The sequence below is a fragment of the Myiozetetes cayanensis genome, unplaced genomic scaffold, assembly GCF_022539395.1.
Source record: "Myiozetetes cayanensis isolate MyiCay16 unplaced genomic scaffold, myiCay2020 scf5-8, whole genome shotgun sequence".
Classification (NCBI taxonomy): Eukaryota; Metazoa; Chordata; class Aves; order Passeriformes; family Tyrannidae; genus Myiozetetes; species Myiozetetes cayanensis.
The window spans coordinates 4,595,829-4,665,491 of NW_026087742.1; the positions used below are offsets into that span (position 1 = coordinate 4,595,829).

Here is a 69,663-nt window from a genome sequence, read left to right on the forward strand (position 1 = left end):
CATTACTTTTATTAAATGAAACCAGCTGATGCTTGTGCAGCACTCTTCTGGACTCTGTAGACCTTTTCGGCTGAGACTCAGAGAAAAAAAACCCCAACACTTTTGTTGTCCCTGGACAGGGATGTGTTTTTTGAGACTGAGTTTTGTGGTTTCGTTACGAAACGTATGACAGTGGGTCATGTGGTTTGCTTTCTGGGCCGACTGAACCCTGCTGAACCCGTACGTAAGGCAGCACAGTTTAATGATTCACGCCGGCTATGTTTTTGTTTAGCTTTTGCTGGACGGACGCCGCGCAAACCTGCATGGCCAGGGAACCCTTTCGGATGAAGTCACTGAAAAAACCTTAAGCTCAAATCTCTGCAAGCCTGGGCCCAACATGGCCCTGCTGCTGGGAAAGACCCTTTTTGGGTGTCTTCGATTGTAAGAGCCTGCCCTACCTTGAGAACAAGTAGATTTTGCCACTGGAGAATTGGGCTCTCCCGCTGTTTACAGTAATGGGGAGGGGGTGTGTGTCTGCAAAAATTTTTGGGAGGCCACGAGGGCTTGTTTTTTTTTTTTTATGAATCCTCCCTTGCCCATCTCCCCTGCCTCCCGCCACCGTGTTGCTGCGAAGCGGGCTCGCGTTGTGTTAGAGGGCTCACGGCCGCAGCGTGAAGTTGACCCCGAGGCCCTTGGCGCTGGGTCCCCACCATGTGGTTATTTACACGCCCCTGGAGTGGGGGAAGTGGGGCGAATTCCCGGCTGGCTCCTGGAGGAGCCGGCTCGCCATGGCGAGGGTGGGACGCGGCAGGACCCGTGCTCTGCGCCTGGCGGGCTTGGCGCTCGCTTCCCTACCGGAGGCAGGCTGGAATGCCCCGATCCCTCCCGGCCAGGGGGAAAGCGGGGCGCTTTCCGCGCTGCCGGGGAGGCGGCGGGCGCCCTTCTCCCTGCCCCGCGCCTGTCACCGGAGTTGGGAGTTCGCATGGAGGAGGCCGGCGGAGGAGGAGGCGGGAGGCGGGAGGAGGAGGGAGGGGGCCGCCTTGTTTGTGGCTTGTCAGCAGCCGCTGGAGACAAGCCTCCATGTGTGAAAGCCGCTTGGCATGAATGCCTGGGCCGTACCAAGCGCCGCGGCGCCCGCGGGGGGAGGCGGCCCCGCCGCCCCGCCGCCCCGCGCAGACAAAAGGCCCAGCACGGCTCTCCCGTGAGTTGCCCCGGTGCTGCCGTAGCGCCCGCCCGGCGCAGCGCCCGCTCCCCGCCGCCCGCTCCCCGCCATGCCGCCCCGCGCCCTCGCCGCCTGAGGCAGGTAAAGCGCCGGCCCGCGGGGCGGGGGGACGGCAGGACGAGGGGACGGCAGGACGGGGCCGCTCCCCGCCGCTCGCCCGGCGGGGCTCTCGGCGTGTGCGGGGCTGTGGGGCGGGGGGAAGGCGGGGGGTGCCGCGGGCAGCCCCGCGCCGCTGCCCGGCTCGCCCGGAGCGGGGGCGCAAAGTTTTGCGGCGGCCGTGCCTCAGTTTCTCCCCCCACCCGCCCCCCGTTCGCCTCAGTTTCCCCCCCGGGAGTAAGCGCGGTGGGATCCCGGGACCGAGTGCGGAAGGGACGAAAAAAGCGCCTTCTTCCACCTGTTGGCTTCTGTCCCGGCGGGTTTTTTGGGGGTGGCGGGTTTCGGGAGGAAGGGGGGGCAGCCGCTGCCCCGAGCCGGGGAGAAGCCCCGCGGGGAGGGTGGGAAGCCGGGGTCTATTGTGATCCCTCCATCCCGCTCCCTCTGGAGCGCGGCGGGGATGTGAGATGGTTTTTTTTCTCCTCCTGGATGTCGGGAGATTAGATGAGATGTATTTACAGTTGCCGTTTATCAGCAAGTAAATACCGAGCTCGGCGTGAGAGCAGCAATGTGAAGGCTGCTCGCTTGCTCGCTTGCCGGAGGTTTTGTAGCTGTTAACCTACTGTTGGTAAGGTGATAATGTGCAAGAGCAAAGAATAAATAAAATAAAAGGCAGAGGGGAGAGAAGCGCTGATCCTCACTCCCGGGCTCGTCACAGCATCGGCACTGGGTTTGGTTAAAATCTGGGGGGATATTTTTTCGTTTTGGCGTGAGGCACAGAAATGCTAGGTGTATCCTCACGAGGTCTTTTAAGTTTGTCGTGTGCCGTCATTCAGGTTTCATTGATTCTAGTTGTTTTTTTTAAAAAATAACCTACAAGAATCTGAGCTGCACAAATGTTCGTCATCCTAATGTCCTGACACAACCTATGCGAGGCAAGAGCCGAAAGAGGAGGGGAGAGTGAAGATATGTGCTTTCTCAGTCAAGGCTGGGAGGAGAGCATCATGTGTTGAAGAATATGAGCAGGAATGGGAGATGGGGGAGGGAGTCTAAATTGTCCTGAGACCCTATTCAATCCAGCAAGGAAGATGGAGGATCTTGCTGCTGCAAAAAAATGTACAGCAGAAATCTCAGCCAGCTTCTCTCTGACTTGTTACCTCCCTTCAAAAAATAAATAAATAAGCAGAAAAAGAATCGAAGCAAAACCCCATGATTTGCTGTAACATTTTCCATGATACCTTTATTCTGCATGCTTTACAGTCAGACAGTCCAGTGATGGAGGTATGTGAGACGGAGGGAGAGAGACTCTGAGGTTTATCGTCACAGGAGGGGGAGAAGTATCAGATTGTGTTTGAAAGGAGACTTGTCAGGCAGTGAGGTAGGGACGAAAAATGCCTGTTCCAGGCAGCTGGACCTGGGGAGGAGAAGGAGGCGGCTCCAGTACCTGAGGTTCTGATGCTGGGTGGAAAACCTGTGGAGAGGAGATGTAGACAGATGAGGGAGTGGGAAGGAAGGATGTCCAAGGAAGACCTTGGACCATCTCCTTGGAGGGCCTTAAAAAGAGGGGGAATTTTGAACTGAATCAGGACATGAGCAAGGCTGAGTGGGATAGCTCAGCTGATTGTGATGTAGGAGGACTGTTCTGCATGGAAGAAGGCAGAGGTTGAGTTTTCTGAGCTTGCAGGGTTTGGGGCATTTGGTAGGGCAAAGAGATTTTTGTAGCCAGCTCCAGGGGTGTATGTGGCTCGAGCAAGGATTGTAGCTGAGGGATGGGGAGAGACCATGTGGTTTGAGTTTTCCATAGGTGATTTCTCTGGTAAAGGGGCCTTCTGTTAGATTGTCTTTGTAAATTTCTATTAATTTTGCTGGAATTTGGCAATAGCAAGGAGAAAGTATCTACCCCTTGTGGAAATAAGTGCGGGGATGAAAAAAAGCTTCGTCATGAATACCTCCACGCACCCAGCACCTCTACACACGTGAAAACAGCAAGTTTGAGCAAACACACCTGCCTGTGTAGCACATCCTTCCTCCTGAGGGGGAACGTGCACATGTTAAGCATGGTTCATGCACAGACACGGCCCAATCCTGGTGTTTTCCTCAATTTCCACAAGAGCTTATTCCATCAGCCCGGCAGCGGCGGTGTTTGACAGCCAACTTTGCGATAGCGTGAGTGGCTACGACTTGAAACCAGCACGTGTGCACCATGTTTTAGTTTTCCCATCCACAGCAGCATTCCCATGACGTAACAGGCACATACCACAGGTGTTGCATGCACAAGTGACGCCATGAAAATGTTACACACGTGCACAGGATGGATCTCGGGTCAGATGTACTCCAGCTTACTCTCTTTGAGAAGAAGCTGAAGCAGCACCAGCTCATTGCAGACAGAGCTCACATGCTGCTCCCACACACGCAGATCACATGTGTGCATGCTCCACCTTTCCTCTCCAGGATCACCTGTTTGAATTCCAGCTGGGCTGGCAGCACGGGGAAGTTTTGCACTCCCGTGGTTGGGGATTTGATGGCCTTTCTGTTCCAGCTTGGCGCTGGATGGGCTTGAGCCACAAAAGCTTAACAACAGGGAACACTAATGAGCCCCTGCTTGGCATGCTGAGAAGAAAGGCCAAGGGCTGAGTGGGTATAAAAACAGTGGAGTGGAGCCCCTTGGCCAGAGCCTGAGCCTCGGCATGAAGGCTGGGGAGGGAGCAGAGTCTCTGGAGTCGTGAACAAGACGGCAGTGCTGCAGCAAAGGCGTGAGAGGAGACCATGTTGGGGGGAGGAGAGCAGGCTGCTGTTTCCACATCATCTGAAAACTCAACCTGCTGTCAGGACAGAAGGAAGGCTTGTGCATATTTTATGTCACTTTCCTCCTTCTAGGACAAGCTGCTGATCTGATCAGCTATGCGCTTTAAAATCCTTCAACGCGCCGATCAGCAAGTATGACTTGAGGCCAATAACCAGCCTTGGCCTCCTGCCTCTGCTCCTTTGTGGACATCCCATGCCGCCCTTCCTTGGAGAACATGTGCACAATTAAACCCTGCACGCCACTTCTCAACTACGACATGGGATGTGACTGGCTGCGTGGAGACGGGGACAGAAAATGGCAACGTGTCAGGGCTGGGGGGGGGGCGGAGGCAGGGAGGGGAGTTGGCCATTTCTTAGGCTGTTTGCTGATGTCTAGAAGGAGGCTAAGTGAGTAAATCGGTTTTCCTTTGAGCTGGTGGTGCGTTGCTCCAGTCAGCTGCTCTCACCTCTGAGGTCTTCAGTGGCAGCACAGGAGTTGGTGGGGCCGGCAGTAAACAAAATGTATTTTACTCCTTCAGCCTGAATATTGTAGGGGGTTGTCAGGAAAGAGGATTTCTCCTCAGTACTGAATAATGCTTCTGCGTGGCAGAGCCACTTGAGCCGCTGGCATTGCTCCTACCCTCTGGAGATGTGAGCACCACCAGTGCTCCCTGCCCTGCACCTAAGGGTGCAGGCAGCTTGGGCTCTGGTAGTTCTGACAACAGTCTCACACACACACAAACACGTTTTTCCTGTGTCCTATAAGCAAACTCACTGCCCTAAACACCCTTTTGGAACACAGGGGGAAGCAAATATTTTTGCTGTGGGATGCAGAGTTATGCACCTAAGTTAACGAGCTTTATCCTTCACTGGTCCCATTTGAGAAATGGTGATCTCGGACATGGAGCTCTCACAGAACCTGAGATCCTGACGCTGATTTGACAGCCTCAGGCAAATTGCTTTAAGGCTCAGCTTGATCTTCCTGCTGAAATCTGTGGTGGGGATAACTCCTGCCCAGCTCCCTGGAAAGGAGCAGCACAGGGGCTGGGTTGTGTACGTCCGTGCTCCTGTGCAGACACTCCGTTGGGCTCGCGCACCATCCCACGAACAAAGCGTGTGGTTTTGCACTGAGCGTGACTCATGCTACGATAAATTTTGCTGGAAGTATGTGGACACTCGGTGCTCTGTTGGAGAGTGGATTCTGTTTTGTCCTTCCAGCAGAAAACAGTGGAACTTGCCAGTGACATGGGCTGTACATGTATTCCCATAACAACAATATTATAAACATATGGTAAACCTGGTGTAACAACTGCTGTCCGTGTCTCCACGCAAAACAAGGAGCTGGTGAACAAAAACTTGAGGCTGTCTGGGGCTGTATCTCCCCAGACTGTGATCTCATCAGCTTTCCCAAGCTAACCTCAACCTGGTCACTGCTTGGATTGTAAACTTGGGAGGGGGGAGGAGTGGGAGTGTGAGACCAGTTTGCAGGAATGGCTATTTGTGATTCAGTCCACTTCCCTGTGACTCAGAACTGAACCATCCCTTGGTAGGGTATTTGGGGATAGAAAGCTTCAGACGTCGCTCATCAGTCTAGTTATTGGAAGAAGTTCTGCAATACCCGGTCTTGCTTACAACTGGATTTTTCTCAGGATCTTTTGTGAAAACAAGACCCTAAAAACTACTTCTGACTGCTGAAGACGCCATGGTAATTTTTGCCAAAAGAAGAAGGGGGAGTGGTCTTAGCCCTGGGCACTTTGCCAGATTCGAGCTCAGGAAATTGCAGTCTATCTAGGTAAAACTCCCTATAGTTTAAATGAAAAAAAGTATTCATCTCTTACTGTCTTAAAGGGTAAGCGCTGTGTTTCTCTGGGAGCCTTAAACACGCAGCACATTCTGGCTGGAGAGGTGGTTACCGTGACTTACTGGCAGAAGAATTTTTTATGCAAAAACTGGGGCCTTTTTTGCATTTTTGGGATGCTTCTAATTGCAAAATGCTGTATACATTTTAGGTAATTGCAAAGCTCGAGTGAGTGCGTGGATCAACATATAAATGTGAGTTCAAGGGAATAATGCTGGTGTGGTGTTTGCACAGGGAGCAGGCGCAGCCAGCAAATAAATACACGTCTTTTCTGTGGCAGAAAATAAGGACCAGTTTTCTAGTCTTGCGCGTGTGCATCTGGGGGCTGGATTTTGTATGTTTAGCAGCAGTTGCTTTTGTAAGCTGCTGCTAAGGCACGTAACTGGCTGTGTGCAATTGCAGTAATGGAATGTGAAAATGCAACTACACACAGACCTGTAATCTTGCATGCAAAATACTGCTGGTCTAGTTCTCCAGGTACAAAAAACGGCCTGAGATTGTACTTGCCTTTCCATTTAGCTGTGTTCACCTGCATCTTTCAGGTGGCAGCTGTGTGTATGGAGTGCTGAATGATTATCCTTTCTATTTTTGCTCCAAGAAGGAGGAAATGAAATCATTACTAGTGATCGTGGTAGTGCATGTGTTGTGATAATTTGGTCAGGGGGTTGCAATGAAAATTCCATAACTCTTTGAAATCCTGGGGAAATGCACGGGCAAAGAAGGAGAGCAAAGAGGTGACCTCCTGTTCCCCCTACAGATGAGGAGTATTGAACCATTTAGTTGGTCAAGCTGTCAGGACATGGCCTTACCTTCTACCAAATCCAGTACTTTCAGGGGCCCCCAACACAGACCGTGCATTTGGGCACAGGTGGATGCAGGGCTAAAGATCAACACTGGGAAGGGTGTTTTCAGATATTCCAGCCCAGAGTTGTGCAAACCCCTGAAGTGTGAAACAGGTTTCCTTTTCCTCATCACTCAGTGGATGTGTCTCAGCCCTGCCCTGGCAAGGCAGGGGCAGCTGGGGGGGCACGGGAGAACAGCTCACTTTCTCTGCCACTTCACTCTCCAGCTTCTCTGGTGACAGTGATAACAAAGGGCTGCTCAGCATTAGGTGATATGGATCTCTCTCAGCCCACTAAACCTGAGTCCTTCAGGCTTCTCACTAGCCCTTGGGGCTTGGGTGTCACTGCACGCTTGCAGCCTCCAGGGTGGCCTGGAACAGTCGCCCTGGAGACTGATGGCTGAACCCTCTCCACCAGCTCTGGTAGCATGGATTTCTTCTCACTGAAGACCGTGATTTTATTTTTTATTTTGGGGTTATTTCTCACTGTCCTGGGTCCTTGACTGCAGTCACTTCCATCTTGCATGCTGCTCTTTGTAATTGAATCTACCGATGTATATTTAATCCACTTGGCACCATGGTTGGTAACTAGGCACTGCTTCCCAGCCTTCTGTCGCTTGTTTTCACAATTGCCGTCTGAAGTTCGGGTGGATGCCTGTCGCTCAGCTCCGTGCCCAATTGCTAGACTGTCTTGGAAGACCTGTGCTTGACAGTCAGGCCCGCAGCTGGTGCAGCTCCTGTCCTGCGGTCTGGACGTCGGCCAGGTGTGTAGGACTTGGGTCGTGGAAGCTAAGCCTGTTGGGTTTAATTCTCCTCTCTGCTGCTGATTTGCTTTGTGTGATCACGGGCAAGTCCTTTAACCCCAGATGGCCTCAGCTGAGTTATCTACTACAGAAAGGTGTTGTAATGCTTAATTATTGCCAGCTCTTCAGAAACCCCCGGCGGGAAAAAAATGCATTTTATTCAGAAATGTCTCTGACCTTCCTGGCCTTTCTAAGCAGTCTTGGTCGTGCTAGGAAATATTTTTTTTCCTCTCTCAGTAATGTTTCTTCAAATTTTCATCTGTACATTCACCCACTCTCTCAGCTGCATGTAAAAATGCCAAGCTGTCTGAAATCATGGAAATATTTTTATAAACTTGACAGCCACGACAAACATTCCTCCTTGGCAATAAACAAACAAGGTACACAGCCTGCCATTAACATCAGTTTATAGCAGAGAGACCTTCGTCACTCATTGATGAGGGAATCCTAGACAATTCCTGTGCTAGCAAGCCATAAAGTAGTGTTGTCTGAGATTAGGAAGATGCTGGATCCTTTGGGTTCCTATGTGCAGTGAGTAACTGGGAAGCTCTGTTTGCCCAGGTGTATGTGTGAGTTCAAGCAGGCACCAAGTATTTGGTTTATTCAGGGCTCTTACAAACTATGATTGGCTTGGGTGTATGTGTCCTTGGGGTCTCGGTGTTTGTTTGTATGCACAAAAAGATCGTTTTCTGTAGTGGCATTTGAAACATAAAGGTGGTACAAATTGAACTACAGATAAATACTAGACACCTAAAAAAAATAAAGCTGCAAGTGAAAGACATTAGTGAGCATTGCAGGAGCGGAGCCCCCGTTGTGCAGCTTCCCACGCACCCCCCTTCCATTTTCTTTGCTGCTGGATCTGAACTGGTAGGGTTGGCAAGTAACTGAACCCACACTGCAACATCTCCCTGTGGGCAATTCTCCACATAAGCACTCAGACAGTGCTTGTTTTGGTGTGTTCTAGGTTAATTTACTCTGAACACCTCTAAACCCAGATCTCCAGAGACACTGGTGGTGATGGCAAAAAAAGAGCAGGTACCCGTCTCTTTCTCATGTTACTTTGGGTTGTCTCTTGTTCTTCTAGTAGGCTGTCTTCCTACCATCTTTGGGTAGTGGATTCTCTCTGGTCTGCTCAGGAGAAGAAAGTCTAGACTGTTCTTCACCTGTATCTTTGATGGAAGACTCAAAGCAGGGAGCTAAGCTTCTTTACACCACCTTGCTCATTCATTCCCTGCCTCTCTCAGTCTCTGTACCTTAGTTCCTCCCTTCTTAAAATGAGGATGACAACCTTCACACTGCTTCCACAAAACCTTTGAAAACTAAGGAGAAAACATGCAAGGCATTTGTCTTCCTTCTCCAGGAAACCATAAATCCCTCCTCTCCTCTCTTCCCTCTCCCTTCTCCCTTTTCCCCTTTCTCCATTCTCCTCTCTCCCCTTTTCCTCTCATTTTAAGAGTTATTATTGTATTCTGTCCCTCTAGGTCTCCTCTACTTCCACCGCTCTTGCAATCTGTCTCTCTCTGCTGTTTCCATATCCCCTTCTATTTGCAGCTCTCTTCCTTCTGTTCATGTCATTTTCTTCTCTCACCCTGTATCTCTTACCCTCCCCCACTATTCATGCGCCGCACACTCCTATCGCTTCTCTCTGGTTTATCCTCCAAATTCCTCCCTTAGCGTGTCTCTCCCCTTTTTTATTGTCCCCGGCGGCGTGTCCCTGCAGCCAGGCTGGCTGGCCACGGCCCGAGGGGAGAAGGACAGGGCGTGGGATCAGCCGTACAGCCCCCCGCTGCCAGGCGGGGTGGAGCCTGCCCTCTGAGGAGCAAGGTGAGGCTCTCTCCGCCTGTGTGCCCGCCGGCTTTGAACGGAGCCGCCTCGAGCCTCCTTCTGAGCTACAGCACGGTTGTCACTTTAATGTCTGAGTATTTCATTTCTGCCTGGAAGCTTGATGAAGTCTGTAGTCTCAAATTTTGTCTCCTGACGTCACCTTACCTCTGTGGACACGACCTTGCGACTTATTCTGGTCCTGGCCCATTGTTCTACTCCCATTCTCCCAACTTCCCCGTGGCTTTAGACACTCTGTCCTGAAAACATGGCTTGTGTTGTGCCTGCCTGCGTGGTGGTATCTGTGGTTGCTGAGAGGAGAGTGACTGTCCCACTGTGTCACTTCCAGCTGAGTTCAGGGAAAGCCATGATGGAGGAAGGAGAGGACTAGCACCAAAGGAGTGGGGAGGCCTTTGCATCTTGTTGGAGAGTTGCACTGAGCCCACAAGCCAGTGCCCAGCAGGTCAGGACAGCTGTGCTGTGTTCCTGGGAGACCTGTGCTTAGCAGAAAAAGGGAGTTGCTGTTGCAGGGTCACCGTGTTAGGGAGATCCCCTCTCCCATCTGCCTAGAGAGCCACCTGATCCCATGAAGAGGCTATCCTACCATCTGATGTGGGATAGAGTTTCCTGCAAGTCAGCCAGAGTGGATGGAGTGTATTTAACCACCTCTCCTAAGGGACAGGATTTTGGCTGCAAGGATCGTGGCCAACAGCAACAACTGAAAGGTGGGGGTTTTTTTATATCCCTTTGTGAACTCTGTTCCCTTCCCATAATGGGGACATGAGGCTTGCAGAAGATCCTTCCTCAGGGCAGGGAGAGGTGGCTGCATCTAGGCTGATGGGAGAGACAGCCAAATCAGGGCTTGTCAGGTGTTCCTGACAGCAGGGCAAGAGAGGTCACACAGATGGCCACATGCTGAAGTTCATCCAGTGTCCTACAGGACAGGGCATAGTGACTCTCTGACCTCCAGTGGAGTTTAGCTCTGTTCCTTCCACGTTTTCCTCTGCCAGGCATCACTCAGTCCCAGGCTCGTTAAAGTCATGAACCTCAACTCTCCTGACCAGACAGTTCCTGATTTCTCCCTTCTGTCTCTGCAACAGACCGACCCTTCCTTGGCGTGCTGAGGTGGTATCCCTTGTGCTCCATGCATGGTGCCGTACACCTTTTCCCATTTTTCCCACAGCCGTTTCTCTCCCTCTCCATACTTGCTTCACCTGTTTTACCTGCTTTTTCCCTCCTGCTCTGCCTCTGGGCTAGGTCTCTCTCCAGACTGTCTAAAACCCTCTGCTTTGTTTGCCTTCCCATCTGGCTTCCTTGTCTCTCTGGTCATGTGTGAGTTGTCAGCAGCCAGGGGAGAAGGACCATTTCAGGAGCAGAGAAGAAACCTGAGGGTGTCAGGGAGAGCAGAGGGGGAAGGCAGATTCCTAAATCAGGGTCCATCTTTTTGCTGGTGCCTTTGGCCTCTCCCAGCTGTGTGCTGTTACCTACAGTGGCAGAAGTCCCCTTTTCCCAGAAGTGTGATTTTCCCATTGCTTCTACTTTACTATTGGCAAGCTCCTGAAAGGTTAATGAAGTCATTGACTGGAAAAGGAAAAAGCACATCTTCCCATGTTTTGCATAAATTAATCTTGGAGATTATGGAGCAGCCTGTGCACAGGGCACAGGACATGCAGCTGTGTCCTTGAGTCTTGTCACCCAAAATGCAGCTCTGGGATTATCACGTAGGTGATACTGTCCACTCCAGTCCTTGAGATCAGCTTAGGCTAAAACTTAGGTAAAAAGCTGTGGCCTCCCCAGTCATCTTTATTCATGTTTCATTGTGTGTAGCAGGGACTGGGGAGGAGGTACCCAGGAATGCCCACAAGCCCTTCCTCCCATAGCGGTGGATCCTTTTTTCCCACAGATCCTCTTTAGAAAATGCCCTGTATCAGGTTTCATTCCCCCTGGATTTTTTTCTGTCTGGGAAGTATGCAGAAAATCATTCAATTGGATTTGAACCACATGAGTGGGAGCAGGAACCAACCCCAGAAGATAAGTGTTCTGACCTTTACCGCACTCAGATAACTGAAAATAATAACAAATACATACATCTTGTTTCTAAACCTCAGACTTAGGGATGTGTCCCTGCCTTATGCAACAAGAGCCTGAGCCAGGGCTCTTGGGAGGGTTGAGGATACGAACCTGGCAGCTGCCTGCAGTAAGCAGCAGCCCCTTTGCTTTCCTTTTGGAAATGGAGCTGGTACCAGATAGTCAGGATGTGAGGGCCAACATCTCCACGCTCCTGCCATCATGCTGCTGGGACCCTGAGTGTTTTCCCATGGCCAGTGCTCTGGGAGAATTAGAGAGTTTGATTATTTCTGGCCCGTGTGTGTTTCTTTGCGCTTTTCTGTCTCTTGTTTTCACATAGGGTTGACCATTTAGGGCCATGCAGGGCTGGCCACCAACTGGATCTCTGCATGTAGGCAGACCCTGGATAGAAGTATGGAATTTGCTCTGAAAAAAAAAAAAAAAAAAGGTGTTAAAACCCCCGTATCAGTGAGTGTTTGAAATTAACTGAGGGAACCTGTCTGGAAGGAATATGCTGCACTGTGACTCACAGAGAGCTCCCCAGGTCTGGGTCTTAGGTCACTGACTCAGATCTCCATCATCCCTGCAGATGCCCCTGGGGACGTCCATCTGAGACAGCCTCTCTCTGCAGGCCTCTGGTGACAGTAAATATTTGTACACTGCATGCTGAAATGCTGATATGGGGCTGGAGTCCTGCTGTCCAGACCCTGGAAAGAGACAGTCCCTGTCCTGAAGGACTTACTGCAGTCCCAAATTAGAGCATTCATGGTGCTTTCTGTAGTGGCTGTGACTTGATGTTCCTTCACCAGGAGGCTGCTTCCCTTCCCTCCTCTCCTACATAGGGAGCTTGGCACAGGGAGCTTGTCTGCTTGGCTTCTGCCTTCTGCCTGTCTGTCTTTAGACCATGGGGAGGATGTTAGGAGGTTTCTGGCACTCTGTCAGTGTAAAGCACCTTATTTATTAGAGTCTAATGCCTGTCTGGGATGCACTTCTGATCAAAAGCTCCTGAATTCCTCCCTTTTAACGCTAAAGATGCCATTCAGAGGCCCCCTGGGCCCAGTGTGTGCTTCTGCCTAACACTGTCCTGATCATATATCTACCACTGTCTTGCCCAAACTTTGGGATCAGTGATTTTGTTTTCACTAGAAGATCTCCAACTCATCTCTTCCTAGAGGGATTCCGGCAGATACCCAAATAAATATGATACTCAGTGAGCCATGCACATATCCATGTGCTGTTGCAGCATATGAAAATGTGCATTTTCAATATGCAACCTGATACATGTCTGGGTGTTTGCATTTGTGTTGTATGGACACTTACATTCATGTCTGCTGGTGTATTTGGGCTGGAGGAGGTAGAAAGGAAGGCCCTGGCAGCTGGGAAGAAAGGAATGACATGCTTGCTAGGGGAGGGAGGAGAGAGTTTGGTAGCTGAGAAGAGGATTGGGTAACAACTGGAGGGGGAGATCAGATTTAGGATCCATGTTGCTTACTTAAGAAAATAAGAGAAGAAGCAGTACATTGTTTATTGGGGATTGTGTTATTCCTGTGCATTATTTATTAGTCTTCTGCTAATGGTACTGCATAAAGTAATGGCACTTCTACAGAAATTTCACAGACAGCTGGAGGATCAGTTCCAGGAGGTATTGTAACCAGGTCAGGTTGGTGTAGGGAATCCTGCTGGGCTCAGTTTTGACAGGCTTTGGGAAAGAGAAGACTGTTCCGGAGGCATTTGGAGGGGAGAGGGGGGTGTTGTCTGTGACTCACCAGGGAACAATGATCACTGTGAGGATAAAGGGGCAAGCTGGAAGAAGACCTGGAAACAATGGTGAATTCCTGAGTTCAGCAGCTTCAGGATTCCAGCCTGAAGTACAAGAAAGCCTGAGAAAAAGAAGTGTTTAGGAGGAAGCTTTAGCAGTAATAAAAGCAGCTGGTGAAAGAAAGCCAGAAGTGAAGAGAAAGCAGGTTTTACTACATGCAGGACCTTGAAGCCGGTCCTGGAAGGCTTCAATTTGAGGCAGGAGCTGGAAGAAGGGATGTGCAGAGAGAGGTGGCCTGTGCAGTGAGTGTGACTGAGCCCTTCCTGACTTACCTGTGCTGTCTGATAGCACAGACCCACTGGTTTGCAGCCTCTGCAGACGTGACAGGCAAAGCAGAGGTGCTGAGGTGCTCTGACCATCCGGGGAGAGGAGAGCACATAGGTTTGTGAATTTTGTAGCACGGACAGATATGTGCCAGGATGGGTGCTCCCAGCCAGTTCTTGGGTACTAACCCTTCCTGGCATTTGAAAGGTGTCCAGTCCCTGTGAGAGGTGGGATAGATATGTTGGTAGGTGGCATTCTTCTTTCACTCATCCAGGAATCTGAAATGGGCAAATGCTGCAGGGAGGAAATCTGGTGCAAACCATCTTTGGGTGAAACACTAACTCCCAGTCCCCAAAATACCCAGACAAAAATGCAAAGGTTTTGTTTTTAAGGTTTGTGTTACCCCACTATGTTCAGCCATTAGGTGGGGAACACCCTACTTGCTGCTTGTGACTGTTTCTGTAAGCTAAGAGCAGGTCTAAGTGGAAGCTGCCTTGGTGTCTCTTCAACCTGAGAATCTCATTGCTGAGCTGGTTCAGAATTTTGGGGTTGGAGGGGAGGAGAAGAAGCTGCAGCATAAACACAGCTTCATGGGCTGTCCTTTATTTTTCTGCCTGCAGTGTGAAGCCAACTTTGTTAGATACAGTCAGACTGTGAGCACGAGGAGTCCTGTAGCACAGACGGGCTTCACAAGGAGCTCCGTCAGCTGGAGTCAGCCCCTGCCCTCAGCCGTCCCATACAGCACAGCTGGGCCACCGTTGCTGAATGGTGTTTGGATGCCATTTCTAATTATACACAGCATTGATGCAGATCACTCAACAAGTGCATGTGGCTGTCTGCATGTTTAAGAGTTGTTTTGGGGGTTTTTTACAGTTATTGCCTTAACACTGCACAGCACCGTGCAGCAAACCTTATTCTGTGCAGCAATCACGGAGGTGTGGGTAGTGCTAAGTGCACTGAGAGCTGTAACCATAACTGTGTGAGTGCAGCCTGTAGATTTGGAATGAACCGGGCCATGATAGGACATGACTCTGTCGATTAGAGCAGAAGGTGGTTTGGGCCAACCAAGTGAAACACCTTCAGAGAGCATTTCTCTGCCTTGGGAGAGTGTGAGATCATCTGAGATCTGGGACTGCAGTTCTAGCAGGGATTATCCACTGGGAAGGGACAGTCCATTTCAAAAGCAAAGTGCAGATGAGTCCAGGAATGATAAAATCACCCTTGGCTTTTTTTTTTTTTTTGGTGTGTGAACTCCTAGAAGTCATCTATGTTGGTATAAATGAGATCATTTGGCCTAATTAGTTCCAAGCTTAATTAGCAGTAATTATCCCAACATGGGAGTAATACTCGAGTAGGAAGTACTGAGTTCTCGATTAGATAGATCTCTAATTGGTGTTACAATATTGTAATTAAAGCATGCTTGTACGCCTCTGCCTCTGCAAGTGATTTGTTTTATGTCTGATTAAACAGGGAGTCCGGCAGCCTCAAGGAGGCCAGGACATCACCGCTGATTGAAACAGTGTATTATTCTTTGTTATAGGAAAGAAATGATGAATCACATATACTAGGAAACACTGTGGGCCAAATTAGTCCTTTGAGTAATTGCTACTGGAGTTAGGGAAATTACAACAGGGGTAAATTTGGCCTCAAGTGCATAAGCTCTATCTGTGTATCACACAGTTAAACAAATACTCATTTGAATGTGCAGTCTGGCAATTACACCATCAGACAAATACAAGTAAGTTAATCTGCATTTGCGATCAGTGGATTGCAGGGGTGAGTTTGGCTGCTGAGTGGTGGTTATTAGGCTGCACATTCTGCTCAGATTTTGCAGGAGGTGGTGATGTGCACCCTGGGATGTGCTGCACAGAGATTCAGATGGCCACTACTGGCTGCAGCATCTTCTCCTTGTTGAGATGAGACCCGAAAGGTACCGCTGTGGTCACCAGGAGCAACTGGAGGAGATGGAGAGATAAAGTGTCCTCTTCTCTTCCAGCGTTGTTACCTTTAATCTAGCCAGTTCGACCCTCCCCAGCAGAATATACTTCAGAAGAGCAGGTAAACATATTTTTTGAAGAAGTTTAAGATCAAGAGAGTGAAATGGGAACTTTCTGAAATTAGTCAGCATCAAAACATGAAAGCTTCCTATGTCTTTTTAAGAAACCACCTCCTTAGGAGTTGGCAAGTGTGTTGCTTTATTACTTATCTGTTTGCTACATGAGTGGGCGACTGTACTTCCTGATTTGGTTCTCCAATATAGAGATCATCAGCATAGGTCTGTAGAGGACAGTAACTCCTCGCCTACGGAAAGTAACAAGTAGGAATAAGGATACATGTATCTTCTGGCTGTCACAAAGGGTTTCAAAGCACATCCAAGTCATATCCGAAGTAAAACGTCACTGTATTTCCATTTTACAGCTGCAGAAACTGAGGCACAAATCCGTTACTTCTCTTGCTGTAGCTCAAGGAGCTGGTGTATATGGCAGCATCAGGAATGTGGTGCAGGTCTCATTACCTTCTGCTTCACCCACAGAAACATCCCCCTTTTCCAAGGGGGAGAGTCCTCCCAGAAAAAGGGAGATGACTTGAGGAAAGGAAATATAAAGTACACAAAATTCTGTTAAAGCAATATTAGGGATAAGAATTTAGACACCCCATATAGGGGAATTCAAAGCAAGGGTTTCCATAGCAGCATTGCTTGGCCATATTGTATATACACTGTTTTGCATTGTGCTCATGATGTCAAAGGCATATTCTAATATCTGTGTGTGCAATATGTCTGAATCTGAGTTGCTATGAAACTTAAGGCTGAATTACACTGCGGAGGCATGTTGTTGTGTGGTGTTGGGAAGAAATAATAGATCTAGGTTTTGTTAGGATTTTTCTCCAGAGATAATTTTTCTCAGAAAATTGCTGATTTGCCAAAACTGTTGCTATTTTCAGGAAAAGTTGATTCCAGTTTTGTTTCATCTTGAAAAAAAATTGGAGAAAAGTTTTGAAGCTGTCAAAATGGAGTATTTCAAGAAGGTAAAATGAAACCTTGCATTTAATTAATTAGGTTATAGTTTCTAGTTATAATTTTTGAAAACTATTTTTTTTTAACCTGATCAGATATAGAACAGCTATTTGAAATTTCTGAAAACCTTGAAGGAATAAAAAGCATTTCCTTTCACATTAGTTCTGAAGTGTCCTGGGAGTGGCAGGTAACAAAGGAGCAACTGCTTCCCCCCACACCATGTGTGGCTGCCCGGAGTGTTGCAGTGGGAGCAGTGGTACAGGTTTCCTTCCCCCTGAGTATCTCTCTGCCTACCTGGCACAGACAGATTTAAGGTAGCAAAAAAATGCTCAAATCTTTCACAAGGCTTAACTTTCTCTAAAACACCCCAGTATCACCTGTGTATGGTAAGGTTAAGCCTTTGGACCAGGAGGGGTTTGGGTGGGAGCCTCTGTCTCTCACATGTTTAAAAATACCTTCAGCAGATGATGAGATCTGTGAGGAGAGAGCCTCTCCCTAATTGATGCCCTACTCTAGGGATGATGGGATCTGCCCTTCTCACCTCTGTATGCACAGGGCCTCCTGAGTGGCAGCACAGATCTTCCCTGTGCTCACCCCCCTCTGCCCCTCGCTTCCGGCACCTCATCCATGCTCTGAAACTCTGGGGGAGAAGAAGGAGTGTTGCACCCTGGGCTGGGAAGGAGTGCTCACACTCATGGAAAAGCCCTATGAGTTATTTTGGCATCACTCTTCCTGCTAGCAGCAGTTTCCTCACTGCCAGCATTCCCAAATGTTGGTGTAGCCTGTATGCCAACACTCCTTTCTCCCTGCCCCCTCATGTTGCAATTGCTAATTTCTGTGCCTGTGCCTGAAGAGCTGTAGTTTAGACTTGCTTTGCCATGCATTGAAGCCATTCTTGTTTAGGGAAGAAACTGCAAAAGGGGTGTGGGAGAGAGGAAAAAAGAAGAGCTGTTTTTTTTCCCTATGTGGCAGTGACGGATGCTGGGTATTAGAGAGAGACAAGCTGACAAACATCTGAATGAGTGGAAGAGACTTCTAACCCAAAGGGAGGAGTTGTGGTTTAGGTTAAAGCCACAAAGGAAGTGAAGGAGGTTACCACTTTCCTGTCTGTGGGCAGGAGGTTCTCCTTGTGCTCATTTGAAGGCTTAGCTCTAGCTCATTCTTCCCTAGGAACATACTCATGTGTGTACTTCTTGAAAGGCATTCGAGCTGGTGTCTGATCTTGGGAGTGACAAACATCCCCTTTATACACAGAAATCAGCAGGAGCTGGGAGCTAAAGAACTGGGAATCACAGTCTAATTTATGGAGCCAGATATTCTAAAGCATCTTGTTAAGCCACGTGTCTTGTTTGGTGGTAGATGATGCTGTGCTGCTTCCTCTTTCTGACTCCACTCAGATTTTTTTGTTGTAAATATCTGTACCTTCAGGGCCTGTTGGCTCCCTGCAGGTCTCACTTCTCTCTTGTTCCCCCATGATTGGCAAATTGCGTAGCCATCCTGCCTGGATGTGGCAGTGTGGTGTGCTGATACAGGACAGATTCTGAATGCCATCAGGTTCCTGACAGCATGGCCTGTGATCAGGATTTTCCTTCATTTTCAGTGCATGCTTTTCTTTTAATGGCGCCGAGGCTTGAGCTGTATGCGATCGAAAAGTTTGTTGTCTCGGCTCTACGGCTTCACTCTTCATCTGCGAGGAGAGAGCGAGTGTGTGTGTTAACCCTGGTGTGCTGCAGAAGGCATGCCAGGAGGGAGATGAAAGAATACAGAATTGCCCTTAGAAGAGAGTGAGCCTTCTCCTGAGTCAGAGGAGCACGGGTGTGCCAGCCGGTATCTTAATCCAGGCTATCAACTGGTGACTGCACAGTTAGAACCACTGTCAGTGACAGTGACTTCAGTATGTGCCACCAGTGCCTTCTGATTACTGTGCAACTGCTGGACATGAAAAGAGCATCTGAAAGGTGCTCCCTGAAGAGCCGTTTCGTGGTCTCTAACCTTCCATTAACGGCTCACCTTAGCCCCTAACCCTGGCCTTGGGATGCAGCAGAGTCATTTCATTTACCAGGTGTGAAAATCATATTTTGCCATGTGAGGATGATTGCTCTCTCAGGTGTATTACAGCGACTGGGGTTATTTTTTTTGTTTGTTTGGGTTTTTTTAATGCTTTGTTAAAACTACAAGGTATCATTAAAGATTTATATGTGGCAAACGTGTCCTTTTTTGCAGAGTGTTTCCTTTTAGAGACCTACACGGTATTGATTTCAAGTAGATTTTCCTCCTCTGTTTTAAAACATTTCCTTTGCCTATGGATTTTCAGCATTACTCACTGGAGCTGTGTGCAGTACATTCCCCAGACTGTATTATCAAGCCAGAGTCCCTTACTGCTGCCCTTCAGGGGCCACTTCTGAAGCTGGAAAGACCATTCATTTGCTGTGCTCACTCAGTCCTGAGCAACTATCCAGCACTGCATCCTGATTACTCCAGGATGTATGCTGTCATCTAACTGAGCCACGGGTCTGCTTCCAGCATGTGCCAGTGGATCCCAGACCTCATCCAGGAACAGCCTTGAGCCATCCCTTCCTCAGAGTGAGCGATGTTTGTTTGGATGTCTTAAATGTAAAGGAAAACAAGCTGTGTGATGGGAAGGTGAAGAAACTGGAGTGGTAAACAGCTGAAATTGTAAGGTCATTTGGGTTTGGTGTAATCATTTTATTTGTCAAACACATCCTTGTGGTCATTAGAGTGGGGAACGGGAGTTTCCTTTTGGAGGGGGCAGAGTACTCAGCAGGGAGGCTGGGAATGCTGGCACAGCACAGATCCCAGAGGAGTGAGGTACCACTGCCCTTTCAAGGAGCAGGGTGATGTCCAGCAGCCATTGCTGTGCCGCAGGATGAGGCCTTGGGATCCATGTTCTGCTGGTGGGTGAAAGAGCTTGGTGACAGCAGCTGAAAGTGTGGGTTCAGTCATCTACTGGTGGATCATATGTGTAAGATGTTGAAGACTTGGATTCAGACCTTAAAGCATCTGGCTTATGGAATTTGGCTTTGTTTACTGTAGTGTTATAGCCTTAGGGCCACAGAAAGTGCAGCTTTATTGAAATCATTGGAGTTGTGCTTGCTTATGGCAGCAGGGAACTGGGGACATGTTTTTTTGGAACGTGTTGCCAGGAACACGAACCCTTTTCTTTGGGAGATGCTTTGTAAGGATGACTCAAGTAAGTGCCTGGGAAACATTGTCTTAATGGAAAGAAGACATGGAAATGATCAGGTCTCAGAACAATCTTATTTCTTCCCCACATCTGTGACTTTCAGAGTCCACCATCCTAAGGCTCAGTCCCTATCTCCTTCCTCATTACCATCAAATACTAGGTTTGAACATTGTATACACCACCAAGAGCAGGAACACCCTGGGGGACACTGCAGTTGCTGCACATGGGGGAAATAGGGACTTGGAAGACAAAGCCAGCTGACCTGCATGGGACCCAGGCAGGCTGAAGTTGTGTCGCTGGACAGAGCAGCAGCAGTTTTTATCTGATTCTTAAATGGAATCTTTATCTGTGCCTCAGCATTTAAATGTTTACATAAGATTCTTGCTACAGTCTTTGATGCTGGATTCTCATATAAAAGCAATGACCAAAAATACAAGTGGTTTTTAAAGACTGTACACAGGGTATTAACTGCATTTCTTGCATGCTGCTGTATAGACTGCTGGCATTCATTTTGTCTTGGTTTGACAGAGAGGACAACAAAAGGTGCAGGCTGTGGGTAGGAACAGCTTGTGTTGTAAGCAAGTCGAGGCACAGGGAGTGTCCCATCAGAGTTACAGGCCAGGTCCTCTAAGCAGCACCATCTCACATGTTAAATGGATGATCTAAAATATAGTGGAAATATAGATGGAAAAGAAGCATGCTGTCCTAGGTGTCTCTCAGGACCTGCAAGGCAGGTATTGTCAGCAGATGTATTCATGCTGGGGAATAAACTGGTGTGATTTAAAATAAGCCGGCAGATTTTGTGCTCAGATGGACTAGGAACACTCACACAGTCTGTTATTGCAGTTCAGCTGTGAGAGGCCAACACCGTTAGTGGAGAGGGACTAGCAAAATGTTTGGTCAGAAGTATGTCCAGTTATGACATCTGTTGCTAAAGTTGTTCACAGTTTGCACCATAAAAGTGCATAAGTAAAAATACAGAGGAGTGAAGCATTTATGTAGCTAGGCCAAAACTGCTGAGTGCCCTCTAATAATGAAGACTCCTGTTTTCAGGAGTTGGTATCATCCTCTCTCATCTGGGACCCTGCAGATCTGAAAGCCGATGATGATTACTGCAGAAGAAAGTCAGCACCACACTGATGATAAGCCAAAGTCTAAACTAAGAAGCAAGGGGGAAGATCTGCTTGTTTTCTGTGGAGGGAACTCACTGTTTTATGTAATCTTTACACAGCAACTGTAAATCAGTGACTGGTACTTTTGAAATGTATTTCTTTCATCAAAAGCTATTTGAAACAACAGGTAGCACCTATCCATTCACTCTAAGCTCCCTTGACGTTTTTAAATGACAGATAATGAAAACTGTCTTCATTATAACTCTAGCAATTTCATCAGACTGTCACCAGCAAACAATGGCAAACTAGAGACTGAACAACCCTCAACTCTACTCTCCCAGGTATCTGTGTGAGAGTACCAGGTGTCTTTTCTACAGCTTCTAGCAAATACAAGAGGTGATTTGTCAGCTGGGAAGGGTTCTGCTATGCGTGGCACTAGAGGTCAACAGGAACATGTTAAAATCTGTCTGAAAGCCAGTGGTCAGATGGCATAAAAATGGAGCACAAATGCGAGAATGATCATGAGTGAGAGACGTGGCTTTTCTAACCGAGCGCTGAGTTCTGCACTGCCTTCAGTTTATGAATGGATTTGAAGCCTGGTGCCAAACAGACCATATTGCAGTTGTCTAATCCTTAGGTGACAGAGGCGGGCATGAGCGTAGGCAGAGCTGCATCCAAGAGGACTCATCAGAACAGCCCAGTCAGCCTGGCATTATTGCTACCTGATCTGTGGGAATCACTCCAGGCCCTGGATCTGAACTGCCGCAAGGAAACGTAGTTGAAGGAGCAGCTGTTGGGGTATGGTGCTGGCTTATCTTACCCTAACTGTCTCTTCCCAGCCAACTTTGCTGAAGGGTTGCCTGGGCTGAGCATCAGTCACCCACGTCCTTTCCCCATTACCCCCCTCTCCCCCCAAATTGATAGCGTTAACCAAGCTACCCCCCACAGTTAGATTAAAGGGAGAGTGAGAGCAGAAGAGGCATTCCACAATAAAACATCATTTACACGAGATGGCCACAGTATGGAAGAGGCTAGCAGGGAGTGAATTATAGGGGTCCAGAGAAGAGAGAGGCTGTGGCAGAGAGAGGGCTATTATTGGAGGACACAGGGAGCAAAATGACGGAGGTGAGGGTGTAGATAAACAGTTAGAAATGGCTGCAGTGGTGTGATCTGGGAGGAAAATCAGTCACTACTTCAGTCACCAGTTTAGGGAGCTGAGTGGTAAATTACAGGCAGGTTAGGACTCCAAGAACATCCGTGACCCTGTGAAATGCTGGAGAAAGAAAAGTTGCAGTAACAGTGAGTAAGACTCAGATCTCATCTAACTGAGCATGAGTATCTCAAGGTGAAATAACAGAAGGAGAGGAGGCGGGAATATTGATTTCTGCCTCACAAAACAGACAACAACGCCTACTTTTTCATAGCAAGAGTTTAACCATTTGCTTTAATGGGCCAGTCTGTGGTACAGGGGGAGGCTTGGTTTCTTTGTGCTCAGTCTAGAGGGGAATTCATGCTGAAGTTGTTTTTATTTTATTATAGCCTTGAAGTTGACACATGAGCAAAATTTTGCCCTCAAACACCTCTGTGCTGGCTGTAGGGGCAGCTGTAGCCCGTGAGTGTGACCCGTCTGTGTTGCTGCCCTGTTGTGCAGCAGGCGGGTACCCGGAGCAGCCGGATGCTGGAGGAGCAGCACTGGAAGGCACAAAAAGCCCGTTATGCCAAGAGAGCTGTTATGTGTGTTGGCAACAGATGACTTCTTCTGTCTGTCTGAGGGCAGACTTAGCTTCCTTCTATTTATTCTGTGAGAAGGATGCTCCTAATGAGAGGTGCTTTCTTCATCTGGTTATGTCTTTCTCAGAAACACTGCTTTGGGAATGGAAATTTGTTTGCTCGGTTTTACACCGTGGAAGTACACACGTGTGCCCTGGCACTGTGGGGCAGGCAGTGCAGAGAATGTGGCTCTGTGGCTATGCCAGGGGGCTTGTTGTCTTGTACCAGGCTCAGCAGGTGGCTGAGTGGAAGCAAGAGGCGAGTTTGGGAATTTTGTGAGCTGCTGCCACGGCTGTTCTCATTGATGTTAAAGATGGCCATGCAAATACAAAGGGAGTGTAAAGTCATGGCTGAGAATCTTAAAAGGCTGAAGAGTCAGGCATTTGCACAGATAAATTCTCCTGGCAGCACCACAGCACTCGGTGTGTGTCAGCAGTTCCCTGTAAAACATGGGGACAATGTGGTGGAAGCCGTGTTTCTGGGTAATCATTGATTTTGGAGTCTTCTGCATGCCAAAATTTTCCACCTTTGTTTAGTATGAATTCATATTTTTCATGTGTTGCATAAGCATATGTTTCCCCAGATTCTGTTTACCTGATTTCCCTTCTGAATCAGTATCTGTTCTCTCCTTCTTCTCCCTTTTTTTTTAATCATAGGAGATAGAGCTGAGCATTTATCTCTGTGGCTGCATGGTATTTGCCTCATACCTGCTTATTGACTTGAGAGATGACCTTCTAAATAGGGCAAGAGCTTCCTGCAACTGGAATGTTAGAATATGTGGGATTTGTTCCTCACACCAGAGTGTGTTGAAGGGTGTCTTGAAGGGTGGCAGATCATGTCTTGAATGGTGGCAGATCATGTCTTGAAGGGTGGCAGATCAACAGTAAGGCTCTGTGGAGATCCAGAAGAGTATTTTAACCGTAGGTGCAACTCCCATGCTCCAGCCTAAGCTTGATTAAGGCTCAGATTTTTTGGATGTTCATGTGAACAAGAAAACACAACATCAGCTGTTTCTCTCTTTCCAGTGCAGACAGGAAAGTGAGAGAAAGGCCTTTCTTGCCCGGGTGAGTTTGCCATCATCTGTACACTGTAGCCTTAGGGTGATGTTGTGCAGCCAGTGCTGGTCTGATCCATCAGCCAGTCTCTTTCCCAACGCAGTTCTGTGCCCTGTGCAGCCAGCTGGGCAGTAGCCATTCCCGTGATTGAGCTACAAGTTGTCTTCTGCCAGCAGTGGCGACAGAGGTGGGGGTTTGTGTATGTGTGTTTTAGGGAGGGGTGTGTGTGAGTGTGAGTGTGGATCGTGACATTGATAGGGAAATATGTGCATTTCCCTCCTCTGTGAAGTCCCACACATGTTGGGGTGCAGAGGGACTGTTCACCCGAATCACGTTAAGAAAATGTTCTCTGGTGGTTTTTGCAGGATTGAGGTTCAGCAAAACTGAGGAGACTCGGGATAATGTCTAATACCAAAAGACACCGAACAAGAAAGAAAGCCACAACAATCTCTCCCCCTCCCCCAGGCCTGATTTCCTAATCTTTTAGGAATGATTTACAATAAATAAAAGGCTTTCTGAAAGAAGGGTTTTTTCCAAGTTAACAATGGATGTTAAACTACCCCTCCCTGTGGCCCTTTCCCATCTCTTTCACATTGTCCAGCTTTAGACTTCATCCTGCAGCAAGATTCATGAAGGCAGCTCCCCTGTGCCCATGCAGAGAGATCACGGCGGTATGCAAACCATAATCACCTGGATTCCTTACAGAAATGGGTTGTTTCCTTTCGAGAAGGCTCATTAGAGCATGCAGCCCTGTAAAACTCAAAGCTGGTAAGAAAATGGTTTCATACAGCCTGATCTCCCTCTTGTCCTGCAGCTTCTCTGATCATCTACACCAGAGCAAAAAAACCCCAAACCTAAAGCAAACAAACAAAGCAAAACATCCTCCTAATGGTGTGTGTTCTTCACTTCCAACAGTGATGGTGGTTTTACACCCTCTTTGCTCAGTTGTACATGAATGCAGGTCGAAAGGCACTATAGAGAGCAAAGCTCTTAAGGAGTTAGTGGAGCTTCCCTGCTGGAAGGTTATAATTGCACGGAAAGAGGGAAATCTTGCCTCAGCAGACAGGAAATATGTGATGCAATTTAAGCACAGTTGCTAGAGATAAAATAGCCCATAAACTGGAAAAAAAAAAATAACGTAGGGAACATTTTGCATGGCCCAAATGTGCCATGTCAAAGCTAATAGCAAGGGATCCTGTGACTGCAGGAGCAGCAGTGTACTGGCTACAGATGCATATGGTGATGACAGTCTTTACCTGCAAGGAGGAGCGCATGTCCCTGATCCTGGGTAAAACATCCTTCTTACTGGTGACGGCTTTTCTCCAGGCAAGGTTTTTAAGTTTTAATGACTGAAAAAGCCCAATCTGCTGTTGCATTTGAGGTGAAACTTGTTTCATGTGGAATGACTGTGTGGCTGGAGAAGGTTCCGCTTTAGAGAGTGGATGGTCAGGAGCAGGGTTTAACTTCAGAAGAGGGTAATGCCTCCAGCCTTGACAAGCTAAGGCTCCGTGTCGCCATTTCACCTTCCCTCAATCCCATCTTCAAAAGTTCCTGTTCCTCAGATGTTTCCACCTCCTCCAGTTGTGCCAGTTCAGCTGCTTATGGAGATGAAATCTGCATCAGAGCTGGTCTGGCGTTAAGGATTTATCCTTGTTCGTAGGGCTTTTAAAAAAAAAGTTTGATTGTTTAAGCCGCTCACCTATGAGTGTAGCTACACGAATAGTTTAACTGGCACAAGTGAGCGGCAATAACCGAGAGGCACGGCAGGATCCTCTAAAACTGGGTCTGCTGCAGATGGAATAGTGAAACAGAGCCACAGCCCTACACACTCTCAATGTTACTTGCATGAGTAGCTCCATTGTGCTTCAGTGGGACTCTACTTACACATGTAAAATTAAGTGTTTGCAGGGCTGGGCCCTTAAAGAGAATAAAAGCTGTGATTGGGGTGTGCCATGCTCTGAACCATGTGCAGAAAGTGTCATGCAAATGTCTTTAGCTGGCTGGGCTATCTTGTCTGATACGCCTGCCCCACAGAATTGAAGCTCCTGTGGCAACTTTCCTTAGGATTGGTTTGCTTTAATGGAAGAAGAGCCTTCTTTTGAATAGACAGGCTGATCTCCTGTCCTCGCTGCAGACAGGGAGTTGTGAGGAGAGCACACACAGTGTGGTGAGAGCTGTAATGTTTCCAAGATGTTCTTGGATTTACCAGTGTTCTAAAGAGCCAGGACAGCTGGTTTCTCTGGGGCAGCTTTTATGAGGTTGGCCGAGGGAGGGCAAGGCCCCAAAGCGGGGGGCTGCTCTCGAGGCTGGCACTGACCGTTCCGCCGTCTGGGGCTCTGCTACCTGAAATCCTGACTTACAACCTGTGTTCCCAGTTAAGATCATTTGGGAGCCTGTTGTTGTCAGTTCCCATGGTAAAACCCTTCAAGGACAGCGGGAGGAAGGGAGGGATTTCTCAGCTGAGAATTCCTGCCTCGGGAATTCACTGCCTGGCGTGTGGCGGATTCCCAAAGGTGGTGGGTGAAGTAGCAACTTAACTCTTGAGAGTGAAGCAAAACACCTTGATAGCTGCTCTCCGGAGCCCCGGAGAGGAAGGAAGAGACTTAAAGCCGTTGGAGGGGAGAGGCTTGGTGTGGTTATTTGAGACCGCTGCCTGCAGAGTTGCACAGTCATTTATAACTGTTTGAAATGTGGGGGGATGGGGTCGGGGGGATGGGAGGGGAGTCAGAGGAACCACAGCATCTGCAAACTAGTAGCATTTTGTGCTCCTTTTCCCCGGTCTGACTCCTCAAGGGACAAGACAGCGAAGTACTGGGTCAGAGGAGGGAGGAGAACAAAAAAGGCAGTGCCGCTATCACCTCGTATTTTATCGCTGCTGTGGCATGTTGTCGGGATTGAAGCACGGGGCAGGATTTTCAAAGGTACCTTTGGAAAACGGAAGTTGGGTGGCTGGCTTCCTCAGGCTCTCCCTAGAAAAATCCCAGCCTCTATTGCCCAGGGGAAACAAACCTCCTTTTAAGCAAACCGCGGCGGGTTCCTTGTGTGGGTGAGAGCGAGACTGGGTCTTCTATCTGAGGCACTGTGAGGCACATCTCTTCCTTTCACTATGGATGGCTGCCTGGCTGGTCTGTTCTGCAAAGCCGTGCCGTGGCAGCCTTTCCTGGGCTCAGCCCACCGGTGTGGGATGCGTCAAGGAGAGGTGCAATAGTGGGTGTTACATTTTGTGGCCCATCAGTGTAAAAACAGAGGAGGTTTGTACATCAGGTATAAAAGGGTTTGTGGAACCGAGGGCAGCAAAGGTGGTGGTTCTAGTGGAGCCGATCAGTTGGGTTTCACATCCAGCACTGCAGCTGTAGAAGGCGCTGCCGGGATCATTGGAAAGGTGCAGGTGGGGCTGGTGGGGAGGTGGAAAGACTCGTCAGAGACCGCAGGTTTTCACTTCGGGGATAGTGGATCCTGGGAACTTGTAGCCCCAGGGATTTGTCTGGAAAAGGTGTCAGTGGGCTGAAAGTCTGTCCTGCTTCGGGTCTCTGGTCTGCAAATCAGAAAGGACTGAAACCCCACTCTTAGGGAGTGTCCCCCTCAAGGAAAAGTATCTGGGGAAGAGGTGATAATTCCTACTCAGGAAGCTGTAAAGAGTTCTTTGACGGGGTTTCCACGCGGGCATGGACAAGGGGAGGAGCGGGGCAAAAAGTGGAAAAGCCCCTTAGGGCTGGGAAGCTGAGCAGAGAGAGGAGCTTCTTTTATCTGCCAGAGCAACGCCCAGTGTGAATGGTTGCGCTGAAAGGGTCTTCTTCCAAAGAGTTGGGTTGTTTAAAAGTGGGAGTTGGACAGGGTGGGAGTCGAACAAAGAATGGGTCGTTTGAGGATAAAGGGAGAGGGAGGACACACTCTGCCTTTCTGTTCACTGGTGTTGTGTTGGGCAAACAGGTTATTCAGGCATCGCGGATATGCAAAGCTGATCAGCTGGCTCTCTCTGCTCGGCGGGTCTCTGTATCGGTGTGCTTGGAAAGCTCTTCCTCGCAGCCCGCGAGATCGCCCATTTTAAGAACATTTTTGTGGAGGTGAAGGAGGGAGGATTAGTGGATGTTGAAAGCCCTCTTTTCACAGAGTAAATCTCGGGTCTGAAAAGGTCGGCGGATTGCTGCAAATCTTCAAAACTCCTCGCTGCCAGTTCGAAACCGAACCACATTTGATGTCTAATCCCCCAAACACACGGAGCGTTTGTCCAGGATGGGGCCCTTGAGCGTTTTTTAGGAGTTGATAGGTTGTGTCTGTTTGCCATTACTGCCTGGTCCCTCCCTGCTCAGCTCCGGGCTGCTGCTTAACCCGGTGCTTTCTCCCACCAGAGAAATCAGCCCTGGGATCTCCCCGCCGGTGGGTGCTCTGAGCCGGGGGGGTTGCTCAGCAAGGAGCTGCTTCTCCTCCCTCACGCTCTCATCCCGCCTCCCTCACGGACGTGTGTGGAGAGGGGACATGTGCCAGCGGCACCTCCGGCCGGTTTCCCCCCGCGATTCCCGGGGCGTGGAACCCCCCGCACGGGCGGCAGGCGGAGTCTGGGGGGTGGGGGGCAGCCGGTGCCGAGGAGGAGGAGGGCGGGCCAGGGCACCCGCCGCCCCTCATCCCAAATCCCACACATCCCAAATCCCCACATCCCAAATCCCCACATCCCGCATCCCCCGGGCGGGGGAGGGCGGAGCGCGTGCCGCCCCTCAGGGGCCCCGCGCGCCGTTTCCGTTCCGGGGGCCGCCGCGGGTGGGGCCGGCGGGCCCCCGCACGCGCCGCCTCAGGGGGTGGGGAGGGTCGCTCCCGGCCCACACCGGGGCGCCTTCCTTGCGGCAGCGGGGCGGGCAGCGGGGCGGGCACGGGGAGCGGGGCGGGGAGGGCGACTCTCGCTGAGGGGAGGTGGGGGCTTTAAGAAGCGCTTGGGGCGCGCGGTCTCTTTAAAAGGGAGAGAGGGCGTGGCCGCCGCGGGGACGGGGGATGGGTTATGCTAATTAGAGGGGCGGGGCCTAGTGGTCGGTTCGCGATGGGGGCCTGTCCTTTAAGGGCCCGGCTGGTACCACCGGGCGGGCGGAGGGGAAGGGATGCAGGCCCCGCCCACCGGCTGGGGCTGGGCTGGGCGGGGGCTGGGCGATACCAAGTGCGCAGCGCGGGGAGCGAGAGGCGGTCCTGCCACCGGCCGAGGGAGTAGCGGACGGTACCATTGCCGGGGCGGGCGCGCGCGACGGGCGGTACCATTCCCTCTCCGCGGGTTGCGGGACGCGGCGGGAGCGGGGGAGCGGGAGGAGCGGAGGGGGAAGAACCGGCCAAGGTGGGGGCGGGGAGGGGGAGCGGGCGCGAGGGGCTGCGCTGGGCGGTACCAAGTGCGCGGGGCGCGGGGGGGAGGCGCCGCCGCCGGCGGACAATGGAGCCTGTGTGTGTGTGCGGGAGGGGGACGGAGCCGCCGCACCGCCCCCGCCGGCCCCGCGCTGAGCGCCGTGAGTGCGGGCAGGGAGCCCGGCACCCGCACCCGCACCCGCACCGCCCGCACGGAGCGCGGGAGTCACGGGGGGGCGGGGCGGGGGAGACGGAGGTGCCCCGGAGGAGCGGGAGAGAGGAGATCGGGGGTGCCCGGGGGATGCGCTGAGTGGAGGGATGTGTGGGAAGCGGGGAGTGTGCTCCATGGGATGTGTGGGGAGCGTGGGATGTGCTGGGAGCTGTGCTCCACGGAGGGGTCTGTGGGGAGCAGGGGATGCTCCAGGAGCTGTGCCCCATGAGGTGTGTGGGGAGCAGGGAATGTGCTCTATGGGATGTTTGGGGAGCATGGGATGCTCTAGCAGCTGTGTTCCGTGGGGTGTGTGGGGAGCAGGGCTCCATGGAGGGATGTGTGGGGAGCAGGGGATGTGCTCCGTGGAGGGATCAATGGGGAGCAGGGAATGCTGCAGGAGCTGTGCCCCATGAGGTGTGTGGGGAGCATGTGATGTGCTGAGAGCTGTGCTCCATGGAGGAATGTGTGGGGTGCAGGGTGCGTGTTCCATGAGACCCCCTTCCTCTTTTTTCATCCCCCCTGCACCCCCGGAGCAAGGGATGTGCTCCATGGAGGAATATGTGGGGTGCAGGGTGCGTGTTCCATGAGACCCCCTTCCTCTTTTTTCATCCCCCCTGCACCCCCAGAGCAAGGGATGTGCTCCATGGAGGAATGGGTGGAAAGCAGGGAGTGCTCCAGGCAGGAGCTGTGCCCCATGAGATGTGTGGGGAGCAGGGGATGTGCTCCATGGGATGTGTGGGGAGCACGGGGTACCTGGGGCTGTGTTTCGTGGAGGGATGTGTGAAGTGCATGAGATGCTCTTGGAGATGTGCTCCATGGGATGTTTGGGGTGCAGAGGATGCCCTGGGAGCTGTGCTCCATGGAGGGATGTGTGGGGCACAGGAAATTCTCTTGGAGCTGTGCTCCATGGGATGACTGGGGTGCTTTGGCATGCGCAGGGAGCCCTGGAGGCTGTGCCCTGTGGAGAGGCACATGGAATGCTCTGCCCTGCATTGTGGTGCAGGGGATGCCCTGGGGGCTGTGCTGTATGGAGGAATGTATGGGATGCTCCTACTTGCAGCAGATGCCAGAGGGGATTTGCCGTGGGAAGAGGTGTGTGGGTTGTCCTGGGTTGCAGTGTGGGTGCGTGGGATGCCCCGAGAGCTGTGCTTCGTGGAGGGATGTGTGGGGTGCTCTGGGGTGCAGTTGGTGCCCACGTGGCTGTGCTGAGCTGGGGGCACTGGGTGGTGCTGGGGGCACTGGGTGGTGCTGGGGGCACTGGGTGTCCACGTGGCTGTGGGGTGGCACTGGGGTGCTCTGAAGGCCAGGCTGGTGCGTGGGGTGCTCTGAGGTCTGTGGGGTGCCCTTGGGGCTATGCCGTGGAAGAGGACGGTGTTGGGTGGATTAGAGAGTTGGCTCTGGGATTCCAGTCCCAGTGAGGGGCTGGGACATGGGATGGGAGGGGCTGCAGCACCAGGGCTGGGCTGCTGGACTGGGAGTGAGAAGTGTCCTAGGAGAAAGAAGCTGGAGTAAGTGGGGTGGGAGCTGCGTGTGTGAACTCTGCCGTGGAGCTGGAGTGAGGGGCTGGGGCACAGAGGTCTGTGGAAGGGATGTAGGGATTGGAATAAAAGGTGGAAAATGCAGTGATGGGGTGGGAGATGGTGTATGGGACATCAGATCTTCTGGGATGTGTTGTGAGGAACAGATAGGCAGCTTTGTTGCAGGAAGAAAGGAAAAGGTGAGTGAAGCAATGTATGAGGTCTGCTGGGAAGAATTGAGTTGATACATGAGGGGATGGATGTAGTGGATGTAGGGGATGGATATGAGGAGCTGGGACTTGAGTCATTGGGAGAAAGGGACATGGGAGTGGGATTGTGGTATGGGGAGGCATTGGGAGCCAGAATTTGGGGTGGACTTTCAGCATGGGTGGTGCAAGTGAGGGAAACTGTAGGGCTCCAGAGCTGGGAAAGCAGTGTAGGTAGTTCAGGAGAGCAGGAATCCAGGGAAGCTGAGCATATAGTGTTGAACTGGTATGTGGGATAGCTGTACAAGAGGAGTTTGTGGGACGCTAAGAGTGTGGGAGGGGATCTTGTATATCGGGATTGTGGGGAAAAGCAGTATCTGAGAAGGCAGGGGCAGTGTTTTTATTTGGAAGTATTCCTGCTAGGTAGAGGAGAGGCATTTTGTCTGTGTGTGAGGCAGTCTGTGCCCTGGCTGGCTGCTGAGGGGGATGAGAAAGGCTAAATCTATAGAAACACTGCAAGTTCATGAGGTCAAGGGTTGGATGATGAGAAACAACTGAACACTGAAGACCCCAAATGCTCAGGGAAATGATGAGACGGGTAGATGCAGGAAGGCAACAAGGCTCCACTTCTAAGATGAGCGAGAGCACCCTGGTTTTCTGTGTAGTCCAACTTTCTGCTTGTGAGGTCTCAGTGTAGGTGATGGAATGATGGGACCAGAAGGGCCTCTGCTGATGGAGCATTTGGGATTTGGAGGGTGGATGTTGCTCGCAGAGGGGAGACAAAGTGTGAGGACGCAGATGGGAGGAATCTGATGTGACAGTCAACTGTGGGTTGCTATTTGGGTATAAAAAATTAGGGTGGGATGATTACATGATTAGTGGCTTAATAGTAAACTACATGAGAAATCAGAGAACTGTCATGCAGCAAAGAAAGAAAGAAAGTATGAAAGAAGTGTTAGTAGGTTGTAGAACAGTTCAAAGACCACCAGTGTGAAAGGGAAGATGCTTTTACTCTCCAGATGCCGAACCTAACTTGGACTCTGAAACTGGTCTGGAAATGACCATGAACCTCACTTTCTGGGAGAGGAACATCAAGTCTTGTAGCTCTTCCCTGGTAAAGTAACACCACTTTGGTCCAGGCAGAGAAGAGAGGGTTGTGCCACGTCAAGTTTGGCTCATAAAGCCTCCCTGTTGGTGATTTGTTGTTCTTCTGTCAAAACACAGTTTGAGGAAGTGGGGGAGACAGTTATTCCAGTTTTTAGGGGTTCCAGTAACATTTTTTTCCTTGAAAGTGTTTTGTCCTTGATTTCTTTGTGAAAAGCCCACACAGACATAAGCGTCCTTAAATGCATCAAGCTTTAAAAGCATGAGGAAAAAAATTTGATGTAGATTTTTTTTTCCTCTGTTTTGTTGGGTTATTTGGTCAGTGATTGCTCAAAATATTTCAAAAACAAATGTTGAAAAGCTAGGCAAGGCATTACATTAAATAAAAGAGTATGGAATGAAAGAATTAACATACCTAAACAGCTTTATTCCCACTTCTTTTTGTTTACCTCTCTGCTGCTTTATATGAGGTCTTGTCATGCCCGATTTCTGCCTGCAGTGGGGTGTTACAGTTGCTGGACGGGTGAAGTTGTGTGTTCATCCTGTGGCAGTGGAGCTGTGCTCACAGAAGTGCACATGCCTGCATCCCATAGCAGAGGGATCTGCTCTCTCCCCTGAATTACAAGGGCTGATTTGGTGAGGTTTTATAGCCATTTTGGACAAGCTGGCATGATGGCTCTGTTGTGCGGTGTGGAATTTTTTTTTTCTTTTAATAGTGATCTCCAAAGAGATTATTTTTAATGAATGTGTCCCTTTTTTTCTTACTCAGAGCATAAAAATGGCTCAAGGGCTCATATTCTTTCCCTGCCTCCCTTGCTGGCCTCTCCTCAAACAACAAAAGAAAGGCATCTTTCTTTTTTTAACTTGAAGTTAGCAACGATGTCAGTTTTGGGATTTGGCAATTTTCTCAGTGGGGAGAGTACTTTTTTGTTTTGTTGTTTGTTTGTTTGTTTTTTAATTTTCTTTTTTTTTTTTTTTTTCAAATCTGGGGGGTTTTGGGGTCAGGTTTTTATTGTGGAGAAGGGTCTGGGGATCTTGGGTCTCACTGCACTTGTGTGAACTCTTAACACCTTAATTGAAGGGGTGGAGATGCTGAATCACTAACAAAGACCTCCTTTATCCAAAATGTTAATCAATCATTGACGTTAAATAAGTGTGAACAAAACCAAGCAAAAAAAAACCCCACCCTAAACAAGTTTTTGTGTAAGTTCCACTCCCATTCAGCTGCTCATCTTTGGTCAGGTTAACATTCTTTTGGGGATGTATTTTGTGCATGTGTACTTGATTTTTGCAATGTTTGGTAAAAGTTCTGTTGCTGACTTACCAGTGTAGTTTTCCCAATACAGATCATTTAGCTCAGAGATGCATTAAAATGTTTTGGGGGAAATTGTGATCTCCTTTGGTGTGAGGGAGTAGCTGGACTATGACAGTACGGTTGTGACCATCTTTTTGTATTTGTTTTGGGGAGGTGTTTTGCTTTTCTCTCTTGTGATCAGTTAATTTGTTTATTGGTCAACACAGTCTTCTGAGCTAGGCTGGACCTGAATTTTAATGTGAAAGAAAATAAATAGTTTCTGTTCATGCAACCAGAAACTTTGTAGATCTCTTCTGTATATTATGAATACAAAGAGTGTGGACTCTCTTCTTGCTTCCCTGTGTTTCCCCCTTGCTTCTCCCCCCATATTGCATTTCATCTGTGCAGTTCATGGCTTGGATTCATTGTATTCGGTTAGGGTCAGTCCACAGCCAGAGAAACTACATTTGTTACAAAATATCCAAATATAGAAACTAAGGCAACTACAAGCCACAAGGCCAAAATGTTCATATACAACTGCTTTTCTGGGCAGTATAATGTTTGAGGTGGATAGGAATGGAGTACCTTTGATCCATATTTCCTAGCTATTCAGGCTTGTTGCTCCGTAACATGTCTCCCCATACTTATTTTTACATATTTCTCTCTAGATTTTTTTTCCTCTGAGTTCCTGACGTGCTCTGTTGACTCTCTTGCCTTACAAACTGTGCCCATGGCTTAGGAATTTTGTTAGTCTTTTATAAATTCAATAGGAAAAGAAATCAAAACCCAACCAACAACAACTTTATCCTGTGGAGCAATTTACACTCAAGTGAGTATTCAAACTAATTTCTGTCTTACATGTGACCTGGGCTGCCTCACAGGGCTTCATCTCCTCTGCTTTCCGGAAGTTTACCAGAATTTCTTCAGAGCAATGCAGGCAGCCTTCATAAAATCCTTCTAACTAGCTCGCGTGGCCTTGGACTTGACAGAAATCCCTGCGCCTCGCTAAGTTCTGTGCTCTGTTTACACAGATATGAAGTCCTTTAACCCAGCAAGTTTTGCTGTGGGCTTGGATTTCCTGCTTGCAAGCGCTGCTGGAGTCCCTCTAGTCTTCCTGCTGGCAAAGTCAAGGTGTTAACTCAGGTTTTCAGAGCAATTTGTGAATGGAAGGAGATTTTATTGCTGAGTTTCTGTCCAAGCACTGCTCTGCCTATTCGATTTAAATTAGCTTTCCCCCACATACTTGTCTGTTAGGGGGTTTTTGTTGTGTTTTAGGAGTTTAATAATTTTGGAGCTTGATCTCCTTTGTGATAAGGACTGTACAAGTCCAGAAGAACAGGAACCTTGTTCATGATTAGGAATTCCTGATAATGTCAAAGAACTTGAACAAAAATAATCCTATCTGTTGGGAAACTTCTAAGGGTTGCCTTTAAGACCACTCAGGCTCACAAACACTAGTTAGCAAAACTAGGTGATATTTGAATGTGCTGAATCCAAGTGAACCGTTCCAGTGCTGACTTTTAATTTATATTTTTGAAAAAGCAGGGCTGTACTTTGTGGCTGCACCCTTACCTGTAGGGCCTAACACTAGCTAGGGTTGGCTTGTGAGGAGTGCTTGCCCGTTTTGACCAGCACCTTGCTGGTGCTGCTGCTGGAGCAGCTGGATGCTGAAAGGATCCAGGAGTTGATCTGGATTATAAGTGGCCTGGTAAAAAAAAAAAAGATTATACTTAGCCTGCATCAGTTTGCCAAACTGGTTCACTGTTAGGCCACGTAAGTGGTTGTTTGGGCACATCAGACAGAGTGGTGCAGGGGTGGAAGTAAATATTGGTAGCAGCAGTTCTTTAAGCTGGCATTGCTGCCAAAAGGCGTGCTCATCTAACTATACCCCAAGAGTCTGCTAAACTTGCTAAATGTTTTTTTACACCTGTTTGTTACAGCTTCCCTTGCCTGAGAACAGTTGCCTTCAGCTTACCTTGTTCTTTTTGCCAGAAATCATCTCTGAACACAGAGGCAAGGTATCAAAAGAGAAACCTCTCTTTAAGGAGCTTTAAGCAGGGCAAAAAGAAGGCTATGGGGGTTTAGCTATGGAAAAGTTTCTGCTGCGTCAAGAGTGCCTGATGATACAGAACATGCACTGTAAATTGACTATAGACTATTTAGTGTGGTTGCAATTAAGCAGTGAAATTCATGCTGTGAGAATCATCAGGAGCAAGAATTCAACAAGAGTTAAAAAGCATCAGATGTCTGTAGGAATATGAAGAATATTCAATTATCGTAATCAGTGACAGTAGAAATTTTGGAAGAGGTATTAAGCCTGTGGTCTAAACCTTGTTTTTTATTCTACTCTAACAGATGTGCTGCTATATTGGGAAAGAGAGGGAGGGAATAGCTTGTTGTGCCTGGGTTTGCTGCAGGGTTCTCACACACTTCTCTGGAAACTTGATTGAGACCAGTGTTTGAGATGTGACATTCGACTGCACAGGCTTCTGGTTGGATCGTGGTGAACCATCCTGAAATCTTCTGATCTGAGCTACCAAGGTGTGACTATGAGAGGTGAACTGCTGCTATCCAGCTTTTTACATTTGTTTTACTCCTCCTGGGGTTGTTCTTATCCACTCTTTGTCAGGGTTGGATCTGAGCACTCTGGTTTTGATCTGCTTTGGCAACACTCATTTGACTTTATTTTAAAGACTACTATGAAATTTTTACTATATCTGAAGAATGAATGTTACCTATTTAGAACAGATAGATATGCACCATGATTCCTTTCTTTTCAGACAGACTTAAAAGGAGAGGTGAGATTTTTCCTTGTTTAGCCTCTGAGAAGGAGCTTGTGGAATAGGGAAGGGAGATGAACAGTGGACTGTAAGGTGGTTGGCCCATTTTTTAAAGCCTAGGTAGAATCAATGAAATCCTTTTGAATGCAGTGTCCTCCGAGAGCTCGCTGAAAATTGGGTGCTGTAGTCTTGAAAACAGTGCTGGTTTTAAGTGCTCCTTAGTGGTGCAGTCTATGACAAAAAGAGGGCACGATACACACAATAATTTAGCTGCCTATGGAATTGAGGGAGAGTTAATGTTTTCTGTATTGAGTTCTGAGCAGTTGTTGTTCTGGCACAGGTAGCCGCGCAGCTGCCTGTCCAGCTCCTAGCATTTGCAGTTACTGTGAGCTGGTTGTCATTTTCTCTTGTTCTCGTGGCTGTTGGGCCTCTTAAGAAAGCAGTGCCACTGTGGTTTTGCTCCTTAGCTTTCCGGTGGGGCTGTCTGCATAGCGGCAGGGCAAGGGAGCTTTAAATCACTGACCCATCTTGTCACCGGATGGTCCCCGTGTGCCTGTTGTTGTCCTCTGTGCCTTCTGAACAAAGGGTGCAGATATCTGTTTTACCTTATCAGGGGGCAGTTGGGGCCCGTGGGCTCTTTTAAAACCAGGTTAGGTTTGATTTGGTGACGAACTTGAGAACAGAGCTTGTGATTTATCTACTCCACTGTGTTACTTACGCTCTACAAATTGCTTTAGGTCTGTGAGTCTGCTGGTGTATGTTGTGTCAAGCTATCTTTGCCACCTTTGCAGTGTGTATAGAGTTGTGAAGACCTGAACAAAAACTCAGGTTTAGAGGTTCACTGATAAAAACACTGGGTAAGAGCAGCACCAGACCGTTTTTCAGGTGGCTCAGAGCTCTGCTTTCTGCATTTTGCTAAACTGACTTCTTCAGGTGTCTTGATATCGCTGTTCCACTGCCTGTGAAATGGCAGTGTTTTATCTATGTACCAATCTGGATTTGTTTGAGAGTTGATTAGAAATGTATTTGCAGTGTAATATAAAACCAAGCTGTAGCCTGTCGAGGTGAGCAGCCACAGCTTCAACAGTGAGAGCTGTTACAGTGGAGAGTTTAGGCCGTCCTGTGTGTGGAGAAACTCTTCTCAGAACTTCTTCTAGGGGATTGGGAGTTTTCCACCACATTTTATATGTATTTGTGAGAAAGGAGTAAAGAACTTCAGGCCAAAATGACTTGACAGCTTGTTAGCAAGAAAACACTTTCTTCTGTCTCTTAAAAAAAATAAATATACATATGTGTATATATATATATATATAAATTTTAACCTTCTTGTGGTTGGGGATAGAAGGTTGAAACTGTCAGGCAAATAGCCACCATCCAGCAGCAATGCTTCTGAATGCTCTGGTGGAAGCCAGCTTTGATTTGACAGTTATGAGTCTTTGAAAGTAGCGCTCTGTTTATACAGCACAGTAAATACTTTGAAGTGCGTTAGGCTTTGCTGTACATGCGTGGCTAACTGGAAGAATATTAAATGCCTACATCTCATGTTGAGTGAGGGAGGATCCCGCAGCAATTGGAATTGCATGCTCCTCGTACTTTTATAAGATCATGTCAAAGCAGTAGATTTGCTAATGGACCTGATTATACAATTGCTTAATTTCTTGTCAAAATAACATTTTTTACACGCGGTGTTCTGAGATCTTTGAGGTGACCTCATGTTATTTATCAAATGTCAGTTTTTCATCCCAGCAGCTTTGATATAATCATGTAGCATCGTGGAGCACTGTGTACATGCAGTCTTTGCTTGCTGGAGTTCTTTGAAGTGCCTTACTCCTCAGAAGAGTCATTGTTGTATGGAAGATCCTACATCTAAGGACGAGGAAAGCAGTATGGAAGCGCTGCACTGTGTGGCTAAAGGTCGTGCTACATCTCATGTGCCTAATGTGGGTCTAAAAGCAAAGAAGTGAGGGGTTCATTGCACCCCCTGACACTCACCTTACCCAGCAGTAAGTGCAGGGCATAGAGTAACCCTCCAGCTCTGTCCCTGTGGGAATGGCAGCTTTGTGGCGCTGAGCTCCCAAGGTACTCAAGAGCAGCAGGAGGAGAAGAGCAGAGGGATGGCTGGTGGTGACAGTCCTGAAGGAAAACTGGCCCAACAGGCAGTGCTGGAAGGTAGTGATGCTCAGGGGAGCCTTGAAAAACTGCTCATTTGGGATGAGAGAGACCAAATGCCTGTGAAGGTGAAGGTTAAAATGGAGGAAGGTGTGTGGGTTGCCCCCAGCGACTCTGAGGGGCATCGTGTGTCATGTCCCCTTGCAGCATAGCAGGGAGTGACTGCTCGCTGTAGCACTGGGTTTTCCTCAGAGCAGCTCTGTCCTGTACTGACCCATCCCAGGCTCACTTAGCTCATGAAAACTGACAAGATTGCAGCCCAAGGAGCTATGCCTGAGGATTGCTTCTTATCTTTCATTCTGGAAGCCTGTTGAAGGGATGCTGAAAGGAAAGGGAAAAGCCCTTTTTTTTTCCCCAGGCTGAACTGATAGGTGACTTGTTTCTCCCAAGCCTTCTGCTTAAGCAGTATAGCGTTACTACTTGTTGAAGAACAAACTGGTGTCTCCTCAGTCCTGTCTTCCCATCCATTATTTCAGCATATTTCCCCCCACTCCCTTCCCACAGATTATTTTCTAGATAATGGGCTGCTGGCAAGCTTGATACAGGTGTCTTTTACCTATGGCTGTTCATGCAGATGTCCCTATTTAAATTTTTGTAAAAAGAAACCCAGAGAAGTAAGGGAGAAAAGAATGCCTCTGCCTCTGAACACGTTGCCTGACTCCTGAAAAGTAGATGAAATTTTGACAGAAGCCAAAGCAGTGAAAGCAGCCTGTGGAAAACTCTTTATCATTGTCCACTGAACATGCAATGCTGACTGATGCTGGGGCTGTTAACTGCTAACACGATGTGGAAAGCCTGTCGTATATTAGGGAAATACTGTTAAAACATTTCTTGAAAAATCCCTTATTGCTCGATCTGTTGATCTTTACCGGTGTTAACAGCAGTAGGAATTGCAGGGCAGACGGGCTGCTGCTCAGGCAAGTGACACCCCACGTAAGGTGCTTAAAACTCCAGCTGTAAAGTACATAGACTGCTCCCGGCATTGCTAACAGAGGTGGAGCTGAACTGGTGCTGGCAGCTGTGCAGGAGTGCTGAGCTGAGGTCAGTGTGACGTTGTGACACGCTGCGGGGTGTGCAACGGCGTCCCCAACGCCCTGGCAGCAGCCTGGCTGACCTGCAAATGCCACTGCTGCTGGAGAGGCTGGGATGGCATGAACACCAAGGGGAAGCGCTCTTAACATTCCTATACCCGAGCAGATAGTTGTACCTTAGGTTTTGAGTTTGGTGTTTTTTTCTTTTTAAGGATTTTTCTTTTTGGCATTTTCCCCCACACTGATTTCTGGAACTGTGTCAGAATCTGCCAAGAGCTTGTTTGAGTCCCAGGTGGACCAAGTAGTTTGAGTGTTTTGTACATAATAGCAGCTGGGAAATTGAAAGGCTCTTCGTGTCTGTCTCTGTACACCTTGGATCTGCTCACCAGCATCCGTAAGTGTCTGTCTCCTCCATTACTTTGGGGAAGGAGTCGTACGGAGTCAGAAGCTGTCTAGGACAGTCATTCATCCCCCCTGGATTAATAATGCACTGAGGTGTTGTTTGATGCACTGAAAAAAGGTTTAATGGACATGTAGTTGTCTGTTTGACAGAAAGTGTCAGTGTTACTCACAGCTCTCAAAAGTGATGCTTATGAGAGTAGTGGGCAATGTGTTTGTTGCAAAAGACTATTTTAGGATGATTTTTTTAAAAGTACCTAAAAACACTAATTACTTGCATAGTAATATGCTTCGTGGCTACTGTTGGTTATCCATGTGCTTGTCAGCAGGAGGAAGGAAATGAGTAGTTGCTAGAGATACCATTTTCTGAGAGAAGGAGATGGTTACACGAGAAATGTGATAAAACACTTAATTCCCTGAGCCTTTGGGTTTGTATTGACTATACATTTTAAGGATGGAGACCAAAAGGTTGAATTTTCTGTGGCCGTTTCTGTTCTGGATGGACTTCAGGAGAGATTGATTCTTTGGGAGATGTACATATGTGTGGTGATAGGAGTTGGGGGGGGAATTATGGGAGGAAGGGCATCTGTACTGTGACTGGGCAGGCACAGGTAGGCTCAGCAGAGCTACGCTGTATGACTACACATACTGTATTTGCACAGGGGTGATTAAGTATATTCTTCCAGTTTCTGTGAGGCTTATCCTGTGGTCCTAAATTCTTACATTAAGTTGAGCAAGTCAGAGGAACTCCTCTCCCATGTAATGGCATAGAATCTTGCACGCCCTTTCCATGTCAATGTGCTTGTAGGTCTTCAGGGTGCTAGTTTTAAGTGAGCTTGTCTTTGCTCAGCCCCTTTCTCTGTGCTTCAGGGCTGGAGGTAGCTGTAGGCAATAACCTACTCATTTAGAGTTTACCAGAGAGGTGTGTAGTCACCATGTGTACAGGAGAAGGTGTTTTCTCTGTGGAGGTTGTGTAGTCCCCACATTCATGTAGCAAAATAACTTTGGGTGACAAATTCTTGATTATTCTGTTGCTTGAAAGTTATTTCCAGTGCAAGACTCAGCAGAGAGGTAATACTGTGCAGACTTTGGAATAGCAGTGATTTCTCCGATGTGGATAAGTGGATTTTGTGAAACTGAAGACCTTGTGTATGCTGTAACTTTTTATTGCCAAGACATAAACATAGGAAAGTCCACACTGCTTCAGAATAAGTTAGGACCATCTAGAAATTGATGACTGGCTGCGAGTTGCTATCTACTCAGCTTAGATGGACAAGTTATCTCTTGATGTTGAGAAAATAATTGATAAGTAAGGGGGATTCGTGGCTTACTAGGGAGTGATAAAACATGGAATTTTTCACAAATCATCAGCTGTTTAGGGTAGAATATAGTCCATGTGCCATATGAGGTGACTCTGGTGCAAGTGGCTCCTGCCTTTCTGGTAGAAGGACGTGGAGCAAGTCAGCTGAAAGTCTGATGTGTGATAATTTGTTTAGCTTGGTTAAGGGCTGAGATCTGCAAACCCTGCAGTGGGAAGAGCCAGGGCAGTAGGTAGTCAGGCCATCTACTGATGGCAGAGCAGAGGTGAGTGGTGTTCAGGTGGCACGTGAATTTATGTGCACATGTGACACTGTGTCTTTAGCCACAGCAGTTTTTTAGGTACCCCATGTATTTTCTGCTCTTGTTAAAGAAAAAGGACAGAGGAACCTGGCAGGAGATGGATGCAAGTGTATTTCACTTGCCTGTGACATCAGTCACTGCTGCCTCCTTTGTGCCAGTGAGCATGTGGCCACCTGGCTGAAAGAAACATGAAAGTTGTCCCTGAAAATTATTCCTATCTTATCTGGAGCCAGTTCTCAGCTGGGGCACAAGTGCTAGCAATGGAAGGGATAGAGTTGGGAAGGCTTAGGCTGGTGGAAGTTGCTTTCCTGGGTCCAACACGGCAGTCAGTGTCCAGGAGGTTAAAGTTGCATTTTTGACAGACCTGTTTGAATGCTGGTGGGTCCAGTCCTAGTTGTGTTACAAGCACAAGCTTTATGCATTCCTGGGAAAGGATGAGGAGGACAGCGTTTGCTAAGAGGTAGAGGCAGATTTAAAGATGTATTTAATAGCCCTTGGTAGGGAGCCATATCTAGAAACTGGGGCCTGGTTCAAGGATCAAAGAGTGTCCTCTGTCACTCCATCCTCCAGTGCCATAGGGAGATGTGTAGGGTGTAGAATACTCATGTCAATTTATCTATTTGCTTTTACATGATCTTAAAGAAGTCTGACAGCTCAATATAAGCGTTAAATAACCTTTCCCGAGTCCTCTTGTTTCCCAGTTGCTCTCCTTATCAATGAGGTGTGTAATCAAGTACTTCATTAAACAGCAGCTTATTAAAAAGTAACGTGCAGTTCAGCTGCAAGGGTGTAAAATAAGCAAATGCTTAACAAATCTGGTAAGTGCAGCACGTGATGAAAACCAGTGGTAGCTCTTGGGTGTAGTGGAGTCACCTTTTGCTGGTGCAGCTGTTCTCCCTCTTATGTGGTTGAATGAGGGTCGGAGAAATAGGATGTGCCCTTCCCAGTAAAATTGTGCTGAAGGAGCATATGTTGGCTGATTCATTGCTTACCCCACCTCTCAGGTCACACGGGGAATCCACTGGTGGATGCTCATGCAGAGGTTTGCTTCCTGGTGGCTATCAGGATGAGTGGTTGCTCAAATACCTCCTGCTGCTGCTGGTTCTGGTCCCTCCTAAAGCTGCTGCTCTTCCTAGAGCAGCCTCTTACTCCACGCTCTCTCTTTCCTTGCCCGCTCCACTGTCACAGATACAATTCAGGGTGCAGGCTCAGCTTGCATTCAGAGTTATCATTTGTTTTCTGTAGCAGCAGGTCTCTAGCCTTTTTTCTTCTTCCATGCTGATTTTTGGCTCTCACCAGCCTCAGTCCAGCACAGACTGACAGTCTCAGAAAGGCCACGGGGAAAATAGCAGCGTGCTCTTTCTTGTACACAGAGAAAGGTTTCTTGCCTTTAATGTTTCATGTCACAGTAAGGCCACAAGTCTGATACTTTCATCTACTTGGTATGCCTTTATTTCATCTCTCCACATTCTCCTTGTCAAAGAGTGGGGAGAAAAGACTGAAGTGAATCAGTGATATCTGCAGCTGTTCCTGCTGGAGCAGCCATAAGGCTGTACACCTCCAGGTACTTGACCACTTATCACCATCAAGCTTCTGCAGTTTAAAGGCCTAAATAGGAATAAGCCAGTGTAGATTTTTTTTTTTTTTTTAACCTTCTGTTTGCAGTGCTGTAATATGGTGGCTAGTTTGTAGAAGTACAGGGGTGGTTCATGAAAACTTAACTGAAAGGTAAACCAAGCTGTGCATTTGCATCTTGTTGGTTACTCTGTGGTAGCTGCTTGTGTACGTGCTCTCAGCCTTGTGCTCTCAAAATCACTGTGGAGCAAGCTGTTTTGTTCTGGCTGTGGACTAAGACCATGCAGGTGAGCAGCAGAGATGGGACAGGAGGGGATGGAATTACACTGCAGGAACTGGGTAGCCTAAAAGATGGATGGTGCCCCTCTTGCAGGCCTGAGCTGTGGTCTGTAATGCAGCCCTGCAGTTCTTTGCCAAGTTGAGATTGAGTGTTTCAAAGCAATAGAGCTCTGGCCTTTGTTTGTGGTAGATTTTGCCCATCCTGATGTTTGCTGGTGTTCACATGTTTTCCTCTTCAAGGGAAAAAGTGATTTCCATCGCTACTTTGGTAGAGGTGTGTCACTGGCATGGCTTAGCCTGTATTGTTTCATTGGGTGGGGTGGGGGAAAGGGGAGAGGAGATATAACTGGGTAATTGGATTCAGGGATGATTGTGCTGCTGTGGTAGGTTTTACTGGATGAAGCAGCTTGTTGCGATAGGTGTTTGTTTCAGCTTCTGTCTGCAGGTGTGACTTGGCCAGATAAGGATGGTCTATCACGTTGATGATTTCATTGTTTGATTTGGCTGGTCTGGGTGGAGAATGTAGCTGCATTGTTTGGGCCCAGCTTTGTAGTTTGGTTTTGTGAAGTGGATTACATGGCAGTGCATTGCTACATTATTAAGATGAAGCTGCAGTAGATAATAGTTGGAGAATGTTGGAGGGAAGAGAATATGCACAGGGTTTCACAATGTGTAACTAATTGAGCCTCCCGCTCCTGGCGTTTCTGTTGGGAGATCTGGTCAGCAGAATGCATTGGGATTACACAGAAAACTTTAACTGCAGGGCTGTCCATGTGTAAATAGCTGAGAGTGCTCTGAGATACTGTACTGGCCCTGACAGTGAGTGTTGTCTGGATTCATACTGTTCTTGCAGCCTCTACAGTTTTCACAGTGGGTGAGGGAGAAGCTGGCTCCTTTTTTACTTATTTCAATTTTACCATTAAGGTGTTCCTCAAAGTCTGTGTTCCCTTGTATTGCCAAACTTTCAGGCACTTAAACTTGCTTCAACATGTGATTGAGCATAAATTGATGCAGGGCTGTCTGTATTACTGAAAACGTAGCAGATGGGTTCTCAGGCCATGGACTCTTTCGACCTTATAGGAAATAATCATAGTACAAGGTGGGGCCAACCCCTCTATCTTGAGCAGACTTGCAGTATGTCTTACCTGGGAAGGGTTGCCATTGGATCCCCTTCTCCCTGTAGTGTGTACAATGATGTGAACAGTAGGTAGTGCTTCCTTCTCCTAAAACCTGCCTGGTTTTCCCCTAGATGTGACTGTCTGGCTCTACCTGATGCTTGATGTTTTTATTTAAACATTGTCTGGCTGTGGAGGAGGTTGTATATGTGAAGCACAGGGGTTTGGCAGGAGTTGCTGAGCACACAGTGAGGGGAAGGTGAGCCTTGGAAGAGAGATGTGTGCAGAGAAGGGAAGGTGACATGTCCAGGCTTTGTGTCAGCTTCTCTAAGCACAGATGAGCTCATGGGAGTCGAGCTGGCTGAAATGTGGGAGTGCTAAAGCAGGTCTGACCTATTCTCCCCCATGGTCAGCACGGATCTTCAGATTCTTCCAGTTGGATGGTGACTTTTTGGGTGCTGACAAATATTGCCAGTCTGAGCAGAGGCTTCCCCTTGTCGATGGTTCAGAGCAGGCTTTGATTCCTCTGCTTCTGTGTCTGGATGCATGGAAGGGATGTACAGCTTGGCTTTGGCTGTGTGTTCTTGTTGGTGAAATTTTTCCTCTCTCTTCTTTTCCAGGTGATTGTTTCTTGTGAGACAAGTGGTTTGCAACTCATGGCCTCCACGATGAGTACTGCCGTGTCGTGACACCAGGGGTCTTGGTAAGCTGCTTGTTGGAAAGGAGAGGACCTATCCCATCTCCACCAGTTCACATCCATCTCTTTTTTTTTGTCTCTGCAGTTGAGGTTTGAAGTCATTTGAAGCCATCCAAGTTGTAGGCTTCAGCCTGGTGGGGTGAGGCTACATTTTCACCTGTTCTCACCTCCTCCTTTGAGCTTGCAATGGCACTGATGTGGTTATGTGATCAACCAGATCAGGGGGCGAATCCAGCTGAATAGGGATTTCTGTTGTTTCCCTTGGGTTAGTTCCCATTCAGATCTTCTCCTGATGTGGTCAGGCCAGAGGTGGTGAGAATGAGTAGCCGGTTGAACCATCCCTTTTCCCTGCAGCCGTTTCCTGGCATACCTTAAAGCAGTCCTGAAAATACAGGCTTGGATGTAGCTTGCCAAAATGTCTTGAAAAGTGGTTTGACCATTTACTGTCAGTGACCCTGCCTCTAATTCTGGAGCAATGATAAAGGCTTTGCTATGGCAGGCACACTCCAGCTGCAAAAATACATTTCTCTAGAGCTTTTCCAATTTTGAACCCTAGATTCCCAGCCATACATATGTTAGAAGTGCATTGAGAAAAATCATGAGACATTCCATTCCACATTATAAAAGATGGTACGTTCCCACTGTGCAGAAATAAAAAGCTGGGGAAGTTGAGTTGCTGTTGTTCCAGCAATGAATATATTGATGTATCCTTTATAGCTCTCTCTGGTAAGAAGAAATTTAAACTGAGATTGGAAAATACAGTTCCCTTGCAGAGCGCATCAGTCCTAATAGATGGAAGATATGTGTATATAGAATAAAAAAGTAGGGTTAAAAAAATGGAAGGTTTCCCCCCTGCCCCTGGGTGAAGTTTGTTGGTGTCAGAAATACTGTGTAGCCAGTGTGATCCTGATTCTTCATTTCATGTTTTCTCATTGCACTGTGCAAGACTGGGAGTCTGAGACAATTCTCATCTTGTAATAAAAGATAACGTTATGCATAAATATCCAAATGGAAAAGCAGAGGATGAAACAACTAGAATACTTAAGTTCATCATGCAGGCATCTATGTCCTCCTGTAAATGTCAAGCTCTGCTCCCTTTAATGCTGTTATACCTTTTTTCTATTTCTTTTTCTTTTTTTTTTTTTTTTTGTTTTTATCCTGGAATTCACTGTATTTTCAGTCACACCTTCACCTCAAGTGAGGGCCCTGAAGTATCACTGAGCTCCACTGACTTTTACAGATGTATCAATCTCTTGAAAAGCGAAGTTGGATACTGTTGATGTTTCAGTTTTGTTGTCAAAACAGACGTAGGAGCCAAATTTGCATGCAAAGATGATACAATTTAGATATGTGTGAAGAGATTCTCTCTCATCTTTAATGTGTCTGTATAGCACCAGCTCCAATTGCAGTATGATAATAATAACAATAGTGATGGGATAAAGCCAGCATTGCTCTGAAAATCAGTGGGATAATCAGCTAGTAGTCCCGGAGAGGGATGTGGGTCCTCTGGATTGTGTGGCTCAGACTGGAGTTCATCTGATTATGCCTAGTAGGAGGTGTTTAAAATGAGGTATTTATTGCAGAAACATTCCCTGTATTAATAGGTTCATGCAGCACAGTAGAGGTGAGAACAGGGAGCAGAGTGACTTCTCCAGCTCATGAGGGAGGCATGTGGTGGGGAGGAGAATTTTTGGAGATGATGCAGAGCTTCATGGAACTGCTGCAGTTTGGATCGCTATCATGTTAAAGTACAGCAATGCAAACTCACTACAATGCGTAATGGCACAACCTCAGAACTGTATAAATTAGGGGAACTGGAAAACAGTGGTTCTCAATACTACAACTTGCTGAGAACCCTCCTTGGCCAGAGGTGGTCAGAGAGTGTTTCTTAATCTTCTGGTGTCAGCACATAAACAAGGCAATTTTTGTTTCTGAAATGCAATTTCAACAGTAGTTTCTTCATAAAATTCAAGACATTCCCATTCTGTTAAGATTTATTTTGTTTCATTTGATATACACAGGAAGAAACTACTTCTTTGGTGCTGAGAAGGAATATCGGGTATATTTACATTTGAATAATATTTAACTAGCAATGCTTAATACATTAACAATAAATCTTGGTTAGATTCTAAATTAAGTGGATTTGCATCTGAGTAGGTGAGATGAACAGGAGAGATTTTGTTGAAACGTAAACAAGACAGAAATTTGTTCCAAAATAATTTAGCCCAAAGCATGTCGACAATGATGTTCAATAGTTCCCTCCTCCAGAAACAGTTTTAGGTGCCTCATTGCCTGTGTCATGCATATTGTTTCTTATGAAGAAGCTGAAAAAGTGTCTTTTTTGGGGGGGTGGTTTTGTTTTTTTTTCTAAAGCCTCAGTGATCTGCAGAATGTTGCCGAGCAAATTTAGATGGGTGCTTCCCTAGTGTTTTCTGGCCTTTCTAAGTAGATATGGTGAGTGACTAACCCCTGGTGTTTTCAGAGTAATCACACAAAGCTGGTAGCTTACAGGTGGCCAGGAAGGTGTTTTATTTTATTTTTCTCCCTTTGTGTAACCCTTAGCACACATCATTGAGCATATGTCTTGGTATATTGGACCGAGGAGACAAAAAATTTAAGCAGAGTTTATGTTCTTAAGAAATATCACATTACAGCCATTCAAAGGGGAATTCTGGATAGCTAACTCATGCTGGGGATTTGCAGTTTTGACTTTCTACTGACTTGCTGTGAGGTGTCTTTAAGCTGAGCACAGATGTGAAATCAAAGTGTTCAGATACCAGGTGCTTCCCTGTTGTGTTGACTCCAGAATGATTTACTTTGGACAAAGGGAAGATGGCCTCAGTGCCTGGAAACTGAATGGCCAGCCAGGGCTGCCTTTGGTCTGAAATACCTATCCATCTCAAAGCTCTTCTCCTGTGTCTTCTCGGGAATGGGTGAAGAATTGCCACGTCCTGCCTCACACCAGCCACGTCTACTCGGGAAGTTCCTCACTGGTTTTCTGTTCTCTTCTCGTGGGGTGGTTTGCAGGGTGCCCTGGAGATGCGAGACTTCCCCTGGGCAGCAGGAGGCACGCGTCTAGAGAATGCTGGAGCTGCAGGAGGGAAGTGCCCAGTGCAAAAGCAGCGAGGAGCCAAGAGAAAAAAGGCAAGCAGACAGCCAGCACTGAGAGGAGCGGGTGGCAGGAAGCGCTTCGACGCTGCCTCTGGCGGCACGATCCCCAGGGGAACTTGACGAGAGCCCATCTGCGTGTGTGTGAGACTGTGAGCTCAGGATTTCTGTCAATGCATTCCAGTAACCCCAAAGTGAGGAACTCCCCGTCAGGCAACACACAGAGGTAAGGGGAAGAGCCTGCAGTCAGCTGCTCTGGGTTGGCGTGTGTTGCTGTCCCTGCTCTGCTGCTGGATTAGCTCCACTGGCCCTCCTTTGTGCTCCCATCAGACCCACTGAGTGCCTGAGCAGTGACTGCACAGTGCTGATGGGTCTTCACGTTTGCAAGGCTCAGGATGAGCTGAAAGCTGTGGATTTTCCATTCCTTGTGCCTTCTTCCTTCTCATCAGGTGCCTGAAAAGGCTGTAGGAGAGTAAACATGCCTTTTCTATCTTGATTTCTCCCCCCTCTTCCTCCTCTTCTAATTACCTGCTTCCCAGGGAGTAGTTGGGCTGCAGGTCTCTCTACTTGTATTTTCACACAAAATGTTTCCTCTATTATTGGCCTGAGCAGCCTGGAGAACTGATCTGCTGAGCACTGGGATCCTCTGTGTCAGTCACCTGCCAGTGCAGCAGGTCAGCATCTCTCCTCCACTAATCTGGGAGGGGAAGAATGTGGAAGCAAAGCAGCACCCAGGGACTTGGAATGGTCTGGTTGACAGCATTCTTGGGTTTGATTATTTATTCCTAGAGGTCATCTAGAACTTAGGAGTATTTCATAGGGAATGCTCCTGAGTCAGATGTCTGTCCTAAGGGAGGAAACAGCTTGTGTGAGTCCCACAGTGAGGATGCTAGCAAGCACTGCCTGTTGGAACTGATAGTGGTGATGGGAAAACACAGTGCAGAAGATCCAATAGCAATGGAGTAAGAGGAGGGTGAGGCAGGAAGGGGTGGCTAATATGTCTGTAAAACCCAGAGGAGCAAAATATTTTTAGGATCCAATTTGCTGGATGAAAGAAGGAAGGAAAGACTCTTGAGCCTGCTTTGGCAAATTAAGGAAGCTCCATCTACCCCATTTTGCAGGAGTGTGCTTGGAGATGGTATCCTTCCTTTTCCTTCCTTATTCAGAGGCAGGTTGTAGCTGGTTTAATTGTTTTCACGGTCAGAGGTTTGTGTTTTCCTGGCAGCTCGCCCCAGTGTATGACGAATGCTGCAGTAATGCTGGGTTTTCCTTGTGCTCCCTGTAGAACTGGATAGGGAGGTACAAGGGAGGGGGGTGGGGGTCTTCTCTGATCGGAGCTGTAGCATGTAGTTGGGGTCCAGGAGAGTGGTGAGGTGAACTTTATTGTGCCTTGTTTATTTATTCTGAGCTGATCTTGGTGAGAGGCGCTTCTCTGTGCACATAGAAACCGTTGTCTTTATTGACAGAAGCTCCAGAGGTGGGTCCTCATGTGACAGCAGTTTCTGGGATCTGGCAGGTCTGTGGTTTGCCCTGGTGCCTTCTTGAGCAATGAGATCCCATCTTGGATAATAACCCTTTCAGGGCATGTTCAGAAAAGCACCTGCATGACTCTAAGCTTGCAGGCATTTTTTATGTGTCAGCAATTGTCTTAGCTTGCAAGGTGACAGTGGTTGTTTCTGCTTCACTCACTCTAATCTGTTCCTACAGGGCTGAATGGATCAATGCGGTGATTTGTCACTTTTTTTTGTCTTTTTTTATTTCCCCTCTGTCCCCTGTAGCCCCAAATCAAAGCAGGAGGTGATGGTCCGCCCCCCTACAGTGATGTCCCCGTCTGGCAACCCTCAGCTGGATTCCAAATTTTCCAACCAAGGCAAACAAGGGGGCTCCACCAGCCAATCCCAGCCCTCTCCCTGTGACCCCAAAAGTGGAGGTCACACCCCCAAAGTGCTCCCTGGCCCAGGTGGGAGCATGGGGCTGAAGAATGGGGCTGGAAATGGTGCCAAGGGGAAGGGGAAGAGAGAGAGGAGCATTTCAGCAGACTCCTTTGAACAGAGGGAAGCTGGGACTCCTAATGATGACCCTGAAATCAAAGGTATGCTTGCTAGGATTGGTGTGCAAGTGCAGACAATTAGTCTGAATCCTCTGTCAGGTGGAGAATTGCTATGCAAATGTTACTTGTCTGGGATTCTGTAAGTTCCCTCGACGAAGTCTAAAGGTCTGGAGAGCAGGGGAAGAGGAAAGGTTGTTATGACATTGGCAAATGTCTTGTTCACGCTCAGTTAGAGAGCAGGCCTAACTGGTGGGAAAGTTCCTTTGTAACTCTGAAACTCCCCCAGAGGATTTGAAAGTACAAATGCAACCTGTTGGTTTCCTTCTGGCCTTTGGCCTTTCAGGAACTGCTCTGTTGTAACAGGTTTTGAACAATATGCAAGTCTGTTTTGTCAACACAGATACATAACCCGTAGTACCCTGGCTGGTAACACAAGCCAGAGAGTTGGGATTTCTGTGTTCTGTTCCTGGCTCCAATGCTGCCCCTGTGAGGCAGTGCAAAACCACACTAGATGTGCAGTTGTCCGCCTTTCCCTTGTGGTCCATTTGCTGGGTTACCTGGCTAAGGTGGCTGAAGGGAAAAAAAGAAAAGTGAAATTTTACAAGTATTCTCCTTGGAAGCAGACATATTTATATTAGTTCATTTTAGTGTGTGATTTTCCTGCTTTTCTATGTGGCCATTAGAGAATTCAAAGGGATCAGCTCAAAGGGATCAGCACTGGGAACTGCCACATGCCTTGAAAAGGGACAAGATGAGCTTTCTCCCAGTGGTGCCTGAAGGGCAGTGTGGTGTTAGGGGAAAGTTGCATGTTGTAATAGAAGAATTGCCTTTAGTGTTGCTTGAGGAAGAAGCAGGAAATTTCAGAGGGAAAAAAGCTCTGATCAGTTTCCAGAAATGGTTTCCAAAGTGCTCCCAAGATAGCAATTCCTCTCTTTTCCTCTTTCTCCCCTTCCAGACTGCAATTCTGCTGATCATGTGAAGTCCCAGGAGTCTCAGCACACACCACACTCCATGACTCCTTCAAATGCTTCAGCCCCAAGGTCTTCCACACCTTCCCATGGTCTGACTGCCACTTTGGAGCCAGCAAGTGGGCAGAAGACTCCATCCAAAGTGGTTTATGTATTTTCTACTGAGATGGCCAACAAGTAAGTAGGTAGATGCTTGAATGTCTTCAGGGAGCAGGAGTTCTATTTGTGCTCCCTTTTTAAGAGACTGTCAAAAGGTCACTTTCTGCCTGATTAGCAAAAAGTCATTAGTTGTTTTGGTGTTGTTGGAGGGGCTGTAGTGGAGAATGTCCCTACTCTTTTCCTCTGAGAAATGATTGCTTATTCCTCTGAGGTGCGGAGATCTTTATTTGTTTCTTGCAAATGGTGGTAGATGGTGTTTTGCAATCCGTGCAGTGAGTAACAGCCAGAATGGGCTAAACTGAGACATGAACCCTGAATGCTGATGAGTTTGTAGATGTAAGCATTCTTCTGTTGCTACTCATCTAGAGTGAAATATATGTGGTTAAGTCTTTCTCCCTTGTGCCAGCTGAAAGATAGAAGAGAGGCCAGTTAAAAAAAATTGATTCTTAGCTTCGGCTGGATATGTGCATCTGTCTGTCTGTCTTTGCAGGGCTGCAGAAGCTGTGCTGAAGGGACAGGTGGAAACCATTGTGTCCTTTCATATCCAGAACATCTCAAACAGCAAGGCGGAACGAAACACTGTACCTTTGGTAGGGAATACCTGCATGTGGGTGGGAAGGGGAAATGGTCAGTGTGTTATTCAGAGAGATGGATGGTTATTTACGCTTGGAAATAAGTTTCAGGAGGATAGTTTCTGTTCAGACCTTCTGCACATTAATGTCTTGGGTCATCCAAAGAAGAGTTTGAGTCTTGCAGTATTTGGGTAGTGTGTTTCCAACCCATTGCTCATGCAGAGCTAGCACAGAAGAAAGGGGTTCCTGCAGTAATGCCTTGAGCAAAACAGGTGCTGTTCTGTAATAGCTGCATGAAGGCTACCCTTCCCTGCAAAGTTTGGGCTGGTGGGGTTGGGACTGGGCATTTTGTTTGCGCTGCTGCTCGTGTGCCAGGGCTGTAGGAAGAGCAGGTCTCAATGTGTGGCTTTGTCTTGCAGAACCCCCAGATCACTGCACTTCGGACTGAACCCAAGCCCCTGCCGCAGCCCCAGCCCCCCGCAGCCCCGGACCAGAACCCTCCCCAGAACGCCAAAATGCAGCCGACCCCACCCGTGTCAGCACCGGTGTCCAAATCCGCTGGCCCCCCGTGTCCCATAGATCAGGACAGTCCCAGTGTGGAAAGCAAAGTGATGTCTGTGGGCAGCCCTGCCAACTCTACCCCGTTGCAGACAGAAGGGTTTGGGCAGAGTTCAACCCCCAATAACCGAGCGGTGAGCCCGGTTTCCCAAGGTAGCAATAGCTCAGCTGCAGACTCCAAAGGTCCTCCCCAGCAGGTGTCTGGTGGGGACCCATCCAGCTTGGGCGAGAATCCAGATGGACTGTCACAGGAGCAGCTGGAGCATCGGGAGCGCTCACTGCAGACCCTGCGAGACATACAGCGCATGCTCTTCCCTGATGAGAAGGAGTTTGCTGGAGGGCAGAGTGGGGGGCCTCCCCCAAATGCTGGGGTGCTGGATGGTCCCCAAAAGAAACCTGAAGGGCCGATACAGGCTATGATGGCTCAATCCCAAAGTTTAGGCAAAGGGTCAGGGTCTCGGACAGATGGAGGGGCTCCGTTTGGCCCTCAAGGACACAGAGACATGCCTTTTTCCCCAGATGAAATGGGGCCACCACCAATGAACTCCCAGTCAGGACCCATAGGCCCAGACCACCTGGACCATATGACTCCTGAGCAGGTGGCCTGGCTCAAGCTGCAGCAGGAGTTCTACGAGGAGAAGAGAAGAAAGCAAGAGCAGGTGGTTGTGCAGCAGTGTTCCCTACAGGATATGATGGTCCACCAGCACGGGCCTCGAGGGGTGGTCCGAGGTCCTCCTCCTCCCTACCAGATGACCCCTGGTGAGGGCTGGGGACCTGGGGGCCCAGAGCCCTTCCCTGAAGGCATGAACATGTCGCACTCTCTGCCCCCCAGGGGCATGGCCCCTCATCCCAACGTGCCCGGGAGCCAGATGCGCCTGCCTGGCTTTGCAGGAATGATGAACCCTGAGATGGAGGGCCCCAGCGTCCCGAATCCCGCCTCACGGCCTGGGCTTTCAGGAGTTAGTTGGCCAGATGATGTGCCAAAAATCCCAGATGGCCGAAACTTCCCTCCTGGCCAGGGTGTCTTCAGTGGCCCTGGCCGAGGGGAGCGGTTTCCCAATCCACAGGGCCTGCCCGAAGAACTCTACCAGCAACAGCTGGCTGAGAAACAGATGGGCCTTCCTCCTGGTCTGAACATGGAAGGCATCAGGCCTGGCATGGAGATAAACAGAATGATGCCCTCGCAGAGACATATGGAGCCTGGGAACAACCCCATCTTCCCTCGCATGCCGGTAGAAGGACCGATGAGCCCTTCCAGGGGGGACTTCCCAAAAGGAATACCCCCACAAATGGCTTCTGGTAGGGAGCTGGAGTTTGGGATGGGCCCTGGCAGCATGAAGGGGGACATGGGCATGAATGTCAGCATGGGCTCCAACCCACCCCTGGTCCCTCAGAAGCTGAGGGAAGCAGGAGTCGGGCCGGAAGAGATGATGAAGCTGCGCCCTGGCGTCTCGGAGATGCTCTCCTCTCAGCAGAAAATGGTGCCGCTGCCGTTCGGGGAGCACCCGCAGCAGGAGTATGGCATGGGTCCCAGGCCTTTCCTTCCCATGTCTCAGGGCCCAGGAGTCGGTCTCCGGAATCTCAGAGAACAGATCGGGCCTGACCAAAGGACTAACAACCGGCTCAGCCACATGCCGCCACTACCTCTCAATCCCACCAGTAACCCCAACAGCCTCAACACTGCTCCCCCTGCGCAGCGCAGCCTCGGCCGCAAGCCCTTGGATATCTCCGCAGCTGGTCAGGTGCATTCGCCAGGAATCAACCCCTTGAAGTCCCCCACGATGCGCCAGGTCCAGTCTCCCATGATGGGGTCTCCCTCGGGGAACCTCAAGTCCCCCCAGACGCCCTCCCAGCTGGCAGGAATGCTCGCGGGCCCCACTGCCGCAGCCGCTGCTGCCTCCATTAAGTCCCCCCCTGTCTTGGGGTCTGCTGCTGCTTCTCCTGTCCACCTCAAGTCTCCGTCTCTCCCTGCACCTTCTCCTGGATGGACTTCATCTCCAAAGCCTCCTTTGCAGAGCCCTGGGATTCCCCCGAACCACAAGGCGTCTCTGACCATGTCTTCTCCAGCCATGCTGGGGAATGTGGAGTCGGGTGAGTGCCGCGTCTGGCAGCCGGATCTGGTGCTTTGGTTCGCGTCGGGTCACCCAACATGTGCAGCAAGGGAGGGAGAAGGGTTCTCTCAGCAGGGCAAAGGCTGGATGACCACTTGCCTGTTGGAGGGGGGCTGTGTGAGTGAAGGGCAAGGGCTTTTCCTCCTCTTGTATTTGTGTGTGTGTACTGTGCCTCCCATATGTCAAAGCTGAGGGCTGATCACTCAGAGGACATAAAAGGAAAAGCGTGGGGTCAAGAGATGTGAAAAGATGTAGGGGGTTGATGGGAGAAATCTCTCCTTAGAGGGGTCTGACTGTTGTAGCTCATGGTGATTGTAGCTTTGTGGAGAAGATCCTGCTTATGTTACAAAAACTCTTTGAGATAAAAAGCTCCTATAAAGACATGCTGAGCACACTTAGCCAGCCCTGTATCTCTACATGGTTCAGGTATGGTTGGTGCTTTTTGGGTTTACGCTGCAGACAGGAAGTTGTGCTTCAGTTTTTCAGGCTTCAAACGTTTTGGAATGATCTAACCACCAACATACGTAGCATTCACTTGTGTGCTGAGCCCTGCCATGCTTGGCACCTCAGGCTCCAGGTGCTGGCATCCTCTGTCCTCACCTTCCCGGAGCTCACCCTGCAGCACGCTCACCCCTCTGGGCTGTCCTTCCCGGCTGGGAGAGAGAGAGGAGCCCTTTGCCCACGTTGCCCTCTAGTGCTGCCGCGGGTAACAGCGCGGCGGCAGCAGCCAGGACCGGGATGGGGATTGGGATATGCCTGTGGGGCTGGTGGCAAGGGTAACCCTGGGACTGCGGGCTGGGTCTGTGCTCGGGAAGGCAGACTGGGTGTTAGTGTTTGCTGAGGCCAGGCCCAGCGTAAGCCCAGGTGCCTACAAGTCAAAACCTAGTGCTTTAGTCTGTGCCTTATGGGTCCCTTCCAACTCAGAATAATCTGTGAAATTTGTGTGAAATGTTGCTTAATGAGTGCTTTTACACACAGCTCTTCCAAAGCGTGAGTATTTTGGCATTGCAGAATTTTTGCGTTCTCTGTTCTACTTTCCTTTTTTTTTGGTTGGGAAGGGCTGAGGAACGTGCAGTGAATTTTCAGTGAGAGCACAACTTCGGTTTAGCATCTTTCCTTCACAGTGGTGTGGGTTTTGTGGAATTTATCAGTGGAAGAACAAAGGAGATTGGCAGTGCAGTTACTTCTGGTTTTGGGAGAGCAAAGGATGATGTTAAGATAATAGGTACAGAGAATGCTTCTTTAACTGGAATAAGCAGCTAATATGTATATATGAAATATGTAACGAAACATGAACAGGGAGTTGTAACACCTCATGCAGTTTGTCAGAAATATCTGCTACAGTTTTCCTTGTGCTGCCTGTGTCTTTTGTGCTTGCCCGATGCCTCCTAAAGAGAAAGGGAAAGGAGTTACACTTGACATTTGGTGGATGCAGGAACAACTGAATGATTATAGATTTATACTGATTTTTATGGCTAACTCTGGTACCTAAGTCTGTCTTCGGTGTATGGAAATTGAATAGTAAGATTTTCAGACTAAACTGGTAATTCTTCATGTGGATTTTTAGAGGCTCAAGATAGTTCTGGTAGAAGTGTTTTTCAGTAGGATAACAGATGTTAAGCAACTTGACCAATAGGCTTATTCTTCTGTTTACTTTTCACAGGCATTGACTACACTAGTCATGTAAAGTCTTGCAGTAAAAAAGATTTCTAGTTTTTGAGATTTCTAGGGGAAAAGAATTGGATTTAAGGAAAACAGTAAGAAGGATGAAAAATTAAACTTTCTTTCTGTCTTTTCCTTTTTTCCTAAGGTGGTCCACCTCCCTCCACAGTCAGCCAGTCTGCTCCTGTGACTCTCCCTGGAAATCTTCCCTCTAGCAGTCCTTACACAATGCCTCCAGAGCCAACCCTCTCCCAGAATCCCCTCTCCATTATGATGTCCAGGATGTCCAAATTTGCCATGCCGAGCTCTACACCACTCTATCATGATGCCATCAAAACTGTGGCCAGCTCGGATGACGACTCCCCTCCAGCCCGCTCCCCAAACTTGCCACCTATGAACAGTGTACCAGGTAAGAAAATCAAAGAAACATTGAGCACGAAAGTATCAGGCAGTACAGTGAGGGTGATTTTTGTGGAAGCTTCATCAAGTGAAGATGGTGAGAGGGGAAAAAAACCTCGAGGAATATATAGCCATGTGTTGTTTTGAGGAAGGCAGTTGCAATTCTCGGGAAATGCAGAGATAGAAATTCTCCTTGGAATTGTTTGTTTTGTTTTTTTTTTTCCTGTCCAGAAGCTGTCTGATCTGGAAAACCTTTATGTATGGGGGAGATTTCCACTCAGGCAGACTGGAATTAATTGTGTGAGTGAAGGCTGCTCATGGGAATAAGAGTCAGACTTATCCAAAGGAAACCATACCTTCCCTGTCTTAAGGCAGTGTCATAGAAGCTTCGCAGGTTTTTTGGGGTTGGTTTGGGTTTTTTTTTTGACACTGAATCATCAGGTCTTTCCTGGGCTTTGTGGATTGCCTTTTTAATGAAAGAGAGTGTTGGAGCCCTTTCTGAAAACATAAATCTTCCCATGTAGGGAATATGTAATGGCAGGTGATCTCAACCAGGACTGAGGGAAACTGTCCAGGTCCCTACCTGAAAGAGTTAAAGTAAAATAAAACATTTGGGCTGTCGTGTGGGTGAGCATGTTTATATGCGTAATCTAGATCCTGCTGGTAACTTAATGTTCATGGGTACCTATTTAATACAAAAGTAGGTTGTAGTCCCTCTACCCAATTGAATTAACAGCTTAAAGAAGGAATGAGTGGATGTTTCATGAGAGTGGCAATTGGTAATGAGTTCTTGCCGGGTTTACCTGTAGCCTTGCCGTGTGTTTCACGCAGTAATGATCGGGGTGGCTGAATGTATCTGGGGAAGCTGGCTAATTGAATAAGTTCATGATGATAACTCATTAACCTCATTGATCACTGCCTCCTTGTCTTACAAGGGTTACCTGATTTATCACTGCTTGAGTTTTGAGAGGAGATTCGGTCACTTCCCAGTAGACAAGTGTCCGTATGCTAATAATCTGTCACAGACATGTTTGTTACTGCCTGCTTCATGTAGGCTACCGGGGAGGAGGTAGTAAAGGTGTGGGTTGGATTGAGATCCTACTTATGGAGCAGGCTTTAGTCACTGGTTCATAGGGCAGTGAGAAGCTTAGGGAAGCAGCTATTCAGGTGCCATCAAATTTCTGGTTTAAATAACACTTTTCAGAGCCACTGCTAATGTTTTTTTACTAGGGCTGAGTTTTTTTTGATGTGTGTGTGCGGACTTGGTAACCTTGCAGAAAGCTTTCTGGTAGCTTTATTGATTATTGCTGGCTGCTGTCTAAATGTGATTCCTTGTTTCTTCCCTAGGAATGGGCATTAATTCTCAGAATCCTCGAATTTCAGGTCCAAACCCAGTGGGTCCAATGCCAACCCTTAGCCCAATGGGAATGACCCAGCCTCTTTCCCATAACAACCAGATGCCCTCTCCAAATGCTATGGGACCCAATATACCTCCTCACGGGGTCCCCGTGGGACCCGGCCTGATGTCACACAACCCAATGATGGGACACGGTTCCCAGGAGTCTCCAATGGTACCTCAAGGACGCCTGGGCTTCCCACAGGGGTTCCCTCCCGTACAGTCCCCTCCACAGCAGGTGCCATTTCCACACAACGGGCCCAGCGGTGGACAAGGCAACTTCCCAGCGGGAATGGGCTTCCACGGAGAAGGACCTCTGGGGCGTCCTACCAACCTGCCCCAAAGTTCGACAGATCCAGCACTTTGCAAGACTGGAGGCCCTGGCGGTCCAGACTCCTTCACTGTTCTTGGAAACAATATGCCTTCGGTTTTCACTGATCCAGAGCTGCAGGAGGTGATCCGCCCTGGAGCCACGGGAATACCCGAGTTCGACCTGTCCAGGATTATCCCGTCGGAGAAGCCTAGCCAGACACTACAGTATTTCCCTCGTGGGGAGGTGCCAGGCCGCAAGCAGCCGCAGGGTCCCGGGCCTGGCTTCTCCCACATGCAGGGGATGATAGGAGAGCAGACCCCGAGGATGGGACTAACGTTGCCTGGCATGGGGGGCCCCGGGCCGGTGGGAACTCCGGATATCCCCCTCGGGACGGCTCCGTCCATGCCGGGCCACAACCCGATGAGGCCCCCGGCCTTCCTGCAGCAGGGCATGATGGGGCCGCACCACCGCATGATGTCACCAGCACAGCCGGCCATGCCCGGCCAGCCCGCCCTCATGAGCAACCCCGTGGCCGCCGTGGGCATGATCCCGGGCAAGGACCGAGCCCCCGCGGGGCTGTACAGCCACCCCGGCCCCGTGGGGTCGCCCGGCATGATGATGTCAATGCAGGGCATGATGGGACCCCAACAAAACATCATGATTCCCCCCCAGATGAGGCCCCGAGGTATGGCTGCTGACGTTGGCATGGGAGGATTTAGCCAAGGCCCTGGAAACCCGGGGAACATGATGTTTTAAGCTGCTACCATAAGACTGGATGTTCTGATCCTTGTCAAGATGAGATTCCAAGTCCTGAGGGCTTTTTGGGAGCTTCAGGAGTACAGTTTGGCCATGCAATAGGTGAAAAGAGACCAGAGGACGCTTTGGGAAATCTCGAATGTATGGAATTACCTGAAAAAAAAAAAAAAAATTATTCATTTAAACAGGTTGTTTTTTTTTTAAGATTTATTTTTTAAAAATTATTTTTGTGGACTTGGGTATCCCGTGACGGCACCTGCTTTGAGAATCTGTAGCTGTATTTTGAGAATTGCCATTTGTCACAAGTTGCACCATTCTCTGTATGTTTACGTCCTTTGGACTGGCTTCTCCCAGGACTCTCGGTTATTTTTGGGGTTTTTTGTGTACTGTACTATATTGTAAAAGGGATTTTAGCAGAGACTTTAGTCTTTGGGGTGAGAGGAGAATGGGATTCTAGGCTGTTTACTTTAGGTGGAGAATCCATCTTCAGAACTTCGGACTATTTTCCTTCAACTCCAATGTATAGAAAAACCAAACTACGACCTCAGAGCAGAGTATTAATGAAAAGCACAAAAAGGAACTTAAGTTCAGTGAGGGGAATCTTTTAAAAGAAATAAATAATAAGTTAAGGACATATTTTTCAAATTATGGCGTGCTGTCCAGCACCTTCTGTCTCTCCCTCCCACTCTTTATTAAATAGGCTTCTCTCTCTCCGTCCCCTTCTGTCTCCTCCTATGGCAGCTGCAATACATTGTGTTATTTTGGGGAGTAAATCTAGGAGAGCCTCTCCTCACGTGGGGACTCTTCCCACTTCTAGGAAGGGGCTGGACTTGGACACTGTTACATCCTACAGTAGTCTCTCTCACTGTTTCCTATTCTCCTTTTCTTAGAAACCCCAAGTGATTTTATTAATGTGGGAGTGGAACAGACACTAAAAGTTACCCAGGATTTTTTTTTGTGGTTATTTTTTTTTCCTCCCCAGCGTAAAACGTTCTGTGTAACCTCCATTAAATTTGGTACAAAACCACTCGCCAGGGCTGTGGTGTCAGAAAAATAAAATATATTGTTTCTTACAAAAACAAACTGTCTTCTTTATCCAGTCCAGTTGTTTCTGTGTACATCAAACAGCTGGCCAGATGACTGTTTGCTCTTCCTCATGATCACAGTGAGACTAGAGGCCAGGTGGGTTAAACTTTGGCAGCTCCTAAAAGTCTGGTCTGTAGGCAGCTGCGTGCTGCTTGCAGGGCAGTTCTGTTCACTTAATCCTGAGCTTGTTTCCTCTTGGAGAGAGGTCTTATTTCAGAACACCCCGGGGACAATAGTTACAGACTTCCTCAATTTGTTGAGGGTCAAGGAATAGATGAAACTTGTTGTCTCCGTCACTTCCTCACGGGGAGTGTTTGCAGCACTACAAGGTACGTGGTTTTGAGCTCTCCCTGAGCACAGCAGCGTCTGCCTGCTGAGCAACAGAGTCCGGTGCTGTGGGGGGCACTGGGACTGTGTGTCCCTCTGGGGGCTTTGGATTGGGTCAGGTCTCTGACTGCCAGCACTGAGAACCTGAGATAGTGGGGAAAGGATGAACTTAAATAACAAAGGTGAGATAGAAATTGTCAGTGAGCAGATTTTTATCAAGACAACCCTGCTGAGTAAATTGTTGCTTTGCTGCAGTTCTCATCGATTGCTTCCTAATCCCCTGTCTTTTCAAACTTGCCTTTTGAGACGATTTCAGAAAGAAGGTTTTATGGTCTTGCCTATGAGGAGCGAAAGGCTGGATGGCAAAACCTGGACTGGGAGTTGAGCTTTTCTCCTGGAGAAGACCAGGATAAGCCAGATGTGGATCTGTAGGGCAGGGCGTGGACTCTGTGGCTGGCTGTTCTCTAGTCCCCCAGCGCTGTATACAGAGTGTGTAATCTGTTCTTCCTTCCACTTACCATTACTTGAAATTATTTCAATGAGTAGTTTCCTCAGAGTGCTGGCCATTAGTGTGAAACATCACATGGGGAATGGGTATTTTTAATGTGCTTGTGTGTGAGAATTTTTTAGAGTTAACTGATCCTTAACAAGTGAAAAAGGAATTCCTCTCAGTGGCTGATTTACCAAACTTTTGTTGCTGGTGTTATAAAATGAGTGGAGCCGAGCACTGTTGGAGGCACGCAAGCCTCGCAAGCCTCGGAGCCTTCTGTTGCCTGCTTCCAAATTCACCTTTGTGCTGTCATGCAAATTCACGATGATTTTGGGTGAGAATTACTCTTTTGACAAAGTGTAGGATGTATGTTGTGGTGCTTCCCTTTGACAAGACAGGCAGCGTGCCTGAAGCAGGGGCTTGTCAAGATTTTAGAAAGAGCTGACAATGACACAGTAAGTGTTATTTCTGTAGAGCGGAATTACCTCTTCCTTAAGTGGTTGCAGAGCTCCTTTTGAGGACCTTGCACGGGAATTGTCACAATGCAACCTTTTTAAGTGTTGCCACTTCTGCCACCACTCCTGACTGCTTTTACCATGTTGAACAAAGCAAAGTTCTTGATCGACATAGAAATAACCCAGAGGGTTTTGTTTGGTTGGTTGGTTTTTTAAACAGTCTTTCCAAGTGCCTCCTGTGCCTGTTGAGGTATTTTGAATAGCAAAGGATTTGAGGTGGCTGTGATTTATTCTAGGAAAATTAGCATAGGGGATTGATTCACTGTTTCAAAGCCATTGGATAGCGAAAGGATACATTTTAAAGATGCTGTGTCATTACAGTTCCTTCTGTGTCTTACGGTGCTGGCGTTTGGTATCTTAATGAGATTTTTCCTACAGAAAATGTAGAGGGTGTGGACACTTCCGAGTCCACGTAGGTGCACTTAACCTTGGTGATATTGCCTGGTTTGCACCAGCAGATGGACAAGAGACGCTAATCTCAGTCTGTAAATGTAGACTGAACTTGATTGTTTTGCTTTGATTCTTTTGCTTCCTTTCTTTGCTTTACAAATCAAAAAGCTTTCTAGCTGCCAGCCTTGCAGATTCACCTTAGGATCTGTAAGTCAGACTCTCTTCTCTCCTGCTTGTCAGTAGTAACTTTGACTCAGCTCTGGTAGTCATGGTGCAGTTGAAGATGGAAAGTGGGGTTGCCATTTTTAGTTTTCTTTCCCTCCCCCTCCTCTCTCTTTTTTTTTTTTTTAACTTTCAAATCATCCTCCTCCACCTTTGTTTGAAAGAATGAAATAGACTTTATTCATACATGCTTGGCTGCTCTTCCTCTCTAGTAACATGGGAGGAAACAGTCTGCTGTTCAAATTATCTCATCCCAGATGGCTGCGCAGCCGGAGTGTGGAGAGACTTAAAAGGTAAACCCAGCAGATGGTGAACTTCTGAAACGCGAAGTAATGCGCCTGCTAAATCAAAAGTTTAAAATATTTGAAATCTGTTTGTTTTAAATTAGTAGACTTGCAATCAGGTCATCTGTGAAGTACACTGGCAGTTTTAAGCACCGTCCAAATAAACTTAAGCTTTGTATCTGTGTCATGGGCTAGCTAATCTACCAAAGCAGATGACAAGCAAGTAGCCAGCCTTGTGAGTTTAGTCCTGACCTCCTAGTGGTGTCTAATGGGTCGCATTTTGGAAGACAGACCAGTTTGTGGGGATCTAATCTGCAGCACTCTTGGCTGGGACTCGAATGCTGGTGGTGCTTCTGGTACAATACACGTGTCCTGCCTCAGAGTAGATGTAGGTGCCCGACTCTTCCTGAGGGTAAGTTGCAGTGCAGCATTTTTTGTGCCAGACTGTTGGGACTACTAAAAATACAGTACATGCAGGGCTTAATTTTGTGGAGCTTGATATGCTGTCTGTCTGCTAGGCTGGTTTTCACTTGGGTCCCAGGAAAGGCTTAGTTTTGTTGGTGGTGCCCTCCTGCACTCACGATGGTCGGTGCTTCCCTCGTGCAGCCTTGGCAGGCTGCTGGCTGAAACCTGCTGCCTGTTGTGATACTTCTCGAGGAGAAATGATCCGTGTTTGATACAGGCCTGTATTTAGTATTGTACTTCACTGTGTCAATGGGTAGTACTTCTTAACCTAAAAATGGTTAATGATGCAGGAAAAAAAGTGTTGTAATAGTTGATTTCTGAGAATTTTTATTCCATATTCTCAGAAATGCCTCAGCTTTTCCATGCTGTGTTTGCAGTTCAGCACTTCCCACTCACCTGTGCCCTTTCATAGTAAAACTCTTCCACTGTCCAACCAATCCTCTTCTGAAATGATTATTTACACTAGTTGTGGTCAGAAATAAATCTCCTTACATACTGTGGGCCACAGCTACTGTGGAATTGCTCAGTGGGCTGGGCCAATGCATGTCCCAACCACTCCCACCCTGAGGGGAAGGGTGAAGGGTAAGGCTGGAGCAGGGCAGAGAGGGCACTGCAGAAACTCTTGTAAGAGACAGGGATGAAGTAGCCTGTTCCCAGCAGTGCCTTCTTTCTAGCCACTGCCAGGGGGCTGGCCTGCTTTCCTGAGGTCTTCTGCTGTTACTGAAACATATGTCACTGCCTGGAGGACAGGAGTATTTTAACAGTGTGAATGTAACAATCTTACCTGCAGTAGGACAGCTGGTGATGCCAGGTGCTGTGGGTCTTGGCTGTGTTGAAGTTTTTAACCTGGTTGCTCGTCAGTTCTGCTGGGAGATGCTCCTAGTTATTATGTAAGAGAAGGTGTGTGAATTTCCCCTTTGTTTACTGGTATGGCCAAAGCTTCTAGATACCTTTTTCTAAGCAGTCCATGCCTTGGAAATAACTTGCAGTTGTATTGTCTAATATTTTCATCGCTGTTGTCCAAATACTTGAAACTGTGCGTAAGAGGGAGCCTGATTGGAGCAGAACACACCGTTCTTGAGCAAGGGTAGGACCATTGATTTTTTTATATAATGGCATTATGGTTTTAGGCTGTATAAAATCTTGATGGAAAATAACAATGTTTTGTTTGCTTTTTTGACAGCTTCTGATGGCAGTTCAGTGAGACCTCCAGCAATGTATTTAGTATTCAAATTATTCTGTTCACTGTGCATGGTGTCAACATGTAATTGTGGTGGGGGCAGGCTAATGAAAGAGTAGAGGTAAATTCAGCCCACGCTTCTCGAGGAGAAGGTGCTGTAGTGCTTCCAGTCACATATCTGTCAATGATTACATTAACATCGCTGCAGTTTGCTTTCACTAAGTGAGAAGGGGTAATGCAGAACCAAAATTGCAGGGCCATTTCAGTCAGTGGTCCCCCTATTTTAACCTTTACCTATCCCAGAGAAAGTAGGTCAGGATCCAAGGTTTATTTACTGATTGAAAAACTGAGGTCCCTGTCAATGATATTGATAAAGCCCCTAAAGGGGGCTTATAAAAAAGAGGAAGAGTGGCTTTCTACATGGACAGATAGGGATAGGACAAGGTAGAATGGTTGTAAACTAAAAGAGGAGACGCGTAGGCTGGATATTAGTAGGAATTCTTTACTGTGGGGATGGTGAGGCACTGAAATAGGTTGCCCAGAGAAGCTGTGGATGCCTTATCCCTGAAAGTATTCAAGGCCATGCTGGATGGAGCTCTGAGCAATCTGATCTAGTGGATGCCATCCCTGCCCATGGCAGGGATGTTGGAATTAGATGATCTTTAAGATCCCTTCCAACCCAAACCATTTTATGATTTTGGCAACCTAGTGATCCCTAATATTTCCTTACAGGAGAAAGTGTCATCATCTCAGCTAGAAGTACTTCTGCTGGCTATTCTGCTGTATTCCTCTTTCAGCAAGTGCAAAATAGAGGCAATGCTGCCCAAAGCTGAACTCGACAGCAGCTCCCCAGACTTCCTTGTTTAAAGCATATTAAGCAGAGTTCACCAAGAGTGTGTGTTCTTGTACTTGGCCCACTGTGGTTGTTCTGCATGTTCACAGCAGAATTCGCATAAATTACAGGAGTGCAGGGAAGAGGTTTGGAGGCCTGCTGTCCCACTGGAGATGTTTTTTGTGCACAAAAATGCCCTCAAGAAGGTGGGGTAGCTCGGTGCTACACGATTTGCTTGGTTCATCTGCCTGCAGAGAACAACCCTCCAACATGACAAGAAAGGGAAAGGCACAATGGCTTCTGCAGTTTGGCAAACATAAAATAAATTGTTATATCAAAGCTTTCAAGTCTGGTAGCACACAGCAAGCTGGGCTTCATCCCACAGTCCCAGCATATAGGAAGAGATATGTTTTCTTCTCTTATTCCTGAAGCAGCAGGGCAATTTGAAATGGTCTGTTGTCTCCCTTGCTGTTTTAGCCTCTCTGTGCTTTTGTGTGGCTACCTCAGAAGTGAACTTGAGCCATTCTGTCACGTGGCTTCTTTCATCTCGTTGCTAACAGTGTGAAGTGACACTGTGCCACCCTGTGTCTGGTAGGAAGAAGTCCCCTCATCTAAAATACCTCTGGAATAGGGAAGACTGGCAAGAATATAAAGAAAAATAGTCAAGGCTCGTGTCAATAAAATAATTTTAATTTAAGTCAGCGTAATGATGAGTCAGTTTGCTGATTCCCCTATGTTTTGGAGCACAGGTTGTTGTACTCCTCCGGACTGACCGAGTACTGTGAAAGAACTTTCAGAAATTCTTCAAGTGGGCAGAGACCTGCCCTACATCCTTTCACCACTTTCTCCTGCAAAAGCAAAGAGACAATCACAGATTTTGTGGATTGCCAAAGCCATTGTTTTTTGCTGCATGGTAAATCCAAAAGCCCAAGATTTTTATGAGGGACCTCCCACGGGATCTCACCTCTCCACGGTAAGACATGCGAACGAACCACTCTTTGGACTGACGGTGCTGATACAGTTCCAGGGTCACATCTGCAGCATAAGGTGGCCACTTGTGATCAAAGGTGCCCAGTGCCAACAGGAGAGGAATAAGAGCAGAATCATGAGAAGCGTAGAGAATGAGCTTCCTGGAAAAAACAAAAGGAAGGAAAAAAACCCCAAACCAAACACAGAATGTCAGCTGTGTTCCTCCATAGAGAGCCAGTAGCACTTGTGCTTTTTCTACCAGATGAGCACTCATTCTCTCTATCCCACACATTTAATATCTTTCTGAACCAGCTTCACACTGACATCAAGTCAGAATGTATAAAAATTGGAGTTTTGCCCTGTACCTGGCCTTTTCAGATGGAGTCGAGGGATTTATTGCTGCTTTAATGTTCTTCTGTAAGGCACTGAGAAGGAGACCAACGCTCATCTTAACAACTTCTCTAGAAAAGAAGCAGAAACAAATCTACTAGTTTTTAAACTTTCAAATAATTACACATGAACACGTGGGGAACCTCTTCCCTATTACAAACTGATAACATGTATGGAGTGTAGCTACGAACTGTTCAATGCAATTAATATGGCTAATTTTTAGTTCACAGGTTGTGTAGTCACCACTCTAATGTGATTGCAGATTGGGAGGGGAGAGGTGTTGGCAAGCAGTCTCATGAGGTGTGGCCCACATAAAGGGAAATCTAGAAACACTTTGATTATTTTCTATGCTATTTTGTTTCCCTGGTTTAGATTTTTGGATGCATGGGTTTTAGCTAGGGAAGATGACAGTAGCTGACTGCAAAACAACAACTGAAGTGGTTGAGATCTTTGTTGGGGAGGGGCAGGATTCAAGAAGGTGGTGGCTATCCATTATAATAATAATTTATAAATTGGTTTTTATCCTTGTATTGAGCAAAGAGATGATTTTTATACAACTTCTGGTGGGAAGAAACTCCCTCTACCTAAATGAGTGTGTCAGTGGAAGTGGAAGATGAGTGTGACTGGCTCTCCTGGGTGTTGGGGGAAATCAGTCTTTCAGCACCTGAGATCTCTAATACATGCTTAAGAGAAGACCAACTACCCTACTAAAAAAGATAGTGCTAAACTATCACCTGATTGCAGCTGGTGAATATGGCATTTGCAAATGAATCTGAAAGGAAGATGACTGCTAGGCTGGCAACTTAGCTGACCTTTACAAACGACTGTGCAGAAGGCAATTAACTGCATGTAGCAGCACATTCTTTTGCAAGTAGTTACCTGTGTGCAGGGCCTGGCATCACCTTTTCTGCTAGCACTAGCACTTCTCAGCCCAGCTGTGCAGGTACCACCCCTGGGATAAACTTCCCAAGCTGGAATTCACATCAAACTTGTGCATCTGCAAGGGCTGTGCAGCCTGAGGGCCTGGGCTCAAAGTATTTCCTCTTCTCTTCTGATTTTGCCTTTGACACGGGTTCACTTAAACACCGTGGCAACTGAGGCCTTCGCTGCCAGCCTTGGTGGGTTAGCACTGCTCCTCAGAGACCATCAGCAAAACAGCATGCAAGGCCACATCTTGGCCTCCTCAGTGTGGACTCTTTTTTCCTAGCTCATGTCACTGACTCAAGGCACTGGACTTTACATGGAAATGGCTGAGGTGCAAACCTCGTGACAGGGGGCAGTAGCCTCTGGTGGGGGAATGCAGCAGATTGGAAAGGGCTTCTGTCTGCTGGAGAAGCTGGTGTAGCACATCCACCCTGGGTGAGACAACCCGTGAGGCTGGAGGCATGGATGCAGGCAATCACCTTGAGCTCTCTTCCAGAAGGAAGAGCATGGAGTCAACAGATCGGCGCTCGACCGTCCCCTGAAACTTCTTCAGCACAGGGCAGCTTGGCAGATTGTGCGCCTGGAGGGAGAAGACACAGCACAGCCACAGGGTTTGGCCCTTTCTGAACCCAGCCTGAAGACACATGGGCAACTGCCCACAGAAAACTGCTGTTCATGTCACACCATTTGTACTATGGTATTTACGTGAGGATTTTTAGGATGGTTTTAAACACACAGCCTTGCCCTGGGTACCGGAAGGATGGGTGTTTGTTCCTGAGGATACACTGCTGTGTGAAGGGAGTGTAACACATTGGGCCATTCAGCTGGCAGCCAGACCAATTACCATTAGCCCCAGTGAAAAGAGGTACTAAAGGGGGTTAAAAATATGCCCAACTTCCTTCCAGTAGCAGAAGCAATCTGGCTCACAGGTACTATGCTGGAACCAGGATTAGGACGACTGTCAGGTGCTGAGTGCCAAAAAAGAGCAAGCACTTTGTAAATGGGGCAAGGCAGGCCCAACTGCTCTCTCAGCTTTATACTGCAGTTGAAAGAAATTCTGGATTTCCAGGTAAGAACATAAACACTGGAGATGAGTCTTCATCCATCCTACAGCAAGGCTGACTCCACACCTTGCTTTTTAAAAAGGCCATGCTATTCCTATAAACTTTCTGGATTGCATAGAAAGGTACTGGGGTGGGTACCCATTGCTATCCACGGGTGTTGGCACTGTAATTTCCTCCATGTGCATGGTAAAGGGATATTCTTTCTGTGACAGTGCAACAGAACTGCTCAGCTCACCTGCTCAGCAAAAATGTTATCGAGGAGGACAAAAAAATCCACAGACTCATCACCATCAATACCCATCTTCTTCTTAATTTTTTTCAAGTCATCAGAGATACCTGGCTGCTGCTGAGCATCCTTACACTTCTGCCTGCAAGGGAATTAAAAAAACAAACCAAAAACTTTTCACACACCAGGCTTCTGTCTTTTCTGTCAGGCTTTTCTGACCCAGCCCAGTGGAGCTGTCTCACTTCAGTGAGGGGTAGAAGAAGCACTGCAGCATACTGATTGCGGGAGTCCGAGTTGCACAAAGGACAGACAATGTATCCAGATGTCAAGGATGAGAGCTGGCTCTCTGCTCTCACAGGAGCAGGGGAAAAATTAAAATGTGAACACCTCAGAAGTGGTTCCCATAAGCAAGGGCTGTGCACCAGTTAACACTTCTGGTCATACTGGAACAGTACATGTCTGTGTCTTCAGGGAGCAGCCTTTAACTGCCTCATGAAAGAAGGTAGAAGCTTTGAACTGATTGCTGTATGGTGTGGGAAAAAGGGAACACCTGGATATTCACTTGTAGCTTAAATTCACCTTTTGCTTTGTTAGAAGCCATTTGCATATTTATGCTATTTCAAATTGTATTTAAAAAAATTTAGCTGAGAATACCCATGCTGGCTATGTACTTCCTAGGTAGCCTGTAAGCTGAGGCAGTGCTTCTTAGTACAGCTCAAAAAGTCTACCTTGACATAGTCACCAAATGTGCTCAGTTAGTGGGCAGAGAGGGAAGAACCAGCAGTTTGCTCCCTTTTTGGACAGCTGATGTTACTGGTTCTATGGGCTGTCACCTCACCACTGTCTAGAACAATCCTTTGCCCCCAGAGTCAAGCATTACACAGTGAGCTTTTGCAAGTGAATTCTGACAACTCCTGAATTTTGGACAGAAATGTGCTAATGGATAATCCAGCCAAGCTGCATCTCTTGTTCATCTGCTTCTCTTTTTCAGTTTCCACCCCCATGCCCAACCTGGCATAGGCATTTTAGAGTACTTGACTCTTCAAACATGAGTGTTCTTTCTATGCAGGATGTTCCTTATTTTACTTCATTAGTCTTTGTTAAATGTATCAAGGCTGGGTACATTTCAGTTTCTTCAAGGTATGTATGTGACCGGAATGTTGAAATAACTCCCAAACCAGAAGCTGAATGTAAAAAGGAGGCCCAATATGTTCACACTTGA

The 69,663-nt window shown here is 47.9% G+C and overlaps 2 protein-coding genes across 7 annotated transcripts in view; one reads left to right on the top strand and one right to left on the bottom strand.

Moving 5' to 3' along the window:
- Positions 1 to 1,139: 1,139 nt before the first annotated feature.
- BCL9 (BCL9 transcription coactivator) lies at positions 1,140 to 60,160 on the top strand. Of its 6 annotated transcripts, none has more exons than XM_050332038.1 (9): positions 1,140 to 1,282; positions 44,949 to 45,031; positions 48,053 to 48,359; positions 49,912 to 50,225; positions 51,139 to 51,328; positions 51,801 to 51,900; positions 52,302 to 54,531; positions 56,362 to 56,622; positions 57,960 to 60,160. In XM_050332038.1, the coding sequence occupies exons 3-9, from the start codon at positions 48,307 to 48,309 to the stop codon at positions 59,075 to 59,077; spliced, it is 4,266 nt and encodes a 1,421-aa protein (XP_050187995.1). In that variant the 5' UTR covers positions 1,140 to 1,282; positions 44,949 to 45,031; positions 48,053 to 48,306; the 3' UTR covers positions 59,078 to 60,160. The 6 variants fall into 6 exon arrangements, with proteins under 6 accessions (XP_050187995.1, XP_050187996.1, XP_050187994.1 ...); XM_050332039.1 differs by lacking the exon at positions 1,140 to 1,282 and adding an exon at positions 28,868 to 28,909; XM_050332037.1 differs by lacking the exon at positions 1,140 to 1,282 and adding an exon at positions 29,094 to 29,189.
- Positions 60,161 to 65,537: 5,377 nt separating this feature from the next.
- Positions 65,538 to 69,663, bottom strand: part of ACP6 (acid phosphatase 6, lysophosphatidic) — a 7,844-nt gene continuing 3,718 nt past the window's right edge. Inside the window, exons 6-10 of the mRNA XM_050333559.1 lie at positions 68,451 to 68,583; positions 67,631 to 67,731; positions 66,203 to 66,298; positions 65,833 to 65,998; positions 65,538 to 65,716 (exon numbers count right to left, since the gene is read on the bottom strand). Coding sequence (XP_050189516.1) covers positions 65,600 to 65,716; positions 65,833 to 65,998; positions 66,203 to 66,298; positions 67,631 to 67,731; positions 68,451 to 68,583 — 613 coding nt within the window. The 3' untranslated portion in view covers positions 65,538 to 65,599. The remainder of the gene's footprint in view (positions 65,717 to 65,832; positions 65,999 to 66,202; positions 66,299 to 67,630; positions 67,732 to 68,450; positions 68,584 to 69,663) is intronic.

Bases quoted from the DNA above. Each gene is read 5' to 3' on its own strand.
- BCL9 (XM_050332038.1), top strand. From the start codon at position 48,307: ATGCATTCCAGTAACCCCAAAGTGAGGAACTCCCCGTCAGGCAACACA. The intron at 48,360-49,911 runs GTAAGGGGAAGA...TGTCCCCTGTAG, and splicing joins CCGTCAGGCAACACACAGAG to CCCCAAATCAAAGCAGGAGG. The intron at 54,532-56,361 runs GTGAGTGCCGCG...TTTTTTCCTAAG, and splicing joins GCTGGGGAATGTGGAGTCGG to GTGGTCCACCTCCCTCCACA.